We start from the raw sequence: 70432 nt of genomic DNA on the forward strand, positions 1-70432 counted from the left end.
ACAAAAAATAAAAAAACAATGAGAGGACAAAATATGTATAAATGTATACGTGACCCACTGAATGAAAGGGTACCAAAAGGGGGGGGGGTTATATATAACAGAGATAAAGGTATAAAAGTCTGGAGGGGGCAACTTTAATTTTCGAAAGTTATGTGTACTATAGTGTCACTAGAATGGGACTATAAGATTTTGTTTTCACAACTAAAAAATACGACAGGTATGTAAAGTGGGATATGTGATTTCTAAGGTTAATTACTTTTTTTTTTATTGGTAAACGTTTCGCATTTTTCAAATATGTAGCTAGCGTACACCCGAGGCTTAAATTTCGCAGGATTATGAAGTTGATATCCGTCTAGCTTGTGGTATAAGTAAGTCACATACCCCGCTTTTGGTATCTTTTTACTCAGCGGGTCACACACACACATACGTCTCTCTATAAAACACTATGAACATTCCTTGCTGATGGATCCGTTAAGGCAATTTCCGGTTCTGGACGTTAGGAATGCAGGTACCAAAAAGCTGCGAGATAGAACGTTCAGTTACCAAATACATTTCAAAATGACAATCTGAGGAAAACTTTTATAAGATTTTTCTTCTTTTCTTTTGGTTGTTGGGGAGGGGGAGGAGGGGAACTGGTGCTTGTTTTAAAAACTAAGTGCATTCAGGACATTGAGAAGCGCAAAGCTGGTCAGAGACCCCTGCCCCTCCGTTACTGATCCATAGCTGCCCAATGACACGGTTCCTAGAATCCTAGAGATCCTGTGCCAATTCTGGAATTCTGACAGCCCCATCCCCAATGCATTCTGGTATCTGAAGTTCCACTTTCACATTACAGAAGTTGGGTCTACAAATACCACAATGCCCTGGAATCCGAGTTCAAAAACCAGGAACCGGGTCACTTGAACAGTTCTGCTGATCATTAAAGAAAAAAAACAAAAAACAAAAACAAAATAATAATACAAAAAAAAAAAAAATTTCAATCATCTTGAAACAACTCTGTGGTGTCCTGCTGCTCCAGTATTTTTCCATTCATTTACTGTTTAGCTCAGCGACTGTTCCTTATGAAAAAGTGAGTGAATGAGAGAGAGAGAGAGAGAGGCGTAACTTTGCCAAAAGGTTTTCAAAGGTCCCCCAGTTTTGCTCAACAAGATTGAAAATAAAAATTCTCCCCTCCTCCCTCACATAAAAGCACAAAAAGGGGGGAAAAAAAATAGTGAAAAGGGAATCTCGGCCCCCCCCCACAGGCACCACAGTCATTGTCGCTTCATTCGGTGTTGCTGCTCTCAAAGCTGTGACACTGAAGGTCTCCCGTGACGTAGTCGCTGCCGGGGAGTTTAAGGCCATACTTGTCCACGCACCAACAGATGCCGCGTTTCCGGCCGCGGGAGGGTTTGCACTGTCAAGGGTAGGGGTGAGAAAGGAGAAGAATATATGTAGTTAATTAAGCAAGACAGCTTAGACGCAAGATCGCAAAAACATATCCCCACCTTCCGTCTCCGAAAAAAACCCCGCAAAACACAACAAAACCAAACTTCCCTCTGAAAAATCAGCCAAAGACTAAAAGCAAAATGTTACCGGTAGGACAATGAAACCATGGACTGGAGTGAGTTTGATGCTGGATTGCAGATGGAAATTTATACCAGCAGCTACTCAAACCAGACAAATCCCAGCTGAGCAGCCTGGATGTGTCACTGTGGGTCTTTGTCATCTATCATTTACTACAGGGTCCTTATACTAAGCTGCGTTAGGCATTAATGCATGCCCAACACGGTACACGCTAAAGCATCACTTGTTGGCTTTTGCATGTGTGCGCGCTAACTGCGTAGTAAATATTTTATCTTGCACTCTTTTGAGGGGGTGTCAGGGACATAGAGTGGGTGTCCCCGTGATAACCAGTTAAGTGTATCTACCTTAATGCGCACGGATAATGCAGCTCTTACCGCCTACAAAACTTGTAGCGGTTAAGTGCTCCCCATGCTCATTTTTAAAAGTGCCCCCCCCCCCCAATGGCAACATTAGCGCACAATGATTCAAACTTATACTGAAGGCAATCTCCCTCTAATACTTTCTAACCGAAAAACCGTGAGAACATGAAGGAGATAGATAGAGACTCTACTGGCTTATATACTAATAGTAAATTACATTAAATCAAGAGGTGAAGCCTCAAGAAGCCCCCGGCTCAGTGATTAAAGAGCTCACGGGAGGCTGGACTTCTTCATCATCGGCAATCACCCCACAGGTCTACTGCAAATGTTCTTACAAAATATTATTTTACCTCATATCTCTTTTTTTTCTTTTTTACACTTTTTCTTAAAGGTCAAACATATATTACTTAGCTTTATATCCAGGCTCTTAGGACGCTAGATATGACCATGACCAACGGTGGCCAGCGTTTCGTCACCTGCCTCAGGGTCAAATGGTCTGCGTCAATCTTAGCCCAAATGGATACTCAGCACTAGCGGACTTTAAGAAAAAGTGTAAAAAAGAAAAAAAAGAGATATGAGGTAAAATAATATTTTGTAAGAACATTTGCAGTAGACCTGTGGGGTGATTGCCGATGATGAAGAAGTCCAGCCTCCCGTGAGCTCTTTAATCACTGAGCCGGGGGCTTCTTGAGGCTTCACCTCTTGATTTAATGTAATTTACTATTAGTATATAAGCCAGTAGAGTCTCTATCTATCTCCTTCACGTTCTCACGGTTTAACATTAGCGCACAGCCATTGCCCTCCAAATATTCAGCTGGCGGTGGCTGGCGGTTTTTTTAAACGCTGATTGTCGCCAGCTAAATTAATCCCCGACAGTGCCAGGCCATGTTCGGGCACCCGCACTGAATATCAGGGGATAAATTGGGGCAGGCAGGCTGCCGGAAGTTATGCGAGCCTGGCCAATATTCAGCCGTGGCTGCATAAGAGTTATGTGACCCTGGCTGAATATCAGGCCGCTCCGGCCCACATAAACTTCTTTGTTTGTTTAAAGAAGAAAAAAAAGCCCCAAGCCCCCTCCCGCCAATGTCCCCTCTTTCCTCCCTCTGCTCCGTGCGCATTAAGACCCCCCCCCAACCGTGAAGGGGGCCTACCTACATCTCTGGTGGTCTAGCGGGGTCTTTGGGGGCAGAAGCACAGCTCCCTTGCTCCTGCCCCTTGTGGCGCCTAGGCAAAATGTGCTCCTGCCCCCAATGACCCCGCTAAACCACCATGGATATAGGTAAACCTGGGGGGGGGGGGGGCTTAATGCACACTGGGGGGAGAGAAGGAGGGAAAGAGGGAACATTGGTGAGAGGGGGCTTTTTTTTATTTTTTAAACAACCAAAAAAAAAAAAAAAGTTATGCTGATGTCAGCCCAATATTCAGAGCCGGCACCCATATTTAAGACAGCTTTTGAGCTGCCCTAAATGAAGCCGTTTGGCTACTTGGGTGCTGGCACTCAATATTGCCGGCACCCGCATAACCTGGGGCTCCTCCCCAGTGCTGTCCCCGACCTGCCCACTTTTTCTGTGGGTGGTCTCAGGGGATTTTCAGCGGCATTGTCTGGTTAAGTGCCGGGAAGCTATTTAAGCGGGCCTCCAGGGTTTCTTACGGCTGCGGCAAAAAATGATGTTAGTGTATGGGAACGATTCAAGTAAGGGCTTGATAAGGCCATTTGTCAACACAGTTTAGTAAAAAGGACCCCTACGTTAGGCAGCTGCCTAGGGGCGCCAGGCCTAACGTGGCATTGTCTCTTCTGCCACTGGCAATTTCTAACAAGCTCTGTTCAGCCTGGCTGGCAGCACCCCTTCGAATCTGCCCCCCTCCCGCTATAAAACAGAACTGCAGCCAGCCCACTCCAGTGCTTGAGAGATATGTTGACAGGCTGAGTGGTGCTTTGTAAAAAAACTGCGGCTGCAGCACAGGGGGTGATGCCGCCCCCCCCCCCCCCCCCCCCCGTTCAGCGTGACATTGAACGGGGGAACAGACTCCCACTCCATTTTATAAGAAAGGCTGGGGATTTCAATAGGTAGATTTCTACAAAAGCAGCAGTGAAATGGCCACAGCAATTAAAAAAACAAAACAAAACACATTACACAGAAAAAAACAAACAAAAAAAGAATCTGTGCCATTCTTTCACTTCAAAGTTTCATCAAAATTATCTCATGCATATTCATGGTGAATATTTTGAAAACTCATACAACTTCGAGAACTAGTGGTCTATTCCAAGTATCCCCTTGCCAATCAGGTTTTCAGGATATCCACAATGCATACAATGGAGGAAGTGTGCGCAAGCCGCATTGAGCCTGCCATGTGTGGGAAAGCGCGGGGTACAAATGTAATAAATAAATCACTCTCATGCATATTTGCATGCACAGCCTACATATTCGCAGTGGATATCCTGAAAACCGGACTGGCAAGGGGATACTACAGGGCCCACTTGGGAAACACTGGTCTAGGGCAGGAGTTCTCCACCCAATCAGGTTTTCAGGATCTCCACTGTGAGAATATGTAGGCTGTGCATGCAAATCTCTCTCATGCATATCCATCGTGGATATCCTGAAAACCGGACTGGCTGTGTGCGCCCCGAGGACTGGGTGGAGAACCAGTGGTCTAGGGCAGGGGATGAATCCATTCATTTACGGGAACATTTCCCTGACTCGTCTCACCTGTTTCCTTTTGTAGAATCCCTTCCTGTCACAGTTAGGCAGGTAAAAAGCTCTAGAGATAATGCGATGACTAGATTTAATGTCCTGTAGCGCCGACTCCATCTGTCTTCGGCATGGACCCTGGACAAGGGAAGAGAGAGAAAGAGTCTAGAGCAGGGCCGTAGCGAGGGTGGCTGACACCCGGGGCGGATCGCCGCCGCGCACCCCCCCCCCGGGTGCAGCACGGCGCGCGCCCCCCTGCCGTGGCGCCCCCCCCCCCTCCGGAGCAAATTCTTACTTGCCTGTGGATTGGGAATTGAGGTTCGTCAGGCTGGAAACACTGCTCTAGACTCTAGACCAGTGGTGTAGGAAGGGGGGGGGGGGGGGCGGGAGGGCCGATCCGCCCCGAGTGCACGTCGCTCGGAGCTGCGTCGGCTCCGCTGGTTCCCTGCTCTCTTTGCCCCGGAACAGGAAGTAACCTGTTCCGGGGCAGAGGGAGCAGGGAACCAGCGGGGCCGACACCCCCCCCCAGCGCGTGCACCCGGGGCGGACCGCCCCCCCCCCCCCCCCCCCCCCCCCTTCCTACACCACTGGTCTAGAGTCTAGAGCAGTGTTTCCAAGTCCGGTCCTGGAGTACCCCCTTGCCAGTCAGGTTTTCAAGATATCCACGAAAAGGATTTGCATATAATACAGGCAGTGTATGCAAATCAAGTTTATGCATTTTCATTGTGTATATCCTGAAAATCTGACCGGCAAGGGGGTACTCCAGGACTGGACTTGGGAATCACTGGTCTAGAAGGTGACCAGAACAGTTTCAGCCTGACGAACCTCAATTCCCAATCCACAGGCAGACTGACTAGATACAGCAACAGAAGAGCAACATAGTAAATGACGGCAGATAAAGACCTGAACGGTCCATCCAGTCTGCCCAACAGTCACATTCATTCTCAATTCAAGATTTAAATCATCAACGAAGATGAGATTATATACTTGATCATGGTCTTTCTTTGGTGTTTCTGGGACATAGACCATAAGCTGGGGCATAGCCAGACTTCGGCGGGGGGGGGGGGAGGGGGGGGGGTCCAGAGCCCGAGCTGAGAGGGCACAATTTAGCCCCTCCCCCCACCGCCACCACTAACTTTGACCCCCCTCCTGCCAACGACCCCCTGGCCCCCCCCCTCCTGCCGCCAAACCTTCTCCCATCGTCGCCATCGCCTACCTTTGCTGGTTGGGGACCCCAACCCCTGCCAGCTGACGTCCTCTTCTTCCTGCGCAAGGCTTCGTTCAGTTTCAGAGTCTGATGTCCTGCACGTCAGAAACAGAACGAAGCCTTGCCGGAAGAAGAGGACCTCGGCTGGCGGGTGTTGGGGTCCCCCGCCAGCAAAAAACGTTGACGGCGGGTTGGCGGCAGGAGGGAGGGTCAAGAGGGTCATCGGCAGAGGGGTCCAGGGCCAAATCTACGGGGGCCCAGGCCCCCGTGGCCCCACGTAGCTACGCCCCTGGACCATAGAAGTCTGCCCAGCTCTGTCCTTGTGTTCCAACTACCGGAGCTGCCGTCAAAGCCCACTTCAGCCTATCTGAATCTGTCATGTCAAAGACCATAAAAGTCTGCCCGGCACCGAGCTCACGTTCCACATTTTACTGGCGTTTGCGTCGAAGCCCATCCTAAACTAGACTGCTAAATGCGGGACTCAGACCGTACAAACCAGCCCAGTAGAGAAACACAATCTCAAAAGCAGGAGGTGTAGAGTAAGGCACTAAAGACCCAACACAGCCATTTTGCTAGTCTTGTCTGAAGCCAGCACTATAACCACAAGAATCAATGGAGAGAGGGCGAGTAAGAAAGCCAGGACCGGCCTACGGGAACAGGGTCGCCTGGCTGCTTGAGTGACATAGACAGAACTTAATAAGACCAGTGCTGGCTCTGCCCGACCCTCACAACCTGCAGCAAACCTGGTGATTTCCTACTCTTGGCACTGTATAGTACTATAGTGGATGGTAAGTATTTGGGAACACTATGTCTGCTCAAAAGAGTTTAAAATTTAAGTAAGAACCTGAGGCAACAGAAGATAAAGGGGACCTTTTACTGAAGCTTAGTGCAGCTGATGGACAGATGGGAGTCGACAGCAACTTCAGTGCCAGGAACCGAGGACAGTGATGGGCAGCCTTTTACGGTCTGGGTCCTGTAAATGACGGATTAGGATAGGCTGAAGTGGGCTTTGACAGCAACTCCAGTAGTTTGAACATAAGGACAGAGCCGGGCGGACTTCTACGGTCTGTCTCAGAAACACCAGAGAAAGACCACGATCAAGTGTAGAACATCACGTTCATTGTTGATCCCTACACCCCTCCCTGGGAACTCCGTTCACTGGGTAAATCTCTCTTATCTGCACCCTTCTCCTCTACCGCTAACTCCAGACTCCGTTCCTTTTATCTTGCCGCACCATATGCCTGGAATAGACTTCCTGAGCCGGTACGTCAAGCTCCATCTCTGGCAATCTTCAAATCTAAGCTAAAAGCCCATCTTTTTGGTGCTGCTTTTAACTCCTAACCCCCACTCGCCCGTTCAGAACCCTCATCATCCTCACTTCAACTGTCTCTTATCCCTTACCTGTCCTGTCTGTCTGTCCTAATTAGATTGTAAGCTCTGTCAAGCAGCGACTGTATCTCCATGTTCAAGTGTGAAGCGCTGCGTACATCCAGTAGCGCTATAGAAATGATAAGTAGTAGTAGTAATTTAATCATGAATTGATAATGAGTTTGAGTGTTGGGCAGACTGGACGGACGGTTCAGGTCTTTATCTGCCATCACTAGGGTTACCATATTTGCCTTGACCAAAAATGAAGACACCAACAGAAGTCACGCGAGGCTGCCACTTGAAATCTCGGCAGCCATTTTGAAGCGGTGCCGGCAGTGCGCGGGAGCGGCATCACCGGGCAGGAAAGGGTGGGGTCCTTTCCTACCCTGTAGAGACCACTAGACCCACCAGGGCATGATAAGGTAGAGGAGGACACCAGCACGCCAATTTGCCCGCAAACCCCGGACGAACGGGCAGGCTGGAAAAACCCGGCTGGACATCCCGCGGTGTCCTCCAAAAGAGGACACGTCTGGGTAAAAACAGATATATGGTAACCCTAGCCGTCACTTACTATGGTTACTATTAGCGTGCACTGTGTTGCGTGACTCACAGCATTTACGCACATGCTAAACTTCAGTAAAAGACCCTAAAGCCACGTTCCCAAGCTCACAGGGCGTGTCAATGGCAGAGGCAGGATTTGAACCCTGGCTTCCTGCAACCATTTTTAAAATTTATTTTATGTGGATTTACCTCAGACCTATTTTCAGTTAATAGCTCACGGTGAGCTACGTTCAGGTATTCTAGGCGTTTTCCTGTTCCTGGAGGATTCAGAATCCACAGTAAGTTCGAACCTGAAGCAATGGAGGGTCATCCCCCAGGATTCTATATACAGCGTTCAAGATTGTGCATGCTAATTTGGGTGTGTGTTCAATTTAATTGAGTAATAAGCCAACAAGCGCCAATAATTGGGCACTATCAATTACTGAAGTTAATGGGCAACAATTTGGATTTACGTGCGCATCTTGCTAAGTGCTGCTCTAGAAAGATGCCCGTGTAAATCTTTTGGTGCGCAACTGGAAAGGGGGCTTGGCCGTGGGAGGCGCTTAGGCAGGTCAGGGGCACACACAGTGGTGTGCTGGAGCCGGTTGTTAAATTTTTTACCATCTTGCGAGCCGGTTGTTCTTCAGGGTGAGCCGGCTCTCCTCCCTCCCTCCCCCGAGCTACAGGGTCCCAGGCTCCGAGTCCAGTGTACATACCTGAAGAAGGCAACCACCCTGGTTGTCCAGTGGATTCTTCGGGGCAGGCAGGAAAGATCCCCAGTCTTGCCTGCCCGCTGCCGGCGCTGACCCTCCCCTGCTGCCGGATCGCGCTTTAAAAATGGCCACCGAGACTTCCAGTGGCGGCCTCGCGAGACTTCTGCTGAAGTCTCGGAGGCCGCCCTTGTAAGTCTCAGCGGCCATTTTGAAGAACGATGCAGTAGGGCCGCGGGAGAGTCAACGCCAGCAGCGGGCAGGAAAGACTGGGGATCTTTCCTGCCTGCCCCGAAGAATCCACTGGACAACCAGGTTGCCTTCTTCAGGTATGTACTGGACTCAGAGACTGGGACCCTGTAGCTCGGGCGGGGGAGGAGGCGAAGAGCAGAGCCGGCTTGCCTTGCACCACAGGGGCAGGGAGGGGAGGAGGAGAAGAGCAGAGCCGTCTTGCCCTGCACCACAGAATCTTAGTCTTCCTGGAGAGAGTAATGCATTGCCCCCCTCCCAGGCTCTCTCCCTGGCTATAGCCAGCTCTGCAATTTAGGGGGGGGCACAGAGGTGGACCGGGGAGACAGCCCATTGTGTGGGGGGGGGGGGGCGCGCACGCAGAGGTGGACAGGGAGAGAGCCCGTTGTGTGTGTGTGTGGGGGGGGGGGCGCAGAGGTGGACAGGGAGAGAGCCCGTTGTGTGTGTGTGTGGGGGGGGGGGGCACAGAGGTGGACCGGGGAGACAGCCCATTGTGTGGGGGGGGGGGGCGCACGCAGAGGTGGACAGGGAGAGAGCCCGTTGTGTGTGTGTGTGGGGGGGGGGGGGGGCGCAGAGGTGGACAGGGAGAGAGCCCGTTGTGTGTGTGTGTGTGGAGGGGGGGGGCACAGAGGTGGACCGGGGAGACAGCCCATTGTGGGGGGGCACGCACGCAGAGGTGGACAGGGAGAGAGCCCGTTGTGTATGTGTGTGTGGGGGGGGGGGGGGCGCAGAGGTGGACAGGGAGAGAGCCCGTTGTGTGTGTGTGTGAGGGGGGGGGCGCAGAGTTGGACCGGGGAGACAGCCCATTGTGGGGGGGCACGCACGCAGAGGTGGACAGGGAGAGAGCCCGTTGTGTGTGTGTGTGTGGGGGGGGGGGCGCAGAGGTGGACAGGGAGAGAGCCCATTGTGTGTGTGTGTGTGTGGGGGGGGGCACAGAGGTGGACCGAGGAGACAGCCCATTGTGGGGGGGCGCGCACGCAGAGGTGGACAGGGAGAGAGCCCGTTGTGTGTGTGTGTGGGGGGGCGCAGAGGTGGACAGGGAGAGAGCCCGTTGTGTGTGTGTGGGGGGGGGGGGCGCAGAGGTGGACAGGGAGAGAGCCCGTTGTGTGTGTGTGTGGGGGGGGGGCGCAGAGGTGGACAGGGAGAGAGCCCGTTGTGTGTGTGTGGGGGGGGGGGGGGCGCAGAGGTGGACAGGGAGAGAGCCCGTTGTGTGTGTGTGTGGGGGGGGGGGGGGCGCAGAGGTGGACAGGGAGAGAGCCCGTTGTGTGTGTGTGGGGGGGGGGCACAGAGGTGGACCGGGGAGACAGCCCATTGTGGGGGGGGGGGGGGGGGCGCATGCAGAGGTGGACAGGGAGAGAGCCCATTGTGTGTGTGGGGGGGGGGGCGCAGAGGTGGACCGGGGAGACAGCCCATTGTGGGGGGGGGGGGGGGGGGGGGGCGCATGCAGAGGTGGACAGGGAGAGAGCCCATTGTGTGTGTGTGGGGGGGGGGGGGGGGGCAGAGGTGGACCGGGGAGAGAGCCTGTTAAAAATTTACCAGCACACCACTGGGCACAGATTAAAGATGAAGGCAGTATTGTAAGAATTCAGGGGACCTGCAACTAATTTACGCACATTTACACCAGGTTTCTGCTGGGCGCAGTTCTATATGCAGTTGTATAAATGGCGCCGAACTCAGAGCACCGTTTATAGATTAGAGTTCGACACTCATTTGTTTACAGAATCTAGTCCTAAGTGACTTGCTCATTTGCTTTAACTCTGAGCCAGTTCCACCACTCCCTGATGGTACTGACCCAGTCTTGGTTCTGACCCCAGCGCCTGCTGGATTTTGTCATCCCGGTTTTCCCAGGAAAATCATTTAGAACCTTCGTACTGAAGGGGTCAAAACCAGAACCGAATCAGAATCTACAGCAGTTGCGTAGCTAGGAGGGGCCAAGGGGGGCCTGGGCCACTGCCTGCCCTGCTCTCTCTTCCCCTTACGTCAGGCACGCTCCTTTTAGTTAGTGTTACCATAAGTCTGGATTTACCCGGACATGTCTTCTTTTTGAGGGAATGTCCGGGCAACCGGACAGGTTTTGCCAATCTGCCCGTTTGTCCAGAAATCTGGACAAACGGGCAGATTGCTAGCCTCCGCTCCCCTTACTAGTGGCCCTGGTGGTCTAGTGACCTCTTCCGCCTTTGGGACAGGAAAGAGCCCCCTCTTTCCTGCCCGGAGCGCTGCTCTGCATGCTTCCTTCCTGTTGCTGATCCTCGGAGCTGATTCAAAATGGCTGCCGAGAGTTGAAGTTACCTCGCGAGACTTCAACTCTCGGCAGCCATTTTGACTCGGCGCCGAGGATCAGCAACAGGAAGGAAGCATGCAGAGCAGCGCTCCGGGCAGGAAAGAGGGGGCTCTTTCCTGCCCCGAAGAGGTTACTAGACCACCAGGCCGGGCTGTGTGGTGGGGCGGGGCATGTGTCCTCCTTTTTGGGGGACAAAATATGGTAACCCTACTTTTAGTGAAATTGAGAGTTTCACTAAAAGGAGTGTGCCGGACGTGAGGGGAAGAGAGAGCAGGAGACCAGCGCTGATGATGGGGACCCCCGCCAGCCAAGGCATTTGCGGCGGTGGTGGGTGGTGGCGGTGACCAAAATGTGCCCCACCCACCTTGGGCTCTTGAGGTCTGGCTATGCCCCTGATACAGTGGAGCTGGCATGTGGTGACGACCAAAGCTCCCGAGCTCAGCCTGCTCCAAGGCCCGGCACTCACGCTTACCTGCTCCGAATCGAGCCGGTGCTCCTGGGATACCCGAATGTGTTTCTCGGTGTCTGTGTTCTCCGCCCCAAGGATCTTGGACAGCGACTGCTTCTTTAACCGGTCCTTCTTCAGTGCCCCGGCTTTGTGATCCGTGACACGCACAAATTTTCGATACTTAGGTGGGTAGGTCTCTTCTGTCATTTCTGATGTGGTGGGATCCTCGTGCGACTCCCTCTCTGCAGCAACAAGAGAAAAATGACCCTTGTGAGGAGGCCATACAGAGGGCTCAGGGTACTCAGTACACACCACAGGCAGCCCTTGGTCACCAGGGCTCTGATACATCTCAGAGAAGTCAGGTTTAGCTTGTCCCAATGACCTGGGGCTACCTGGGAGTTATAGTGTCAAGAGAACTAGGATTTTGACATTTGTTTTGTACTAGCACATAAATTGGATCCGAGCTGCAGGTTCAACCCCAAGAAGAACTTAGGCAGCATTTCAGAACCTCTCTTAAAATGAAGCTTTCCCAGAAGATCTTTCTGCTGCACTCCAGGAGACTGCCTTGTTTAGAAAAGAGTCAATAGCACATTCACAGCTTCCTATGCCATGTCCTCTGTGCAGTACCCCAGTGTGCAAAAACGGAACTGTAAAGTGCAAAATGAAGCAGGTAAAGGTCTTTCTTCTGTGTACTGGCACAGTGCGAGGCCTTTGCACAGCACAGTTAACAGAAGAAAGGTGAGGTAAACACAACTGTCTTTCAGTACAAAATCAGAGTTGCTGTACTGCCTACATGCACTGCTTCACTTACCCCAGAACTCTCACCTTGAGTACTGTGTTCAATTTGCCATATCTTTAAAAGATATCGCAGAATTAGAAAAGGTTTAAAGAAAGGTGACCAACATGATTAGGGGGATGGAACTTCTCTCATATGAGGAAAGACTTAATAGGTTAGGACTCTTCAGCTTGGAAAAGAGACGGTTGAGGGACATGATTAAGGTCTACACAATACTGAGTGGTGTAGAGCGGGTAAACGTAAATTGATTTTTTTACTCTTTCAAAAAGTACAAAGACCAGGGGACACACAATGAAGTTACATGGTAAAATATTTAAAACGAACAGGAGGAAATGTTTTTTCACTCCATGAATAGTTAAGCTCTGGAACTCGTTGCTGGAAGGTGTGGTATCAGTGGTTAGTGTATCTGAGTTTAATAAAGGTTTGAACAAGTTCATGGAGGAAAAGCCAATAATCTGCTATTGAGATAGACATGGGGAAGCTGCTGCTTACCCTGGGATTGGTAGCATGGAATGTTGCTACTATTTGAGATTCTGAATGGAATCTTGCTATTCTTTGGGGTTCTACATGGAATGTTGCTTCTATTTGAGATTCTGAATGGAATCTTGCTATTCTTTGGGGTTCTACATGGAAGGTTGCTACTATTTGAGATTCTGAATGAAATCTTGCTATTCTTTGGGGTTCTACATGGAATGTTGCTACTATTTGAGATTCTGAATGGAATCTTACTACTCTTTGGGGTTCTACATAGAATGTTGCTACTATTTGAGATTCTGAATGGAATCTTGCTATTCTTTGGGGTTCTACGTGGAATGTTGCTACTATTTGAGATTCTGAATGGAATCTTGCTATTCTTTGGGGTTCTACGTGGAATGTTGCTACTATTTGAGATTCTGAATGGAATCTTGCTATTCTTTGGGGTTCTATGTGGAATGTTGCTACTATTTGAGATTCTGAATAGAATCTTGCTATTCTTTGGGGTTCTACGTGAAAGGTTGCTACTATTTGAGATTCTGAATCTTGCTATTCTTTGGGGTTCTACGTGAAAGGTTGCTACTATTTGAGATTCTGAATGTAATCTTGCTATTCTTTGGGGTTCTACATGGAATGTTGCTACTATTTGAGATTCTGAATGGAATCTTGCTATTCTTTGGGGGTTCTACATGAAAGGTTGCTACTATTTGAGATTCTGAATGGAATCTTGCTATTCTTTGGGGTTCTACGTGGAATGTTGCTACTATTTGAGATTCTGAATAGAATCTTGCTATTCTTTGGGGTTCTACGTGGAATGTTGCTACTATTTGAGATTCTGAATAGAATCTTGCTATTCTTTGGGGTTCTACGTGAAAGGTTGCTACTATTTGAGATTCTGAATGGAATCTTGCTATTCTTTGGGGTTCTACGTGAAAGGTTGCTACTATTTGAGATTCTGAATCTTGCTATTCTTTGGGGTTCTACGTGAAAGGTTGCTACTATTTGAGATTCTGAATGGAATCTTGCTATTCTTTGGGGGTTCTACATGAAAGGTTGCTACTATTTGAGATTCTGAATGGAATCTTGCTATTCTTTGTGGTTCTACGTGGAATGTTGCTACTATTTGAGATTTTGAATAGAATCTTGCTATTCTTTGGGGTTCTACGTGGAATGTTGCTACTATCTGTCAGGTACTTGTGACCTAGATTGGCCACTGTTGGAAACAGGATGCTGGGCTAGATGGACCATTGGTCTGACCCAGTATGGCTATTCTTATGTTCTTATGGTATAGCTCCAAAGACAGGACCCTACAATGCACTGTGGGGCTAATACAACATCTACATGAAAAGTCCAAAAAAGCAACTAAAAGCAACTATTTTATGCCTACTTTATAAAGGCAAAAACATACAAAGAACACATGGAGAAAATGACAACTCTATTAATTCTTAAGTTATTTGATGGATCTGCAGAGGTGAGCAGGAATCCTTCTATATTTACAACAGACAAAAACAATCCCAAAAACTCCTCATTTTGTCATCGAACCATGTTACTATATGTGCCCTTCAATATTACAGAATCACACACTTTATAAAGGCAACAGAAGAAGTGCCTGTGTTTCTTGTAAGCTTACATAATGACCCCTATTAACAAACAAATGTACATTTGCTAAAAAAAAAGAAATAAACACACGCATGTGTATTTTATAAAATATGTGTGTAGACAGAGTATACGTACATTACAATTCTACCACAGCCCCACCTAAATCGTCTACATACAGATCAGGGGCGTAGCTACGTGGGGCCACAGGGGCTTGGGCCCCCATAAATTTGGCCCTGGACCCCCCTGCTGACGACTCTCTCGACCCCCCCCCCCACCGCCATCGCCTACCTTTGCTGGTGGGGGACCCCCAACCCCTGCCAGCCGAGGTCCTCTTCTTCCTTCGTTCTGTTTCTGAGTCTGACGTCCTGCACGTACAACTCGGGACGTCAGACTCTGAAACAGAACGAAGGAAGAGGACCTCAGCTGGCGGGGGTTGGGGTCCCCCGCCAGCAAAGATAGGCGACAGTGGGTTGGCGGCGGGAGGGGGGGGGTCGAGAGGGTCGTCGGCAGGGGGGGGTCAAGGTGGCGGGGGGGGGGGGGGGCTAAAATGTGCCCCCTCACCTCGGGCTCTGGACCCCCCATCCCGCTGAAGTCTGGCTACGCCCCTGATACAGATCACTTAAAAGTAGGCAAAATCTTGCAGATGCCTCCTTTTTACATAGGTACACTCAAGTGCGATTTCATAACAACTATTTTCTGCCAGTAAAATAGCTGTTTTACACATGAGAAATGCTTAATAAAATTAACCCCGTAAGCTCAATTCTTTACCAAGATCCTAGCAGACGGGTCTCATCAAGCTTCCTGGGTAGTTATAAATAGGAGTCATAAACTTAGCTGACTTGTGACCTTTAATGCAATTGTGGGAGTGAAATCTGTCCCAGCCCTCCACTTATTCTGGACTGGATCTGAATGAGTTTAAAACTGCTAGTTCAAATGTATGACAGGGGATAAAGAGATGTGGGATCAGATCTCTTTTATCTGCACTGCGGACGAGACGAGAATCACCAGACTTAAATTTCAGCAGACGGGGATTTAGATTAGTCATTATTAAAAACTTTCTAAGGATTGTCAAGTGCAGAATGAACTAGTGACCACAGCAGGTAGTTTCAAGTTTCAAATTCATTTGATATATTGCTTAGAAAATTCAGTCATTTAAGCGGTTTACATGACCGAAATTGAAGAAAGACCAGAGGTGCTGCACAGAATTCACCTGAAGTTTTAACGGAGCTCTGAAAAGATTTCTCAGACAGTATAGGGGATTTCTACATCTAGATCTTCCTTTCCAAAGGATAACACCTGCCCTCATCCTCTTCCCATACTCTCATCCCGTCCAGATGACTCCATCCCACAGGTAGCTTAAGCATTGCCACTGTGAGATATGTTGAAACCCCTTGCAGATGGAAGGGGCAATAAAAAACGAATATTAATGTTATATTCAGAAGGTATTTCCAGGGATTAGTTAAAGTACATAAGTGTTGCCATACTGGGACAGACCGAAGGTCCATCGAGCCCAGTATCCTGTTTCCAACAGTGACCAATCCAGGTCACAAGTACCTGGCAAGATCCCACAACAGTATAATACATTTTATGCTGCTTATCCCAGAAATAAGCAGTGGATTTTCCCAAGTCCATCTTAATAATGGTTTCTGGACTTTTCTTTTAGGAAGCTAGCCAAACCTTTTTAAAACCCTGCTAAGCTAACTGCTTTTACTACATTCTATGGCAACAAAATCCAAGGTTTAATTTGTTTTAAATTTACTACTTTGTAGCTTCATTGCGTGTGCCTCCTAGTCTTAACATTTTTGGAAAGAGTAAAACAAGAAATACCTCTATTGTATCTCCCCTCAGCTGTCTTTTCTCCAAGCTGAAGAACCCAAGCCATTTCAGCCTTTCCTCATAGGGAAGTCATCCCATCCCCTTTATCATTTTCGTCGACCTTCTCTGTACCTTTTCTAATTCCACTATATCTTTCTTGAGATGCGATGACCAGAACTGCACACAGTATTCAAGGTGCAGTCACACCATGGAGCGATACAAAGGCATGATAACATCCTCGTTTTTATTTTCCATTCCTTTCTTAATAATACCTAACATTCCATTTGATTTCTTTGCTGCCACAGCACACTGAGCAGAGGGTTTCAAAGTAGCATCAACGGTGACTCCTAGATCCTTTTCCTGATCGGTGACTCCTAAGGTGGAACCTTGCATCACGTAGCTATAGCTCGGGTTCCTCTTTCCTACTTATTAGGTCTTAAAACACATCTATAATATTTGCTGCTGGTCAGATCACATCAGGAAAGCACAAAGCTTTGTTTAATAACAACAAAAAAACCCACAATGAATGCAGAGAAATGTAAAATAATTTAATGTACTCTAAGCACAGTCCCTGGATACTTTTTCTAGTCTAGTAGAATGTGGGCTGTCCAGGCGTACAGAGTTATTGGGCTTACTGTTTTTATTTGACTCCACTCGTATAGCAAAAAGCAAGTTCCTGAGGCAATGGAAATAGTGGGGGGGGGGGGGGGGGGGGGATGGGTTGGATGGTGGGGGGAGGGAAGGGACATATACACGTTGTATGGTTCCAGCATATCTTATTGCTTGTATGTTGGATACATTGATAACGTTATGTTGTTTTCCTTTGGGTTGTCAATAAAATATATTTAAACACACAAACAAATATATAATAATAATTTTTTTTTACAGCTTTGCGTTTTTCTAATGGGACTTGGAGAGCAGCAGATGGTACAGACTGCAATGTTGGATAGGAAGTAGTTCTTCAAAACAGCCAACAGAGGGCAGCAGACTACCATTTGATTATTAAAAACTCTGTTCTGCAAAGAGATACTAGTTTTTATTTTTTTATTTTAGTTACATTTGTACCCCGCGCTTTCCCACTCATGGCAGGCTCAATGCGGCTTACATGGGACAATGGAGGGTTAAGTGACTTGCCCAGAGTCACAAGGAGCTGCCTGTGCCTGAAGTGGGAATCGAACTCAGTTCCCAGGACAATAACCACTAGGCCACTCCTCCACTGTTCCCACTCATGGCAGGCTCAATGCGGAAATGGAGGGTTAAGTGACTTGCCCAGAGTCTCACTAGCAACATTCCATGTAGAAGTCGGCCCTTGCAGATCACCAATGTGGCCGCGCAGGCTTCTGCTTCTGTGAGTCTGGGACGTCAGACTCACAGAAACAGAAGCCTGCGCAGCCTTCTACATGGAATGTTGCTAGTGGAATAGCAACATTCCATGTAGAATCTCCAATAGTAGCAACATTCCATGTAGAATCTCCAATAGTATCTATTTTATTTTTGTTACATTTGTACCCTGCGCTTTCCCACTCATGGCAGGCTCAATGCGGCTTACATGGGGCAATGGAGGGTTAAGTGACTTGCCCAGAGTCACAAGGAGCTGCCTGTGCCTGAAGTGGGAATGGAACTCAGTTCCTCAGGACCAAAGTCCACCACCCTAACCACTAGGCCACTCCTCCACTGTTGCTACTATTTGAGATTCTACATGGAATGTTGCTATTCCACTAGCAACATTCCATGTAGAAGTCGGCCCTTGAAGATCACCAATGTGGCCGCGCAGGCTTCTGCTTCTGTGAGTCTGACGTCCTGCACGTCAGACTCACAGAAACAGAAGCCTGCACAACCTTCTACATGTTGCTATTCCAACATTCCATGTAGAAGTCGGCCCTTGCAGATCACCAATGTGGCCGCGCAGGCTTCTACTTGGAATGTTGCTAGTGGAATAGCAACATTCCATGTAGAATCTCCAATAGTAGCAACATTCCATGTAGAATCTCCAATAGTATCTAAATCTGCCAATCTCTGAAACTTTAAAAATCCTTGGTGTCACTATTGACCGCCACCTAACACTTGAGACCCACGCGAACAAGACAACCAAAAAGATGTTCTACTCCATGTGGAAACTGAAAAGAATAAGACCATTCTTTCCAAGATCTGTCTTCCGCAGCCTAGTGCAATCACTCGTACTCAGCCATCTGGACTACTGCAACTCACTATACGTAGGCTGCAAAGAACAAATACTGAGGAAACTTCAAACAGCCCAGAATACAGCAGCCAGACTCATCTTCGGAAAACCAAAATACGAAAGTGCAAAACCCTTACGTGAGAAACTACACTGGCTCCCACTCAAGGAACGTATCACCTTTAAAGTATGCACCTTAGTCCACAAAATCATGCACGGTGAAGCACCGGCATACATGTCTGAGTTAATAGACCTGCCACCCAGAAATGCTAAAAGATCATCCCGAACTTTCCTCAATCTCCACTTCCCTAAGTGCAAAGGCATAAAATACAAAGTACTACATGCATCAACCTTCTCCTATATGAGCACGCAATTCTGGAATACACTACCACGCAACCTGAAAATGACCTACGAATTAACCGACTTCCGCAAACGATTGCAGACTTCTCTCTTTGAGAATATTTATTGCAAGGATCAAAACACATGAAGTCCATACACACTAATAGAAATACATCAATACACTCTCTACTGAATTCTCTTACCCGTATTGTCACCACACTTCATACTCCACCCACAGATAAAAATGTTATACCCTATGTTCTCTTACTATCGTTCTATCGCCCTATCTTTTCCCCACTGTAACATTCCATGGTTTCTATGCCCCAAACGATTTTGACTTGACTTTGTCTTCCCATAACTCCTCACAATGCAACCCATAATCGTACTGTAACAAATTGTACTTCCATCATTCACTATGTATTGTAAGTCACACTGAACCCGCAAATAGGTGGGAAAATGTGGGATACAAATGCAATAAATAAATAAATTTTATTTTTGTTACATTTGTACCCTGCGCTTTCCCACTCATGGCAGGCTCAATGCAGCTTACATGGGGCAATGGAGGGTTAAGTGACTTGCCCAGAGTCCCACTAGCAACATTCCATGTAGAAGTCGGCCCTTGCAGATCACCAATGTGGCCGCGCAGGCTTCTACTTGGAATGTTGCTAGTGGAATAGCAACATTCCATGTAGAATCTGCAATAGTAGGAACATTCCATGTAGAACCTCCAATAGTAGCAACATTCCATGTAGAATCTCCAATAGTATCTATTTTATTTTTGTTACATTTGTACGCTGCGCTTTCCCACTCATGGCAGGCTCAATGCAGCTTACATGGGGCAATGGAGGGTTAAGTGACTTGCCCAGAGTCCCACTAGCAACATTCCATGTAGAAGTCGGCCCTTGCAGATCACCAATGTGGCTGCGCAGGCTTCTACTTGGAATGTTGCTAGTGGAATAGCAACATTCCATGTAGAATCTGCAATAGTAGGAACATTCCATGTAGAACCTCCAATAGTAGCAACATTCCATGTAGAATCTCCAATAGTATCTATTTTATTTTTGTTACATTTGTACCCTGCGCTTTCCCACTCATGGCAGGCTCAATGCGGCTTACATGGGGCAATGGAGGGTTAAGTGACTTGCCCAGAGTCACAAGGAGCTGCCTGTGCCTGAAGTGGGAATTGAACCCAGTTCCCCAGGACCAAAGTCCACCACCCTAACTAGGCCACTCCTCCACTCATTAATCAGAACAAACACTTTATTTTACTATATGTAATCATGAATTTGATTTGATTTATGATGTCATAATTGGTACTGAGTGCTCAAGGGCTATTAATATGTTTATTGTTTTGGATGTTGTGCTCAATGTCTGAGAAATAATATTATTTGTTATGCTTTGTGACCTTTTTATTGTTTTGGTTCTTTTTTAACTGTGCCCTTATCTGTCAGTTTATGTGACAATGTACTGTGTTTTGCCCATGAATTGAAAAAGCAGATAATAAAACCCCACAAATAAACAGTGAGCATTTCAAATTTAAAGGCAAGAAAAAACACATTTTGGAAGTTAAGAGTCCCATTGGATTGAATTCCTGAAGGTATCTCTTGCTGTGTATGGGGGAGGAAAAATCAGCCATCACAAAACACTGACAAGACAAAGGCTGGGCTAGACATGGGTTAGAGAGGTGGAGGGTTAAAGTGGATTTATAATATTGGATCCCCCTAGAAAGCAGTCTGACAAGGAAGGCCACAGTCCCAGAAGAGGTCATAAGAATAGCCATACTGGGTCAGACCAATGGTCCATCTTGCCCAGTATCTGCTCCCAACAGTGGCCAATCCAGGTCACAAGAACCTGGCAGAAATAGTAGCAACATTCCATGTAGAACTGCAAAGAGTAGCAAGATTCTATTCAAAATCCCAAAGAGTAGCAAGATTCCGGAATCCCAAAGAGTAGCAAGATTCCATGCTACCAATTCCAGGGATAAGTAGAGGCTTCCCCCATGTCTATCTCAATAAGAACATAATAGTCATACTGGGTCAAACCAATGGTCCATCTAGCCCAGTATCTGCTCCCAACAGAGGCCAATCCAGGTCACAAGAACCTGGCAGAAACCCAAATAGTAGCAACATTCCATGTAGAACCCCAAAGAGTAGCAAGATTCTATTCAAAATCCCAAAGAGTAGCAAGATTCCGGAATCCCAAAGAGTAACAAGATTCCATGCTACCAATTCCAGGGATAAGTAGAGGCTTCCCCCATGTCTATCTCAATAAGAACATAATAGTCATATTGGGTCAAACCAATGGTCCATTTAGCCCTGTATCCTGCTCCCAAAAGTGGCCAATCCAGGTTATAAGCACTTGCAATGGAGTTGGAAGCCCAAAATTGCATGGAAAAAATTCCTTCCGAGCGATTTTACTTAAGAACATAAGAATATGATAGATGAACGCCCATTATAGAACAGCATTAAATGCTGATTTCGGTGGTTGCTGAAACCAGGTATAATTCCCGGCACCCAGTGGCGATCCTAGGTCGGCTGCCACCTGGGGCGGATCGCCGCTGCACACTCCCCCCCCCCCCCGGGTGCAGCAGCGTCCGTTCCCCCAAGGTGCAGCACGACAAACCCCTCCCCAGCGCATCAAGCCCCCCCCCCGCGTAATGACACCCCCCCTCCCCGGCGCATCAAGCACCCCCCCCCCCCCGGGTGCATTCTTGGCTGCTGGTGGGTGCAGAGAGCAGCAGCGCGCTTTGTTGGCTCCACTGGCTCCCTCTGCTCCGGAACAGGAAGTAACCTGTTCCGGGGCAGAGGGAGCAGGGAACCAGCGGAGCCGACAGGCGCACGGTTGCTCTCTGCACCCTGCAGCAGCGTGCACCCGGGGCAGACCGCCCCCACCGCCCGACCCTTCCTATGCCACTGCCGGCACCCAATCTGAACGGACATCTCTGATATTCTTAACACTGTGCAAATTTTAGGAATGCCCCTGCATCTCATATGGCTTTGTGTTCCCACAGGGGTTGCATAACAAAGTGTTAATCTCTCCTCACCCAAACTTTCTTGACCCCCTATGGTTCTGCTTTAAGTGGATGGCAGAATCCTCTTCTGGCTCAAATAAAGTATCGAACTTTGACCTGTTTGCACCCCCCCTTCCCCCGTTTCCAGAAAAAGGGAAGGCTCTCCTGATCAGTGAGGTTATGATGAGAAGGAGACTTTTTTTGGAGGGAAACTGGAGTGGTATAAAATCCCAGCCCCCCACCTTTAGCTATGGTTTCCCAGCCATTGTACCATACAGCTAAGGGAGAAAGGGTCTTTGACCAGCTCAGCCTTACTACTACGAACATCGAAGCAAGCTGTTTGGATAAGGACAATGTTGACCAAGCTCCTTCACCATGTCCAGGGAGGGGCAAAATTTACTTTGTGTTTGGCACCCCCAATCATTTTGACACGTTAGCACCTATGACCACAACGAGCAGAAAAGTGCTGAGAGAGGAAAAGAAACAGAAATTAACCAGTTGATATTCATCTGGCAGCAATGAGTGTTTTTTCTAAACACTGACCGGCACTGGCTAAAGCAGACCCAGATATTTAATGCTGGAACATGTCCCGGAACAAGCAATTAATATCTGGTATCCGTGTAAGCAGTAATACCCAGAAGTTATATAGGTACGGCTGAAACTCACTGCCGTTATCTGCGTAGATAACCGAGCAAGGGTAGGACTGCTCTTTACTCAATCTTACTTGCCCAGTTAGCTATGCTGGTGCCACTTCGGCTCCGCCACTAAAACCATGCTGAATATCTACTACTAGTACTTATCACTTCTATAGCACTACAAGGCATACGCAGCGCTGTACACAATACATGAAAAGACAGTCCCTGCTCAAAGAGCTCAAAATCTAAAAACGGAATGTTGCTAGTGGAATAGCAACATTCCATGTAGAATGTCAAATAGTAGCAACAGAATCTCCAATAGTAGCAACATTCCATGTAGAATCTCAAGTAATAGCAACATTCCAGAATCTCAAATAGTAGCAACATTCCATGTTCCACTGTACTAACCACTGGGCTACTCCTCCACTAGCAACATTCCATCTAGAAACCTGCCCTTGCAGATCAGCAACGCAGCCGCGCAGGCTTCTGTTTCTGTGAGTCTGACTTCCTGCACATACATGCAGGATGTCAGACTCACAGAAGCAGAAGCTTGCGCAGCCACGTTGCTGATCTGCAAGGGCAGGCTTCTACATTACTACTACTACTTATCACTTCTATAGCGCTACAAGGCATACGCAGCGCTGTACACCATACATGAAGAGACAGTCCCTGCTCAAAGAGCTCACAATCTAAATAGGACAGACAAACAGACAGAACAACTAAGAGGTAAGGGAATTAAAGAGGTGGGGATAAAAGGGTACAGGGCAAGTGAGCAGTGGTTAGGGGTCAAAAGCAGCGTTAAAGAGTTGGGCTTTTAGCCTGGATTTGAAAACAGCCAAAGACGGGGCTAGACGTACAGGCTCGGGAAGTCTATTCCAGGCATGAGGTGCAGAGAGATAAAAGGAACGGAGTCTGGAATTAGCAGTAGAGGAGAAGGGGGCAGACAAGAGAGATTTATCCACAGAACAGAGTACCCGATGGTGGGGGGGCGTAGGGAGAGACAAGAGTGGAGAGGTACTGGGGAGCGACAGAGTGAACGCATTTATAGGTCAGTAAGAGAAGTTTGAATTGAATTGAATATCTACCTTACAAAACTCAGCTGATGGCTTACTTCACAGTATTTAAACTAGAACCATACAAATATCCAATCTGAAACTTCTTGGTATCCAGTCAAAATTCAATAACCGTTACTCATGAATAACGGTTATTGAATTTTTGAATTTTGACTGGATACCAAGAAATTTCAGATTGAATATCTACCTTAGGCATCTCTGCAGTCGAAGAAAGCAGCAGGGAGTCACTGGAAAAGGAAAGGATACAGTGGATGTCCCTTGGATCTGAGCAAGGACAGCCAGGCAGCCAGGAGGAATGTTATCTATGATCACATCTGAGCTCAAGCCAGTTCCCAGAGGCATTCAAGAGAAAAGAGTGAAAGAGGAATCTCGGGAGACTTGACTGCCTGTAAGTGTCTGATGTTATCAACCCTCTCTGCTTTTAGTACTGCTGTGAAATCTGTCCCTTTTGCTTGAAGCCTATTTTTAGTAAACCTTTGGCTCAGTATCCCAGTTCTGGCCTGGACTTAGTTGTTAAGTACATAAGTAATGCCACACTGGGAAAAGACCAAGGGTCCATCGAGCCCAGCATCCTGTCCACGACAGCGGCCAATCCAGGCCAAGGGCACCTGGCAAGCTTCCCAAACGTACAAACATTCTATACATGTTATTCCTGGAATTGTGGATTTTTCCCAAGTCCATTTCGTAGTGGTTTATGGACTTGTCCTTTAGGAAACCGTCTAACCCCTTTTTAAACTCTGCCAAGCTAACCGCCTTCACCACGTTCTCCGGCAACGAATCCCAGAGTTTAATTACGCGTTGGGTGAAGAAAATTTTCTCCGATTTGTTTTAAATGTACTACACTGTAGTTTCATCGCATGCCCCCTAGTCCTAGTATTTTTGGAAAGCGTGAACAGACACTTCACACCCACCTGTTCCACTCCACTCATTATTTTATATACCTCTAGCAGGTCAAGAGTGGAGAGTGTGGATTAATTTGCCAATGGATATCTAGTTACATTGGTCCAGACATGGACCCAAGTATAGTATCCAGTAATTCTACAGGTCTGCATTACCTCCTTGAAGAGGTGCTCCCTGGACTGGCAAGGATTATAAATAAAATTAAAAGACCAAGGAATGATGAGAATAGCTCTGAAATGACTACAAACACACCTACAGCCGCTGCCTGGAAAAACTGTGGCCAAGTTTAAAAGTAGTCACCTTCCAAACCTGAGTTCAAGGTGATTATATTTCAAAACTAGTAAGTACTGAAGCTGCTTTTTCCCTCTGCGCTGGGCTTTCTCCTGTGCCTTTTTCTCTGGGGCTCTGCTTTGCAGGAAGAGTGCTCTGTTTAACCAGCAGAGGGCACTCAAGTCCTACGAATGGCAAACACCAGAAACCCGATCCCACCAGGGAGAACATGAAACCAGAACCTGAGAATTGTCTCCCTCCCTCCTTCCCCCACTTTATTGTCTTATCTGTACTCTGACATTTTACGGTTATCACTTTTTTCTCTTCTCTCTATGAGACTGGCAACGTGCCAATTGTCATAATACGTTTCCTGAATGTGAATCTAGCAAAGACGTATGCAAACAGGCTAAGGATATAGGGGCATTTTTGATATGACGTCTAAGTCCAACTTTGGACATTTTGCAAAAAAAAACCATTCAAAATCCAAATAGGAAAGAAGGTCATTTTCAAAAAAAGAAAAACGTCTCCTCCTTGGTTTTCGAAAACACTGTTCTGAACAACGTTTTGTTTTTTGGTCCATTTGTGCAAAACTCACAAAATCAAGCCATTGGGATGTAGGAGCAGCCTGAATTTTTAGTACACTGGTCCCCCTGACATCCCAGGACAGCAATACGACACCCTGGGGGGGGGGGGGGGGCTGCAGTGGACTTCATAAATGCTCCCAGGTACACATCTCACCATTGCTCCCTTATCTTGTGTGCTGAGCCCCCCCCCCCCCAAAACCCACTACCCCCAACTATACACCACTACCATAGCCCTTACAGGTGAAGAGGGCACATATATGTGGGTACAGTGGGTTTCTGGTGAGTTTTGCAGGGCTCACAGTTTCCTCCACAAGTGTAACAGGTAGGGAGAGGTAGGAGCCTGGGTCCACCTGTCTGCAGTGTACTGCACCCACTACTAGACTACTCAAGGAACCTGCATGCTATTCTGATGGACCTGAAGCCATTGGGATGTAGGAGCAGCCTGAATTTTTAGTACACTGGTCCCCCTGACATCCCAGGACAGCAATACGACACCCTGGGGGGGGGGGGGGGGCTGCAGTGGACTTCATAAAATGCTCCCAGGTACACATCTCACCATTGCTCCCTTATCTTGTGTGCTGAGCCCCCCCCCCCCCAAAACCCACTACCCCCAACTATACACCACTACCATAGCCCTTACAGGTGAAGAGGGCACATATATGTGGGTACAGTGGGTTTCTGGTGAGTTTTGCAGGGCTCACAGTTTCCTCCACAAGTGTAACAGGTAGGGAGAGGTAGGAGCCTGGGTCCACCTGTCTGCAGTGTACTGCACCCACTACTAGACTACTCAAGGGACCTGCATGCTATTCTGATGGACCTGAGTATAACATCTGAGGCTGGCATAAAGGCTGGCAAGTAATGCTTTTAATCACATTTTTGGGGGGTGGGAGGGGTTAGTGACCACTGGGTGAATAAGGAGTTCCGCCCTGAACATGCCCCTGGAACTCCCCCTTGTGATTTGGATGCACTTCTGGCGTACTTCAGAGAAAAACGTCTAAAAATAGGTTTCGAAAATACTGATTTGGATGTTTTTGTGAGAAAAACGTCCAAATGCAGACTTATGCCACTTTTTGGACGTTTTTCTCTTTTGAAAATGAGCTCGAGAGCATCTTAACTCTACCTCAAATTAAGAATTTAAATTTAAATGCGTGGATACATGGATTAAAAGAGCGGGAGGTGGTGGAAATGAAAACGGTAACAGAATTCAAACACGCGTGGGATAAACATAAAGGAATCCTATTCAGAAGGAATGGATCCTAAGGAGCTTAGCCGAGATTGGGTGGCAGAGCCAGTGGCAGGAGGCGGGGATGGTGCTGGGCAGACTTATACGGTCTGTGCCCTGAAGAGGACAGGTACAAATCAAAGTAGGGTATACACAAAAAGTAGCACATATGAGTTTATCTTGTTGGGCAGAATGGATGGACCGTGCAGGTCTTTTTCTGCCGTCATTTACTATGTTACGATGTTACTATTTGTGCAGATGAGCTGCGCTGCAAGGCTCTGCTCTGTCCAGTACTGGGATCTACAGGTGAGATCTGGATCCATCCTATGCTTTGCTATTAATCCGCAGTTCTACAGTGAAAGAAAATCCAGCCTGTGCTCCTTTATCCGCTTCCCAGTACAGGGAGTTTTAGGTACCACATTTGTCTGACATTCATAGAGTGAGATTTTATCTGCACGATCTTTGAAAAGCAGAAGGATCCATAAAGGGAGTGTGCGATGATCCTGTCACTTCTAGACATGACCAGAAGAGGGAGCTGAAGAGTAAACCTGCTCCTGACCACAGAAGCACCATGAGCAACTCCTTGGCACCAAGGCAGGAACAGTGGGCCACAGAAATGGGCTCTAATACAGGGAATGGATTATCAATAAGCAAGAAACTCCCTATCTCCAAGGTGTGCAGAACACGCTGCACTGGGCTCTGATGCTGGGAATGGTGTATCAGTGGCAGTGAGGCTCTCTGCCTCCGAGGTGTGCAGACTATTCCGATACTGGGAATAGTGTATGACTGAGAGAGAAGCTCCCCACCTCTGGGGTATACACATGCCCTATGCTGGGAATGGTCTGTGAATAAGAGAGAAGCTCCCTGCCCCCCCGAGATGTGCAGACACGCTGCACTGGGATTTGACACTGGGAATGGTGTGTGTGAGTGAGAGAGGTGCTCCCTGCCCCTGAGGTGTGCAGATACTAAGGAAGGTGTGTTAGTGAGAAAGAAAATCCCTGCCTCCCTTACCCTGAACTAGCTTTCTTGGCTGGAACAGGTACCAAAGGTGTGCAGGCAGAAGACACCTGCATGTCCAGATGACCAAGAGCTGGGGTGAGGACACAAGACACTGAAAGGAGACTCCACTTTTGACAGGAGTTTTTTTTTTCATATTCAGGGGGGCAAAGAAAGTAACTCTGCAGTCCTAGATGCAGAAATACAGGCGTTGACTACTACTACTACTATTTAGCATTTCTATAACGCTACAAGGCGTACGCAGCGCTGCACAAACATAGAAGAAAGTCCCTGCTCAAAGAGCTATGTAATAAAAGTGAGCCAAGTATAGGACAATCAAGCCATTGTGACATCACTGATGAGGTTGGCTCTTATTGGTGGACTGAGGCATTATGACATCACAATATTAGCTCTGGTTACAAGAGACTACTACTACTACTATTTAGCATTTCTATAGCGCTACAAGGCGTACGCAGCGCTGCACAAACATAGAAGAAAGACAGTCCCTGCTCAAAGAGCTTACAATCTAATAATCAACTTTTCTTGTATGGAAAGAGCCGCCTGCACCTCTTTCCAGTGGGAAGATAGATGTCAGACTGGTACACAATTCTGGAACGCGCTGCCGTGCAACTTAAAAACGATCCAAGAATTAACTAACTTCCGTAAACTATTGAAGACCCATCTCTTTAACAAGGCATACCACAAAGACCAACAAATGTGAACTCCCTACATATATCCAGAATTGTCTTATAATATTTGATTGTTATACTAATATCTTGCTTTATCATTATCATGCTACCCAAGATCTTTCTGTAATACTAAATGTTTAATTCTTATACATCTCCACCATTCGTGATGTATTGTAAGCCACATTGAGCCTGCAAAGAGGTGGGAAAATGTGGGATACAAATGCAATAAATAAAGATCCCTCTGGGTCTTTTTTATTGAAGCCTTCCTCGATTTGTTTGCTTCCCCCCCCCCCTCCTCTACTGCCAGTTTGCATATCACAAGGCAGAACCCATGAGGGAGTCTGACCCTGTCCTCTGCCATCCTCAGCTCAGGGATTATACCAGAGAGAGATCAGATGTCCCTGGGACCAAAGTCACATCCGATACAGGATTCCTGCTCAGCCTGGATCAGATCACAGATATGCTGCTGCTAAGTCACCTGATAATAACCCCTGCTTCAAAACTTAAGTGCGTCAGGGAGGGTCTCATGCCCTCCCCCCTCTGTCCCCTGTATCCAAACAATTCAACAGACATGTTAAGTATCTCTGAAACAGGATGTCTAACAACCTGGGGTTAATCACTGCCTGCAATCTACCCCCCCCCCCCCCCTGCAGAGCAGCGGCAAGCCTTTTAACTTAAACAGTCACTCCAAAATCTTAAAATAGAGCGAGGAAATGACAAGCCAGGTTTAAGTGCTCATCTTCTTCTGTAGTGCCAGATACCCAGGGCCTGAGCTATCCAAAAGCTGGAAAAACCAGGCCCAGTGCAGGATTCATGTAAATGGGGAAACGGGAAGCCAGCATTTAAACTCTGGTCTTGGTGGGTTGCTCCTGCACTGCATCCGTTATCATGTCCTCGGGGGGGGGGGGGGGGGGGGGGAAATACACACACATTCCTGCAGGGCTGCCGAGAGGGGGGGCAGGGGGGACAATATTCCCCGGGCCTCCAAGGGGGGCCCACCACCGCAGTCCCCCCTCCATCTGCCACCGGGACACTGCATTCAAATCACAACGCCTCACCTCCGTGTGAAAGCACAGCGGCAGATTGCCTCCCTTCGGGCCTTCTTCCCTCCCTGTGTCCCGCCCTCGTCTGATGTAACATCCTGTTTCCACAAGGGTGGGACACAGGGAGGGAAGAAGGCCCGAAGGGAGGCGATCTACCGCTGCGCTTTCACATGGAGGTGAGGCGCTGTGATTTGAATGCAGGGGGCCCCGCGGCGGATGGAGGGGGGCTGTCAACAGGGCTGGGGACTGCAGCAGGGCGGCGATGACCTGGGGGGGGGGGGGGGGTCGGTGGCATTGCCCCGGGCCCGGCCCAGTCTCTCCGCAGCCCTGCATGTTTCATATACATTCCTAATTCAGTCTTAAAAGAAAAAAATCTATCAGCAGCGAGATGACTGGATGAAAAATGCCGGATTGGAGGGCAGTCACTGCTCCCATCCAGCCTGTTACTAAGAATTTGAACATTTATTTATTTCTTCCATGGGGGGTTACAATACGTCCACAATTCCATAATACCAACAACACATTAAAAACCACATTCTTCAAGAATAAAAGAAATGCCCCGCATTAAATATCGCTCATGCCCGTCATCTGCAGCACAGCCCACAGGAATAAAATGGGTCCTGTGGAAGATAACGTTCAGCAAAGGACCCCCTTCGTGTGTCTGTTACCATCTCCTCTGAATTCAATCTATCAAATGACAGACCCTGTTCACCCCGTTAACTGAAACGAACTGGTAAGATCTAAAACGGTGGAAATTCATCAGATGGGACCCTAATTATTTGATAATAATCTAGAAATACCTTAAAGCTTCTCTGTTTAAGCAATTTATCACGGATGATCATAATTGATTTAAACCTCTTAATTGTACAATGATTCGATTTCTCGGTTCCATTCTAATTGTTCTCATACATGGAGGACTATAAATTGTTCCCTTTTTGCGTCCAGCATTTGTTTTCATATTACGGCTCCCAGTCATAATAGCCCTGACAAAACAGCCTTGTAACAAAATAGTAGATGACGGCAGAAAAAGACCTGCACGGTCCATCCATTCTGCCCAAGAAGATAAATTCATATCTGCTACTTTTTTTATTTGTACTGTCCTCTTCAGTGCACAGACCGTATAAGTCTGGCCAGCCCTATCCCCGCCTCCCAACCCCCAACCCCACCTCCCAACCACCAGCTCTGGCACAGACCGTATAAGTCTGCCCAGCACTATCCCCACCGCCCAACCTCCAGCTCTGGCACAGACCGTATAAGTCTGCCCAGCACTATCCCCACCGCCCAACCTCCAGCCCCGGCACAGACCGTATAAGTCTGGCCAGCACTATCCCCACCGCCCAACCTCCAGCCACGGCACAGACCGTATAAGTCTGGCCAGCACTATCCCTGCCTCCCAACCACCAGCTCTGGCACAGACCCTATAGGTCTGCCCAGCATTATCCCCGCCTCCCACCACCGGCTCTGGCACAGACCATATAAGTGTGCCCAGCACTATCCCCGCCGCCCAACCACCAGCCCCGGCACAGACCGTATAAGTCTGCCCAGCACTAGTCCCGCCTCCCAACCACCAGCCCCAGCACAGACCGTATAAGTCTGCCCAGCACTAGCCCCGCCTCTCAACCACCAGCTCTGCCACCCATTCTAGGCTAAGCTCCTGAGGATCCCTTCCTTCTGCACAGGATTCCTTTATGTTTATCCCACGCATGTTTGAATTCCGTTACCGTTTTCATCTCCACCACCTCCCGCGGGAGGGTATTCCAAGTATCTACCACTCTCTCCGTGAAAAAATACTTCCTGACATTCTTCTTGAGTCTGCCCCCCTTCAATCTCATTTCATGCCCTCTCGTTCTACCGCCCTCCCATCTCTGGAAAATAACCCTTGACATTTCACACCCTAACAAAATAGCCCTTGACACAATGGCCCCTCCCACAAAACAACCCTTAACAAAACAGCCCCCCGAGAAAAAAAATAACACATCACAAAAAAATATACTAAACTACAACTGAAATCTTCACTGATAAAGACACCTACCAGCATTCGACTGCATAAACCATCCTATATAATAAAACTCACCCTCAACGTTCTGAGGATACTGACGTCACAGTCAGGTCCTCCGGGCACCTTCTTCCGGTTCGAAGCCTTCGTGGTGGTGAAGCCACCGAAAACACAGTGTTGGGGCCTCGCCCTCGCGTCAAATGTCAGGGACTATTATGTCGGGAGCTTTTTTGTCGGGGCTATTTTGACCAGGTACCCCATATTACATAATGTAATTACTCAATCCTCACTTTTATTAACATATACTTTTGTACTGTTAATCACAATAAGTTGTTAGCCACATTGAACCTGATCTATTGGGATAATGTGGGATATAAATAGCTACATAACCTATTGCCCTGCTAAGCGAACTGAAAGTCACAAACATTAATTACTACTACTAATCATTTCTATAGCACTACTAGATGTACGCAGCACTGTACACATTATATGTAGGTACTTTCTTTGTCCCTAGACGGTTCACAATCTAAGGGGGTTTTTTTTGTACCTGGGGTAATGGAGGGTTAAGTGACTTGCTCAAGGTCGTGAGGAGATGCAGTGGGAATTGAACCCAGGTTGCTGGGGTCAAAGTCCGCTGCACTAACCACTAGGCTACTCCTCCACTAGTGCAACATTCCATGCAGAATCTCAAATAGTAGCAACAGAATCTCAACATTCCACGTAGAATCTAGAAACAGGGAAAAGGAAATGGGACTTGATATACCGCCTTTCGGTGGTTTTTCAACTACATTCAAAGCGGTTTACAGATTATACACAGGTCACAAGCAGCCACAGTGGGAATCAAACCCAGGTTGCCAGGATCAAAGCTAGCTGCTCTAACCATTAGGCTACTCCTCCACTAACTTAAAACTTTATAGGCCTGGACTATGCATGTAACATGTAATTTTAATAAACAAATGCATATCAAACATATAAATAGCAAGTGACTGACTCACCTGCAAATGCGCAGTAGAGAATTCCCTCTCTGTCCCGCCCTCGCGTCAAGACGTGATGACGTTGGTGAGGCCCCACCTGGAGTATTGTGTTCAGTTTTGGAGGCCGTATCTTGCGAAGGATGTTAAAAAAATGGAAGCGGTGCAAAGAAAAGCTACGAGAATGGTATGGGATTTGCGTTCCAAGACGTATGAAGAGAGACTTGCTGACCTGAACATGTATACCCTGGAGGAAAGGAGGAACAGGGGTGATATGATACAGACGTTCAAATATTTGAAAGGTATTAATCCGCAAACGAATCTTTTCCGGAGATGGGAAGGCGGTAGAACGAGAGGACATGAAATGAGATTGAAGGGGGGCAGACTCAAGAAAAATGTCAGGAAGTATTTTTTCACGGAGAGGGTGGTAGACGCTTGGAATGCCCTCCCGTGGGAGGTGGTGGAGATGAAAACGGTAACGGAGTTCAAACATGCGTGGGATATGCATAGAGGAATCCTGTGCAGAAGGAATGGATCCTCAGAAGCTTAGCTGAAATTGGGTGGCGGGGGGAAGAGGGGTTGGTGGTTGGGAGGCGAGGATAGGGGAGGGCAGACTTATACGGTCTGTACCAGAGCCGGTGATGGGAGGCGGGACTGGTGGTTGGGAGGCGGGAAATACTGCTGGGCAGACTTATATGGTCTGTGCCCTGAAAAGGACAGGTACAAATTCAAGGTAAGGTATACACATATGAGTTTGTCTTGGGCAGACTAGATGGACCATGCAGGTCTTTTTCTGCCGTCATCTACTATGTTACTATGAGTCGGAGTCACTGTTGGACGCTGCCGCCTGGAAACGAACATCGCGCGCACCAACCTCCCCCTCCCCCCCCACTGCTCCCACCCCCCCCCCTCCGTATTGGGCCCCCTGCACTGACCTGACAGCGCCTCTCACCTCCGTGTGGAAGCGCTGCAGGCAACACAGAGCGATTTGCTGCTGCCTGCAGCGCTTTCACACGGAGGTGAGAGGCGCTGTCAGGTCAGTGCAGGGAGGGAGCAGCGGCGAGGAGGGTAGCTGGAAATCTCGGCCGTTTTAACAGGCTTAACGGCTAGTGTGTATATAAACAACAACAAAAAAAACGGTGGGAACCAGTCTATGATATCACAATCAATAGATATATACCAGTTACCCTGCCACGAGAAGAAGTGTCTCTTAAACTTTACACAGCACTGCATGATTTATGGTCCCCCCCCCCCCCCCCCCGACAGACCCATAGCAAAACGGGTCCTGTCGATCTAATGCAGATTAAGTACTGTTTGAGGGGGCTGCGTGAGACAGATTTGCATGCAGTGGAGGCAGTGCACGCAAATCTTTCTCATGAATGTTCATTGTGGATATCCTGAAAACCTGGCTGGCTGGGGGGCCTCTAGGACCAGGTTTGGGAACCAGTGGCATAACTAGGGGCGGGGATGGAGCCCTCCGCATGGACATGGTCCCAAGGTTAAGGCCAACGCCGCCGAGGCTGAAGCTCAGAACAACCTGCTAATCTCACTGACCTGGAAGACCCTCAAGTCAATCCTCAGAGCAAAGTGCTCCTGCCTCAGAAATCACTGAGGTCCCTGACCAAGATTCTTTGAAATGGAAATTTCTGTAGGACCTGGATGTGGAACACTTTCAGGAAACTTCTTGAGAACTCATGGAGTATAATTGATCAAGATGCAGATAAGCTGGTTTCCCTTTGTCCTTTTTCCAGTGCATATTTTGCAGTAAATATGTGGTCTTCCTTTATAAGGGTTCCTCAAATTATGCCAACGGGTTTTATTGATTTTGTTTGGTCACACACTTGCGTTAGTATTTTGATTAAAGTTGCAATTTCGCAAAAAACGGGGAGACACGCAAAGAGAGTAAAAACTGATGTACGGAGCGTGTTAATGTTAGTGAGCCGCTTTGCGGCCAGACTCACTAAGATGAGCTCGGCTGTGGAAACAGCCCATACTGAACTCTCGGTCTACCCCTTCGCTAGATATCAATCACCAATTTAAAGTTTTAAAGCAACGTTTTAGTGTACGCCCTTACAAACCTGTTGAGGGGATAGTGGGATTACTACTATTTAACATTTCTAAAGTGCTACTAGGGTTACGCAGCGCTGTATAATTTAACATAAAAGGACAGTCCCTGCTCAAAGAGCTTACAATCTAATAGACAAGTGAATGGTCAGTCCGATAGGGGCAGTCAAATTGGGGCAGTCTGGATTCACTGAACGGTAAGGGTTAGGTGCCGAACGCAGCATTGAAGAGGTGGGCTTTAAGCAAAGACTTGAAGACGGGCAGGGAGGGGGCTTGGCGTAAGGGCTCAGGAAGGTTGTTCCAAGCATAGGGTGAGGCGAGGCAGAACGAGCGGAGCCTGGAGTTGGCGGTGGTGGAGAAGGGTACCGAGAGGAGGGATTTGTCCTGTGAACGGAGGTTTCGGCCTGCAGATGAGGGAAGAAAGGTAGTGAGGGGCGGCAGACTGAGTGCATTTGTAGGTAAGAAGGAGAAGCTTGAACTGAATGCGGTATCTGATTGGAAGCCAGTGAAGTGACCTGAGGAGAGGGGTGATATGAGTAGATCGGTTCTGGCGGAATATAAGACGTGCAGCAGAGTTCTCTTCACAGTGTATCAGAAAGCACTACAGCATCCCGTGACCAGGGGCGTAGCCAGACTTTGGCGGGAGGGGGCACATTTTAGCCCCCCCCCCCCGCCGCCGCTGAACCCCCTGCCATTTTTAGCCACCACCACCTTTGACCACCCCAGCGCCAACCCTTTCGACCCCCTCTTCCCGCTGCCACCAACCCTCCCCCACCGCCGTCGGGTACCTTTGCTGGCGGGGGTCCCCAACCCCTGCCAGCCAAAGTCCTCTTCTCCAGCGCGGCCGCGTTGCAGATCTGCAAGGACAGGCTTCTGTTTCTGTCAGTCTGACGTCGTCAGACTCACAGAAACAGAAGCCTTGCAGATCAGCAACGCCCTAACCTTTAGGCTTCTCTTCCACGCTATGCCATAGCTGGCGAGGGGAAGGGGTGGCCATACCACACTTTCGAGTCAGTCTGCAGGTCTGTGAGCCTGAAAGAGGCAAGGGGGAGGGAGGGCGGGCAAAGCACCATTTCAGTCCAGTGCCATAAAACAGCAGAAAGGCAGGGCACAGCTGTGCCTGTTACACAGCACCCTGGAAGAGCTGAGTGTTCCTTTCAGTGAGGTGAGCAGGGACGAGCGCTGTCCTCGCCAGGGAAGGTGCTGGCAGATCATGGCAAGGACTTCAGTGGGCCAGCCTGGGCCAGGAAAGAGGAAGTCAGCAGGGCCAGGCTGCTGGAACTATTTTTGGAAAAGACCTGAAGAAAGTTTTATCGCTTAGCAGGGAAAGATTCCAGTAAATGAACCAGTCAAACCCTTATCTGAGCTCGGAATCATCTTCTCAGCAGAAATTCGAGAGTTGGGATATTCCCTTACAGTCCGCAGCCCGTGTACATTGGGGACAGGTGAAGGCACAGTGACAAGACCTGTGCACTCGCGTGTGTCCTTTGCACACCTGTGTATTGTGTGCATTTTACTGAGTACAGGGGGGGGGGGGGGTCTCTGTTTATGCATGAGTGCGCACGGTGGCAGGGATGGAGCTGGGGTTCAGTGGTCATCACTTTCCATTTGAAACTACAAATGTGGCTGAACACATGTGACTGGTATTCAAGACAGAGATGAAAAATCAACATCCCTGGTCTTAACCTTGAAAAACGCAACATCAAACATTTATGTTGGCTCGGGGGGGGGGGGGGGGGGGGGGAGCACATTCTGTCTTTGCCTATCCTTGTTGAAAGGGTGAAAATACCCTCCCCACAGCTCACCCAAAAAAAGATCCACTGCTTATGTCTGGGATAAGTGTTTTGTACTTTTTTGGGATCTTGCCAGGTATTTGTGACCTGGATTGGCCACTGTTGGAAACAGGATGCTGGGCTTGATGGACTTTCGGTCTGTCCCAGTATGGCAACACTTATGTACTTGGGATTCTGAATGGAATCTTGCTACTCTTTGGGGTTCTACATGGAATGTTGCTACACTTTGAAATTCTGCATGGAATCTTGTTATTCTTTAGAATTCTAGAATCTTGCTACTCTTTGGGGTTCTACACGGAATGTTGCTACTATTTGGGTTTCTGCCAGGTACTTGTGACCTGGATTGGCCACTGTTGGAAACAGGATGCTGGGCTTGATGGACCTTCGGTCTGTCCCAGTGTGGCAACACTTATGTACTTATGCAAGATCAAAGACTTCTGAAAATGACATAAATTTCAGGGAGTAGCAACTTTATTCTAGGGCTGGTTTGCAACTAAACCTTCCTTAGGTTAACACTTCACTCCTCCTATGCAACCTACACCCCCTCCCCCTGAGAGTCTCCCGTTGTGAAGGGCTTCGAGAGCTGGGTACCAGCCTTAGTGAAGTCTGATGGTCTAGACATGGTTAAACTTTCAAAGCTAGGCCATGGGAGAACTACTGGGATGCAAATTCAAATCCCTTCACCCAATGTTTCTCCGTAAAAACGCTGGGCAAAATTTACTTCTCTCTGCCTCCACCGTTTACCCATTTGAAACCGAACTGAAATAAAAGATTGATTCCTCTGGTGTTAAGGCACATGAGAACTTCTGCGAACACTTAAATGACGTGGCTCGGTCAAGTGGGGGCCATTCTGTCCAGCCGTCCAGTTTATGGTGACATCACAGCTTCAGCATGCTCAATGGGCTTCTCCCGCCCAGTTCCAGATGTTGAGGAGGCCTGGAAAGCAAATCTGCCCATCCCAGAAGGGACAGTGAAGGGTGGGTGTATCAAAAAGAAACCAACTGTATTATTGTGATCTGAAGCAGTCCACTGACCAGTGAGAGGTGGGGGGTGGGGAGCATCAGGCAGAAGAAACTACTCACCTAAACCAGTGGCCTCAACTGCAAGGAAGCCAGAAGACTGCTGTAACCCAATGTTTGTCATTTAGAAAGACCTGCTGTCAACCAGCTCACCATGAAGGCAATAAGCTTGCTCACCTAACAGGCTTTCTTGTGAGATGAATGACACCAGTGAAGCATTTACAGATGTGCGTAGCCTGCTATTGGGTTGGCGACAGACCTTGGCACCTCATATCTAAATTCCCCAAGAGTTCAAGAACTTGTTACTGCAAATACAAATCCATCTATGCTTCCAGCTTTTCCAACCTGAGCGCACAATTGTGGAACGCACTACCAAAAGTAGTAAAAAACCACACTCGACCACATGAGTTTCCGATAAGCACTAAAAACAGAACTGTTCAGAAGGGTATACCCCACCGACCCAACATAAAAAACCTGGACATCTGCGACACAACTTAACCAAAGATCGTAACGGACATATCCTAACTCTTCCATTCCCTAAGTTCTCCCCAATTGTCTTTACCATACGTGTATCTCACTCTACCATAATATCACCTTGATATTAATCGCAACTTGTATTTGTTCATACCGAAATCGGTTAACGCCGATTACGGTACCATGTAAGCCACATTGAGCCTGCAAAAAGGTGGGAAAATGTGGGATTGGGATACAAATGCAATAAATAAATAAATATCATGATATACCAGCTGCCTGGCTGAGGGGCTGGCAGGTGATCCAGTACCTATGTACTGTGTGCAACAGAAATCAAGATCTATTTATCTTTAAAAACCAAAACTACATTTCCCTCCATCCTAATGCAATATCCAAGTGGCGACATAAGAGAGGGGGAAGAAAAATGATTTCTATAGACTCTAGGAAGGATACAAAAGAGTGTCCTTTTTAAAAAAAAATTATACTTACTGCTAATACTGAGAAGCAGCTAATGACACATTGTCTGGGACATTTCAGAGAAGACTTTAAATAGCACAGAATGTGTTAACTAGAACAACACATTAAAGAGCGTTACACAACATTAGAGCCCTGGGGCAGAGTGAGGTAGGAGAGGACTGTGGTAGAGACCCACACTGTCATCAGTGTGTCATAAAATCTCAGAACTGTTCTGATAGACCTTTTCTCATGCAGAGCATTGGAATTTCACACAATGATCTAAAGGGTCAAAGGGGAAGACTCATGAATTTGATATACCATCTTTCTGTGGCACAACCAAAAGTGGTTTTAAACATGCTCTATATGCAGGTACTTTCTGTGTCCTCAATGGGCTCACAATCTAATTTTTTGCACCTGGGGCAATGTAGGGTTAAGCGACATCCCCACTGATCACAAGAACATAAAAGTAGCCATACCGGGTCAGATCAATGGTCCATCTAGCCCAGTATCCTGTTTTCCCAAACAGTGGCCAAGCCAGGTCACAAGTACCTGGCAGAACCCCAAATCACGGCAACATTCCATGTAGAACCCAAAGAGTAGCAACATTCTGTTCAGAATCTCACATAGTAGCAACGTTCCATGTCGAACCCCAAAGAGTAGCAACAGTCCATGTACAACCCCAAAGAGTAGCAAGATTCCATTCAGAATCCCAAATAAGAGCACCATTCCATGCTACCAATCCCAGGGTAAGCAGTGGCTTCCCCATGTCTGTCTCAACAGCAGACTATAGACTTTTCCTCCAGGAACTTGTCTAAACCTTTTTTAAACCCAGATACGATAACTGCTGTTACTACATCCTCCGGCAAAGAGTTCCAGAGCTTAACTATTCATTGAGTGAAAAAACAACAAGAAACTACAGTGGGAATTGAACCCAGTTCCCCAAGGCCTCAGCCCACTGCCCCAACCATTAGGCTACTCCTCCCTCATATGACAGACCCTACCCAGTGCATCCCAGGACACACCACATGGAATGCTGGCCACGTTGAAGATAATGGCGCTGAGAGGCAGGAGCAAGTGGGCATTGATCCTGCCTCGAATGAGGTATGGGAGTGGGGAGGGGTGGGCTTCTGCTTGACCACCAGGGCATTTTGATTGTGATTGGGGAGGGAAGGGGTGCCATAAACTGCCATGCTTACCCTGCGCTACACTACAGCCCTCCCGAGAAGACCTACTTTGATCCCTGGTGGTTTGGTGGCCTCTGCGGAGGCAGAAGCAGGAAAGAATCCCACTCTTTCTTGCCCTCTGCTGCTCCTCCGTCTTCGCTTTGCTATTTTGTGCCGCTGCCGTGTTTTAAAAATGGCTGCCAAGACTGTTGCCAAACTCTCGGCAGCCATTTTGAAAACCCAGCACCGGCCCTGCCACCAGGGCATTTTGTTTTGTTTGGGGGTGACAGGTTGGGAGGGTGTTGGTTGTGCGGGGGCAGGGCGGGTGCTACTAGATACCAAAAATATGTTTTTTTATGGGGGGGGGGGGGGGGGGAGAGCTGAAACAAGTGTCAGGTTGGAGGTAAGGGGTCGATACAAGCTATGTTTGTCTGTGTTTTCTTCTTTTTTTTTTTTTTAATGTCAACCCTTCTGGCAGTGCCTGAGCCAATCACCACTCAGGCAATGACAGGAAAGTTGACCTTTTGCGTACTCATTAGTTTGAGCATTTCATGGCAATTTTTTTGGTGCTGATTTTGCAGGAAAGGGATTTGATATACTGCCTTTCTGTGGTTAGAATCACAGCAGTTTACATCGTATGTACAGGTACGTATTTAGTAACTGGGGCAACGGAGGGTTAAGTGACTTGCCCAGAGTCACCAGGAACTGCAGTGGAAATTGAACCCAGTTCCTAGACCAGTACAGTAACCATTAGGCTACTCCTCCGCTCTACTGAGCACTTTTGAGAATCAGCTCCCTGGACAGCTATTCAAACACAATTCCCTGGAGGCAAAAGTCACTCTTCAAAAAATCTGGTGGGTGCACAGTGTTTCGTGCTGGTAAGTGAGGAGTTAAAGCTGGGGTACCACTACTGTCTGGTCTGGATAACCCTCTGAAGCAGGACAACTCTTCCCCTCCCTCCCCCCCAGCTGTGTCACACCCCTCAATTCACCTCCCTTCAGGTAGAAATGTAACTTCACTGAGCTCAATCTAGTACTCCTTTCTCTTTCCCCACAGGAGGTGGTGGAGATGAACACGGTAATGGAATTCAAACATATGTGGGATAAACACAAAGGAATCCTGTTTAGAAGGAATGGATCCACAGAATCTTAGCGGAGACTGAGTAGCGACGCCGGTAATTGGGAAGTAAAACCGGTGCTCGGCAGGCTTCTACGGTCTACGCCCTGATCGTAACTGATTAGATATGGAAAGTTCAAGAATAGTGCTGGGCAGACTTTTACGGTCTGTGCCCTGAGAATGGCAAGGACAAATCAAACTCGGGTTTACATATAAAGTATCACATACCATGTAAAATGAGTTTATCTTGTTGGGCAGACTGGATGGACCGTACAGGTCCTTTACCTGCCGTCATTTACTATGTTACTATGTTTCCACCCTCCTCTTACACCATCCCCTCATATCCCTGCTTCTAACCCCTCCCCATCTCTGCCTTTCCTTCCACTCATCCCTTCACCTTTGGGGGGGGGGGGGGAGGAGGGTGAAGGAGAAGGGGATGTGGGAGAGAAGCACAGAAGAGCCAGTGAGTTACAGAAGGGACAAGACAGCAGGATTACTCCTGGGAAGTTGGAGGTGGGAAGGAAATCTGAGAGGGCAACAATGCCATGAAGCTGGGAAGGGGCTGCAATCAGCAAAGAAAATGCAATCCCCCCCCGGCCCCCCCAAACCAAATTACTGGGTTGAGGTTGTACCTGGCAAGCAAGTCCAAGAGCAGTTTTTAGAATCCGAGGGCAGCCTCCTCCCATCCCCTAAACAGCTCATAGCGGATGCTAACACTATGGAATATAGGGGCATCTCTAAGGTTAGCATGCTTTTAGTCGACAGGACCCTAAGTTCTAAGGCCTGTGCTCTGTCTGAAAATGAATAACGCTACGATTACTGTGCTACTCTACTTAACACTTAAAGTTAATAAATAAAAAGAAACCCACAAGAATATCAAGTGACACCTTCTTATTGCACTTGCATAACACATTTTTTTTCCACTAGGTTTCGGCAGCTAAAACCTAACCTCTTTCCTGTCTGTCTTCACCTGAGGAAAAGGGTTTCAGCTCCTGAAAGCTAGTGGAGAAAAAAAACAAAACGGGGAGGCTACAGAGCTAATCATGAAATGCAGATGCAAGGAGGAAAACTTAAAAGCAACATCGGGGGAAATACTTTTTCACAGCGGAGGGTGATGAATGCTTTGAACGCTCCTCTACTGGAGGGGGCCAAAAACAGTGACAGAACTTAGAAAATTGTGGTATATACCCGCAGGACAGGGAAGAGGATGTAATGAAAGTAGAGAGAGCATTTCCACACTCAAAGAGTAAAAATTTAACGGATCATTTTACTAAGGTGCGCTGAAAAATGACCTGCGGTAATATAGGTGCAGGTTTTGGGGGCGTGCAGAATCATTTTTCAGCGCACCTGTAAAAAAAAAAAAGGCCTTTTAAAAATTTTTGCCAAAAATTGCGGAATGTCCATTTTGGGTCTGAGACCTTACTGCCATTCATTGACCTAGTGGTAAAGTCTCACACGGTAATGACCTACGCGCACCAAATGCCACTTGGCACACAGTCAAAAATAAAAATTATTTTTCGACTGCACGTATCGGACACACGGCCAAAATGAAATTACTGCAAGAGCTATGTGGTGACTCCATCTTGGTGCGCTTTCGGCGTGCGTAAACGCTTACACGGCTTAGTAAAAGGCCCCTTAAGTGACTTTCACACTTTAAAAAAAAAATATATAGGGGGGTAACCTGCACCCAGCAGCAGGTACAACCCTTACAAGCAAACTGCAGAGGGCAGCAGGTGCAACCCTAGCAACCTTTCTGGGCAGCCAATGGGCCATGCTGATCTTTATCTGCTATGTTATAACCTCTATTTAAATGGCAAAATATTGTTAAAGAAAAAAAGGGGTCCGCTCTCCCTTATGGTAGGTCACAAGCTGAGCAGTTCACAGAGGGGCATTTCCCCGTCTTTCTGGTTCATTCTTGTAAACGAAGGCAGCTAAATCAGTCTCTCGTCTCCAACTGCTGCCACTAGATGGCAGCAGAGAACTGTTTCGTGCTCCCTGTGTAAATTCCACCCCATCCCCCTCCTGGTAAGGGCAGCTAGCTTTGTAGAGCTGATGTTTCGTTTGGATCGAGTCCCAAAGTGGGATTTTGCAGAAGTCTGTGGACAGACCTCTCTTGTAATACCATGCACTTCATAAAATGACAAGAGGCTGGTGGCACCTCAGCGATATGCAACTTAAGAAAAGAAACAAAGTGTCGTCCTTGTCCAAATTCCGGAGGGATCGACTGGAGTAACCAGAGCTCACTGCCCTATGCCCTGACCCCTCTCCTCCCGTTCCTAACCCCACTTCATCTCCGGGCTGCTACAGACCCCAGCTGCACACCTGCCACCCCTCCCAAACAGAAGGAGAAGAGGAGAAAAAACCTGGACCTCTTAACTTCAGCCCCAGGGAGCCCTTCCTCCCCTCTCCTCTCCAGCTCCGGAGTCCTGTTGACTCAGCAAAACAGGGCAGCAGCCTAACCCCGCCCTCGGCTGCCTGCACTTTAATCTGGGGGGGGGGGGGGGGGGGGGGGGGGGGGGGGGGAGCCACACACTTGAAGACAGAAGGAAAGGGGGCGGGAGGGAGAAGACTTCCCTTAGCTTTCCATGACTATTTATTTTTGCAATTCACTGTTCGAGACAGGGAAAGCAAAATAAACTCTGCAATCTGAGCTGACGTGATGTGGCAAAAAAAGAATCATTTTTAAAAAAATCCCGAAATATACGTATGCACCCTGCTGCCTCGCTTTAATTAGCTTTAATGCAGCAGGGCAATAAATTAGCCAGTACCCCCCCCCCCCCAAAAAAAAAAAAACACACAAGCACCACTTAACCCTTTCCTCAGCTCTCCTCCGAATTATTCATAGAGATCAGCTTTCCGCCAGCTAGCCTCAGGGCCACAACCAAAGTGAGAGCCCTAGGGGAATTTTAATGACTTTCATCATGCCCCCCCTCTCTCTTCCGATTGATAATTTAACTCAAAAATCATGACCAGCCAAAATTCCTATAGAAATGCAGGCTAAGGTACGTGCTCTTTCAAATTTGTATAACTTCAGCTACTGTTGGCGGCCCTAGGCGACTACCTTGCCTCGCCTAATGGTTGGGTCGTCCCTGGCCACAAGTTTTTCTTTTCTTACATTAATGAATTTTTCAACACACCAAAACCAACTGGCAGGAAGAGGAAGCTCCTGTAAAGAGCCAGAAGCGCTGCCACACGCCCATCACCCCACAACCCCCAGCCCGGGGCGACCCCTGCGCATCTCTTCAGCCAGCTTGGAGCCCCTGTGGACAGTGATAAAGTGATTTTGGCTTCTGTAGCCAGAATGACAAGCTAATCCTCAGAAAGCCAAATTATGCAAACCTTTGGAGAGCAGAGGAAGAGAAGCAGTCTTCCGATCTGGGGATATTATCCGGTCACCTACTACTGATCAAGAGAGAGGGAGGGTGGGGGGGGGGGCTGCCCCCTGAAAACACCCTCCTTAAACCCCTTCTTTTGCATCTCTCCCTTGCCCAGATATTCCTGGTTAGGGCCATTTCTTGCACCCACTTTCGCCGATCAGCTGCTCTCCTGGTGAATTTGCGCCCCTCCCAGGACTGAGACCGGGAAATTTTGGCCCCCAAGTAACACATGGCAAATCTCTAGGGCTAGCCAATTAGTTGATCGATCACATCATGAGGGGGGGGGGAGAAAGGGATGGGGGTTTACGAAATCAGCACTTGCAATGCACCTGCTTCTCTGGATTGCACCAGGGCGCAAAATCCACCCCCCCCCCCCCCAGGATCTCCACCACTGCAAAGCCCGATCGAGTCTTTCTGAATTTTAAACACCGTCTAGGCTGTCAATGCACCCCCCCCCCCCAAGCAAAAAGCTCCCCAAAGAGGAAAAGAAGGTGCATGCACTCACCGATTTTCACCTGAACTCGGTAGGTCTTTTCGTTCAGGCAGACGCCTCTGCCGTGCAGCAGGGCATGCAGCGGCTTCTCCTCGCCCTGGCGTGGCAGGCAGCGCAATCCCTGGGCGCAGCGCTCCGTGTAAACCCCGCAAGATTGCGCCTCGGCCAGGGCGCAGGTCAGGCAGCAGCCGCAGCCCGGCTCCTTCACCAGCTCGCAGCCCACCGGGGTGGGGGGGCACATGGACATCGCCTTCTCGTCGCAGGGCTCGCAGTGCACGAAGGAGCCCAGGCAGCGACACAGCCCCAGGCAGAGGGACAAGAGCAGGCAGCACCGCAGGACCATCTCGTCGCCAAATCCGAGTTGAGCAGGGTAAAAAGAAAACAAAAATGCACCCCCCAAAATCAAGCTTCGAGAAATGCACCCCACTGCAGATCAGCGGCAAGAAATGGTTGCAACTTACTGCTGCAGACAAACTTTTGGTTTTGTTTGTTTTGTCCCCTACACAGCTTCTGCAACAGGTTGCAAAGAGAAAGTTTGTTACTTTGGGTACAGGCAGAAAAGAAAACCAAGCCGAAAATCAATACCCAAAAAAATCCATACACTCCCCCTAAAAAAAGTAATTTATAATATTTCAGTGCAGGTGAAATATACAAACTTCTTGCAAAGTCTAGCAAAAAAAAAAAAGCTTTTCTGATATTGCACGAAGAGCTTAGTCACGGTTAAAGAGCTGAGCAGGTTTCTTATAAGAATTTTTGGTCTGTTTGGGGGTTTGTTTTTCTTTTTGTTTTCTTTAGAAAGTCAACGTAATTGCCTCCAAACGGTAGTTTTCTCAGAAGCTCTGATCGTTTTGCAAAGTAGAAGGAAGACACACACACATCAATCAAACAAACAAACAAAAAAAAAAAGAAGCACTTTATAATCTCTCAGTACTTTGCCCCAAGAGAAGTTTGTAAAGAGACTGATCCGGGCAGAGCTGACTGTCTTTTTTAAATAGACTGCCCCTGGCTTCTCGCCAGCCTTCAGCTGCAATCTGAGATCCAGTGACACCCAGCCTGAATGCATGCCAGTAACCACGGCAATATCAGTGCACGTTCAAACAGTGGGGGTGGGGAGCAAGTTGCCAGATTTCTAGGTTGCAAGCCGCTGCCAATCGCAGATCCTTCCCGTCAAATCCTAAACTCCTTGCAAGACCCCCCAACCCTACCTACACCTTTCAAGCCATCCTGAAGCTCCTTGCACGTTTGATTGGCCAGGTAGATGCATGATTTGTATTTTTGTTCAGAGGTTACAAGAGGTCCTTACAATAATGAAATGTTTTCTAAAGGTAGGGGGGGGGGGGGAGAGCGTGAGACCCTTTTGTGCACCCTATAATTTGTAAAGGGTAGCTGCTCCTCCACTTGCACGTGTATCATGCGTCAATACGATGGACCAGCAGTGGTTTCCTATCCCGGTCCTGGAGGCACCCCAGCCAGTCAGGTTTTCAGGATATCCACATGAGAGAGCTTTGCATGCAAGTCTCTCTCTCATGAATATTCATTGTGGGTATCCTGAAAACTTGGCTGGCTGGGGTACCTCCAGGACCGGGATTGGGAACCACTGCGATGGGCATTAGCCCAAGAGAAACCTGGAAAACATTGTAGAGAAAGCAACATGTTGCAAACCAGAAAACGCTTTTTACTCCTCTTTTGGAGCTGCGAGGCTCGACTTACAGCATTTTGACAAGCAGAAATAATTTTCTGCAAGGATTTTCGTTTTCTTTCTTTTGCTGTTTAGCTTTCTACACACACCATGTCACCACTGCCCTCCCAGGACAAATATTAAGAGCGCACGACTTTTCTTTGCACAGGTAGACTGCAAGATTGGCTTCTGCACGGAAAAGCCCTCTTGCAAAATGTTTGCATCCAGCAAGGCAGGAGCCCAGCTGCAGGACAGGTCTCAGAGAGCACCCAAAAGGCCATTTCGGAGCAAGCTGGAAGAAGCACCGTGATCTTTCATAACACACAATTTCGGTTTGGCCATGTTTCCCCGGCCAACAGTGTTGAAAGTTCAGATTCAACTTTTCAGATTAAAAAATAACACAGTGGATCTGGCTTTTTTTTTTTGTTTTTTCTGGGCTTTGTGAATCAGGTTGCTCTGCAGTCAGATGTTAGCAGCATTGCCCGGCTGCTGTCGCTAGAAGGCGCTGTTAACTATGCTAAAAGGTTGATCACCGACCGTGGAAAACCATTAACTGGTAGAAACTAAACAGCCAAAAACTTAATCTAAAAGGCAGTTTTTTTTTTCTGTCCTTGGCTGCTGGAGAGGTAGCACACTAGGGACTTCAATTAAGTGTTAATTAAGGTGTGGGTAAGTAGAATACTTGCATAGGTTGCTGAGTCTGCTTCAAAGAGCCTGGGTTTTTTTTTGTTACATTTGTACCCCACGCTTTCCCACTCATGGCAGGCTCAATGTGGCTTACATTTAAAAAAGGCCCCTTAGATTCAAAACTATATAAAGAGGAAAGGTCCCACTGAACTTTTTTTCTGAGAAGTTCCGAGAGAAGAGGACATTTCTCTGGTAAGTGAACACTATTTTGCTTTGTGCTTTGGAAACTTAACAAGTGGGGTTTAAAGGAGGAATTGTAGGTTAGTGTTAGGCAAAATAAAAACATAGTAACATAGTAGATGACAGCAGAAAAAGACCTGCATGGTCCATCCAGTCTGCCCAACAAGATAAACTCATATATGCTACTTTTTGTGTATACCCTACTTTGATTTGTACCTGTCCTCTTCAGGGCACAGACCATATAAGTCTGTCCAGCACTATCCCCACCTCCCAAACACCAGTACCGCCTCCCACCACCGGCTCTGGCACAGACCGTATAAGTCTGTCCAGCACTATCCCCGCCTCCCAACCACCAGCCCTACCTCCCACCACCGGCTCTGGCACAGACCGTATAAGTCTGCCCAGCACTATCCCCCTTCCTAACCACCAGTCCCGCCTCCCACCACCGGCTCTGGCACAGACCGTATAAGTCTGCCCACCACCAGCCCCGCCTCCCAACCACCAGTCCCGCCTCCCACCACTGGCTCTGGCACAGACCGTATAAGTCTGCCCACCACCAGTCCCGCCTCCCACCACCAGCTCTGGCACAGACCGTATAAGTCTGCCGAGCACTATCCCCGCCTCCCAACCACTGGTTCTGGCAGGGACCATATAAGTCTGCCCAGCACTATCCCCCCTCCTAACCACCAGTCCCGCCTCCCACCACCGGCTCTGGCACAGACTGTATAAGTCTGCCCAGCACTATCCCCACCTCCCAACCACCAGTCCCGCCTCCCACCACTGGCTCTGGCACAGACCGTATAAGTCTGCCCACCACCAGCCCCGCCTCCCAACCACCAGTCCCGCCTCCCACCACTGGCTCTGGCACAGACCGTATAAGTCTGCCCACCACCAGTCCCGCCTCCCAACCACCAGTCCCGCCTCCCACCACCGGCTCTGGCACAGACCGTATAAGTCTGCCAAGCACTATCCCCGCCTCCCAACCACTGGTTCTGGCAGGGACCATATAAGTCTGCCCAGCACTATCCCCGCCTCCCAACCACCAGCCCCGCCTCCCACCACCGGTTCTGGCACAGAACATATAAGTCTGCCCAGCACTATCCCCGCCTCCCAACCACCAGCCCCGCCTTCCACCAACAGCTCTGGCACAGACCGTATAAGTCTGCCCAGCACTATCCCCACCTCCCAACCACCAGTCCCACCTCCCACCACTGGCTCTGGCGCAGGCCGTATAAGTCTGCTCAGCACAATCCTCGCTTTCCAGCCACCAGCCCCGCCTCCCACCACCGGCAAATTTTATCAGCTAATCTCCATAGTCCTTTCCACTTAGTTTTAAAAATCTTTGTACCACAGCATTAACAGAATCTAACAGGCACTGCAGGATCTAGTTTAGTCTTCCTGCCCACCCCTAGGACAACTCTTCATTTATAGTCAGTTATTGTAATTAGGGTAACAAGCAAGGAGTGCTCTTACAGAGTTTAAAATACATTTCATTACCATCTAAGAAGGAAACAGCCATTTATCTTTCGATAACCATGCTAAGCCCATCACGAAAAAAAAGTTTAATATGATGTGGATATTGAAACGAGTGAAGTCATATCTTCCCTTGGACACTTTCCAGAACCTAGTACAATCCACAGTCATTACCCACGCAGACTATTGCAACAGTGTTTTCTTAAGATGTAAGACTCAAATCCTGAAAAAAACTTCAGACTGCCCAGAACACGGCAGCTAGACTTATCTTTGGCAGATCAAGATTTGAAAGCGCATCACCTCTCCGAGAGAAGCTTCATTGGCTCCCCATCAAAGAAAGAATAAATTTCAAAGTCCATACAATGATTCACAATATCATATACGGAGAATCCCCCAGCTACATGAATGACTTGATCGACCTCCCAATCAGAAACAGATCAATGTCCTCACGTACTTGCCTCAATTTACACCTTCCCAACTGTAAAGGAATTAAATACAAAACCTCCCATGCATCCAGTTTCTCCTTTTTCGGTAGCCAGCTTTGGAACGCTCTTCCAAGATCCATCAGAACAATAAACAACTATCTACCCTTCAGAAAAATGTTGAAAACACATCTCTTCAAGCAAGCTTACCCTAACGACCCAACTTAATCTTATAAGTCCACCCACACAACTACTGCTCTGACCTTGATTATACCTTAGACCGTATCTCCCAATCCCCTTATACTCATTCCCCAGTCTTTTCTCTTCATCTTCCCTACACCATACCCCTCAATCTCTTTTGCTCATCCTATCTTGCTTACCTTCCCATGTTCAATTGATATATTCTATTCTTACTATTACTATGTTTATTATAGTTTGTAATATTCTCCTTACAAGACTTTGTAATTCTATTTCTTATTATTATGTAAGCCGCATTGAACTTGCTGTGTGTGGGAAAGCGCGGCGTACAAATGTAATAAATAAATAAATAACACTAAATAAATCATACAATATACTGTCTATACTAAAAGACACTTTTATATTAGGCTAATATCCTTAATACTGTTGCAAGTTCTAAATTATTGAAAAATTCAAAAACACTAAGATGGAGTCAGCAGTCCAGCAGTGAGAGGGGTGCTATCCAATCTTTTGCATTGAGTGTCACATGTATGATTATCTTCCAGTTGGTGAGATGTCATGTGTGTGCCCGATGCAAAGAGCTCCTAGCTCTCGGAGAACGTGTCCGTTCTCTTGAGGCTAGAGTAGCAGACTTGGTGGAGCTGAGGGAGACAGAGAGGTACATAGAGGAGACCTACAGGGATGTTGTAGAGAAGTCCTACCTCCAGTCTGGTAGCCCCTGTGCTACCTTGGAGGAGGGAGGTCTCCTAGAAGGAGAGCATCACCCTAGTGAAGTAGGAAGTACTCCTGTAGCCAGGACCTGCCCACCAGGGGATGTACTATCCTCTCGCACCGAGGATATGTCTCCAAGTGCTGCCTGTGAGGGAAAGGTTAGGACAGCTGTTGTAGTTGGTGATTCGATCATTAGGCATATACATAGTTGGGTGGCTGATGGACGTGAGGACCGCCTGGTGACTTGCCTGCTTGGTGCGAAGGTGGTGGACCTCACGCGTCACCTAGATAGCATTTTAGATAGTGCTGGGGAGGAGCCAGCTGTCTTGGTACATGTGGGTACCAATGACATAGGAAAATGTGGGAGCGAGACTCTGGAAGCCAAATTTAGGCTATTAGGTAGAAAGCTCAAAGCCAGATCTTCAAGCGTAGCATTTTCTGAAATGCTACCCGTTCCACGCGCAGGGCCCAAGAGACAGGCAGAGCTCTGGAATCTCAATGCGTGGATGAGATGATGGTGCAGGGAGGAGGGTTTTAGATTTGTTAGGAACTGGGCAACATTCTGGGGAAGGGGGAGCCTATTCCGAAAGGATGGGCTCCACCTTAACCAGGGTGGGACCAGGCTGCTGGCATCGGCATTTAAAAAGGGGATAGCGCAGCTTTTAAACTAGAAACGGGGGGAAGGCCGACAGTCGCTCAAAAGCGCATGCTTCGGGATAAGGTATCTTTCAAAGATATCACCAAAACAGGGAAGATAGGGTATTCTGATAGTGAGGTTGCAAAAGAGACCGTAGTAGATCAGGTGTCCTTAAATAAAAATAAAATCAGACAAAAGATTGCAAATTAATACTGTCAAGTACTAAGCGTCACGTAAATAGGAACAACAATCACTCTGAAATTCGAAGCTGACGAGTCGGAGAAACTTAATGAATTTTCTGTAAACCTGGAGGATGTAATGGGGCAGTTCTACAAACTGAAGAGTAGCAAATCTCCTGGACCGGATGGTATTCATCCCAGAGTACTGATAGAACTGAAAAATGAGCTTGCGGAGATATTGTTAGTAATATGTAATTTATCCTTAAAATCGAGCGTGGTACCTGAAGATTGGAGGGTGGCCAATGTAACGCTGATTTTTAAAAAAGGTTCCAGAGGAGATCCGGGAAATTATAGACCAGTGAGTCTGACGTCGGTGCCGGGCAAAATGGTAGAGACTATTATTAAGAACAAAATTACAGAGCATATTCAAAAGCATGGATTAATGAGACAAAGTCAACAAGGTTCCACGTTTGGAGTCACGGACCAAGAAAGGGATCTAGGTGTCGTTGATGATACATTGAAACCTTCTGCTCAGTGTGCTGCTGCGGCTAAGAAAGCAAATTGAATGTTAGGTATTATTTGGAAAGGAATGGAAAACAAAAATGAGGATGTTATAATGCCTTTGTATCGCTTCATGGTGCGACCGCACCTCGAATATTGTGTTCAATTCTGGTCGCTTCATCTCAAAAAAGATTTAGTGGAATTAGAAAAGGTGCAGAGAAGGGCGACAAAAATGATAAAGGGGATGGGATGACTTCCCTATGAGGAAAGGCTAAAGCGGCTAGGGCTTTTCAACTTGGAGAAAAGGCAGCTGAGGGGAGATATGATACAGGTCTAAAAAAATTATGAGTGGAGTTGAACGGGTAGATGTGAAGCGTCTGTTTATGCTTTCCAAAAATGCTAGGACTAGGGAGCATGCGATGAAGCTACAATGTAGTAATTTAAAACAAATCAGAGAAAATTTTTCTTCACACAACGTGTAATTAAACTCTGGAATTCGTTGCCAGAGAATATGGTAAAGGCGGTTAGCTTAGCGGAGTTTAAAAAAAGGTTTGGACGGCTTCCTAAAGGAAAAGTCCATAGACCGTTATTAAATGGACTTGGGGAAAATCCACTATTTCTGGGATAAGCAGTATAAAATGTTTTGTACATTTTTGGGATCTTGCTGGGTATTTGTGACCTGGATTGGCCACTGTTGGAAACAGGATGCTGGGCTTGATGGACCTTTGGTCTTTCCCAGTATGGCAATACTTATGTACTTATGTAACTGTTTCGTTCCCGGGGGCTTCTTTGCTGCCCTGTTATTAACACAGACTGAGCAGTGGTCCAGTAGGAAAACTGCAAAGTTTCAGCAGAGACAATGACATTTTCCCTGTTCTACAGAGGAAATAACAGAGCTTGGCAAGATTGCCTTCCGTTGTAATATCTTCCTCTTTAACATCAGCAAAATTCGCCCTTTCCTCTCTGAACACACCACCCGAACTCTCGTCCACGCTCTCATTACCTCTCGCCTGGACTACTGCAACTTACTCCTCACCGGCCTCCCACTTAGCCATCTATCCCCCCTTCAATCTGTTCAGAACTCTGCTGCACGTCTCATATTCCGCCAGAACCGATATACTCATATCACCCCTCTCCTCAAGTCACTTCACTGGCTTCCGATCAGATACCGCATTCAATTCAAGCTTCTCCTTCTTACCTACAAATGCACTCAGTCTGCAGCCCCTCATTACCTCTCTAGCCTCATTTCCCCTTACGTTTCCGCCCGTAACCTCCGCTCACAGGACAGATCCCTCCTCTCAGTACCCTTCTCCACCACCGCCAACTCCAGGCTCCGCTCATCCTGCCTCGCCTCACCCTATGCTTGGAATAAACTTCCTGAGCCTTTACGCCAAGCCCCCTCCCTACCCATCTTCAAATCCTTGCTCAAAGCCCACCTCTTCAATGTTGCTTTCGGCACCTAACCTTTATATCTTTCAGGAAATCTAGACTGCCCCTATTTGACTGACTGTACATTTGTCCTTTAGATTGTAAGCTCCTTTGAGCAGGGACTGTCCTTCTATGTTAAATTGTACAGCGCTGCGTAACCCTAGTAGCGCTTTAGAAATGTCAAGTAGTAGTAGTATTGTATTCTATGTAGTGCATATTTTCTAGCAAAAAAGGTGTTGGTACTCAAATGCCAGGCCACCCTTCAAGGGTGGGGTGATCACTGAGGGACCCACCCCACAATAGCCAGGCCCCCTGCAACCAGTCACAGAATCTATGACGAGGCAGAATTGGTGTGTAGAGCCTGAGCTCTTTCATTAAACTTGGGGACCATGGGTCAATTTTTGCAGACAATGGAAAAGGTGCCGGTACTCAGTACCCCCAAGTACCCCCTCAAAAAAAGCCCTGATTCTACGAATACAGCGAATCTGTGGCCTTGTTATCTTCCAGTTGAAGTCTGTTTCTTTCTTAAAATGCGTAGCGTGATGGGGGTGCATACACATAATCACCGCTTGCCTGATATTCCGAATGTGATCTCTCTATACCTGATTGCTTAATTCTATTATGTCATCCATGTTCATTATGTAATACCAATTGTATCTTTTACTCTGGAATGGCGATTGCCATGACGGAACATTGTAAGCCACATTGAGCCTGCAAATAGGTGGGAAAATGTGGGATACAAATGCAACAAATAAATAAATAATTACTACCTGTTAGGGGTGAATAGTCTGACATCCTCTGTTAAAATCATCTTCCGCTGTGGTGATCCTGTCTTTAGACTGCATTGCATGGGCTTTCATTTCCAGAACTCCATGGGGAGAAGAAGGCCTAGAGAGAGATTGTGGCAGACAATCCACCCCACCAGGTCTGGGAGCTCTCCTGAATCCCTCCCAGGCTAGCAGGTTGCTGAAAAGTACTTCTTATTGCATAAGAGTGCTGTTGCATTGAAGGAATCCCAGAAGGAAAGCCTGGAGTCAGGTAGTGCTTGCTGACAGTGGCGCCCTTGCACCACACAGCTCTAGGAGGGCACATGGTCAAAAAAATGTAAAGAGGGATGTGTCAGCCAGTTGGCCGCCTGCCCTGTGGTGATTTATGATGCTCTAACCATATGCCTGCAGGTTTCCCTCACTAAGGGATGCACTTATATACTGCAGCAGATTGATCAGCTGCACTGGGGGAAGGCAAGTGGTTGGAGCTGATTGTTTACATAACTTTAGTAATCCGGGCCTGTATTTGGATTTAGCAGGGGTGTAACGTTTTAGCTCAGCTTGAAGCTTTGTATTCCCAAGACCCTGTCTTATGTGAGAATCATGCGTTTGTACAGGAGAGAGCAGGCTTTTCGCTCTCTGCCTTTGGTTTTTCTGCGAGCGCTGGAAGCAGTGACTTACATTTGTACTGGAAAGAAATTGGCCGGGAATATTGGAAAAGAAACACACCAGGTTTTGAGGTTTTGTTTTTTTTTTTTCTCTTATCAACCCCAGACCTGGAAACATGGTTGCTGGGGTGTGGAGTTGGTCTCCGGAGGGGACACTTTTGGCCAGGTCTAGATTTTCAGCTTGTGTGCCGTGCACCCCCCCCCCCCCCACCCCAGTATTGAGCAAGCTCCTATCACTGTGTCCAGGGAGAGGGAATTTGTATTGTGGTATTTATGTGCCCCAGTGCATTCTGGTATCAGTAGTACTGTTGCTTATGTTAGAATTCTGCACTAGAAGAGGAAACAGGATGTCAAAAGCCAGGACTAGCCCAACGTTTTCCTTCAAAAACACATTACATAGCAACTCCAGAACTGCCAATTTATCCAGTTCTGAGAGGGAGATTTTAGACGTCCAGGATTTCTAATCATTAATGACCACATGTTAATTTTGCTATTAGTGCGTGATGTGACGAAACAGTGAGATTCTGAGCCTGAAAACTGTATTATTTCATGAAGTGTATTTCTCCCAATTGACTTGTTTTGAGTTTTAAAGCTGTTGCAGAAAAAGACTTTCTCTCTTCCGGTTTCAGCTTATGGAAAGGCAATCTGCCGTACCATTGGGTAGCTACTTCCAAAATTGATGCCCTGGGCTATGATTCGCCCTGGATTTTAAATCTAGCCTGAAGGTACTGGATTTTCTCCAGTCTCAGTCAGGGAGCGGAGAGAGAAAGAACTCTTTACTGTGACCCTGTGAGCAGTTATATGTTATAGCCTGTGAGCAGCTATATTTCCTGAGCTCCCCCAGGTACTACCCAGGTAGTAAACAAATGTTGTGATAGTTTTATAATTGATCCATATTCAGTTACGGGTTATTGCTTGCTGATTTCACCTTTTTCTGTTCACTGTTCTAGTTCTGTGACAATAAACATTATTAGTTTATTGACTCTGAAGTTCTTGACTGATTAAGAAGCCTGGTTAATGTTTTTGGGTCTGTGGGTGCTTTCTGGGAACTGTGGGACCCCTGGATTGTGGCCCCAGTGTCCTAGAAATCACTGGGGCGTAACCTGAGAGTGGGAGACTAGCCCAGAGGCAAGCCCCAGTCAGTGGGTGGAGGGTGCTAATATAGACCACGAGCCCAAGTGCAGGCAGTGCTGGGCAGACCCTTCAGGTGGCTGCAGGGTAACCCTAGGCAGGCACTAGGTGTTGCAGCGATGGGATTGTCAGGCTCAGTGTATAGAGTGAGGGTCACCATCCACTGAGTGGTTCAGAGTGTTTTTTTTTTTTTTAAACCTGTAACCTCCAGACACAGAGCACAGTGAACAAGTGTAGTAACAGGGTCCCTTTCCTGTTCATTTTTTGTTTGTAATATGTAATTTATCCTTAAAATCGAGCGTGGTACTGTTTTGCAAGAAATATTTTCAGGGGTAGGATATCTACAAGAAATACTCTCAGACCAAGGGACACAGTCTGAGTTGATCCAGAATCTGTGGGCATACTGTGGAACGAAATCTGTGCATACTACTCCATGTCACCCTGAAACCAATGGGTTGGTGGAGAGATTTAATGGGACATTAAAGCGTATGTTAGAACACTTTTGTGTTGTTGGGAGACCCAGACTGGGAAAAGTACTTGCCCTATCTACTATTTGCATACAGAGAAGTACCTCAGGAGTCTACCGGGTTCTCCCCATTTGAGTTGCATTATGACCGGAGGGTGAAAGGGCTCCTTGATCTAATAAGAGAACATCGGGAAGGGAAAGTTGACACCTCCTGACACCCCTGTAATTGAATATATAGTCAATATGCGCCACAAATTAGGAGACCTTGTGGGCTTTGTCAGAAATAACTTGCAGTCAACCCAAACTAAGCAAAAGACCTGGTATGATCATAAAGCCTGAAATAGAGAGCTTTATGAGGGCCAGCAGGTACTTGTTTCAAGTCCATCAGAATTCATTCATTACATCACCGGATTCTCGGTAAGTTGTCGTTGCGTTGAGGAGTAGTTCCTCATTAGTGAACATACGGCGTTTTAAACAGCCAGGATGCACTGGGCACGCCGCCGACATTTTGGAGGCAGTGCTGGAAGGAAGAAGGAGTGCTACTCCCTCCTCCGGCATCTAAGGTACGGGGAAAGGGTTCGCTGCCTCCATACCAACGGGGGGGGGGGGGGGGGGCGCTAGGCCACTAGGTGTGGGATACAGGTCCAGTGACCTCCAGCCCTCTTTTCTGTTGGGGGGGTGTTAGAGGGTCTGGAGGTCCAGAAAGTGTCTGAGGGGATGTGTGTGTGTGTGTGGGGGGGGGGGGGGGGGGTCCAGGGTTCCTTGAAATGTTTGACACGTCCAGGCTTTTTTGACAGGCCGGACCTGTCAAACAAGTGTGGTAGGGTTGTGCCCGAGCGCTTGCCCAGGCACAATCCTCCCGCACTTTCCCCCCGATGATCAACGCTCGTAACGTGCCTAAATTTGCATGTTATTAGCATTGATCAATGGGGAGTTAATTTCCGACACTGTTTCGGAACAGGGTGGGGAACTGACCATCTGGTCCACTTATAGAATAGTGACTACGGGCAGTTACACACCTAACTGCTAATTATTGCCATTTAGAACCAATTATAGTCCATAACTCCAATTAACAGTCAATTCTGCATGCACAACTTGTGCGACTAGATTATAGAATTAGAAGGTACGAATGTTACAGTGTCAGCATTCGCCATTGGGATGACACTAGACGCTATGAAGGCTGCTCTTCCCCTATTAGATCCTGTAGCTGCATGACTTGTCAAGCGGCTTCCCATATCTACACTCCATAATTAAGCCTTGAGCATGGCAGAGTTCCAGATGAATGGAAAAGAGCTACAGTTAGCCCATACTTAAAAGATTTAAAAAGTGGATCCTGCAGTTGCCTTCAACTGCTGTCCTATTTCCTGCATACCTTGCATTGCGAAAATATTGGAGAAAATGGTTGCCCAGCAGCTGTCAAGGCATCTAGAAAAGATTAACACCTTCCTCCCGTGACAAACAGGATTCTGCCCACTGCACAATGCTGAGTTGACACTGATTGGCATTACCAACCTCGTACACTCCAACATGGGTGAATGTAACAGCATCCTTATAATCGCTCCAGGCTTGACAGTTTGTTGGTTTACTCTATTTTACTTGGCACACTCTTATCATCTTTGAATCATAGACGGTATTAGATTGGTTCGAGTCTTATCTCAGTAACAGATCTTTACATGTCTGTTTTGACTGTGTTGCCTCTCTACAACTTCCATTGTGGGTACTTCAGGGCTTGATTTGAGCCCCATCTTTGTTTCACATATTCTTAATTCCATTTGCAACAGTTCTCCAAGGACTTGGTTTCACCCCGTTTTTATACGCTGATGACATTCAGCAGTTGGTTACTTTTTGCTCCCTGTGACTCACCGTTGAGCTTTGAAGATTAGGGGGCAGGCAATGAAGCTACTAAGGAGTAAATTTTAAAACCAACCGCAAAAAAAATATTTCTTCACTCATGTGTAATTAAACTCTGGAATTAGTTGCCAGAGAATGTGGTAAAAGCAGTTAGCTTGGCAGGATTTAAAAAAGGTTTGGAGAATTTCCTAAAAGAAAAGTCCATAAGCCATTATTAAGATGAACTTGGGGGGAAAACCACTGCTTATTTCTAGGATAAGCAGCATAAAATCTGTTTTACTGTTTTGGGATCTTGCCAGGTATTTGTGACCTGGATTGGCCACTATTGGAAACAGGATAATGTGCTTGATGGACTTTTGGTCTGTCCCAGTATGGCAGCACTTAGGTTCTTATGTTCTTAAGATACTTGCAAGTTGGAGATTATGACCGAGTGGATATAGAAAACTAAGCTCAAAACTGTACGTGACAAAGATAAGACATCAGCTGTAACGTGCTCCAAGTCGTTATACACGATGTCCGGAAAAAAACAGGACCTCTTACATAGTTTCAAAATACTTTGCAATTGTTTAAATATTAAGTATGGCCCTTGGAAAATATATTAGTATATTGGAGGTTTTTTCTTAGTTAATTCATAATTTGTTTTCAAAGTGTCCTCCTTCAACTTTGACACATTCACGAAGTCTTCAACGCCACTGAGCTATTGGCTCAATGAATTCTGGGATTTCATTGATTAAGAGCTCAACTGTTTTGCGAGCTCAATGCACCAGAGCTCCATCCTGTCAAAAAATAAAGTATTCAGAAATGTCTCGAAGTTCACGCAGAAAGTTCTGCTGCAGTAGCACATTTTGGGCTATGTGAAAAAAAAATGTTGGGGTCCCTTTTTTCCAGACACTGTGTAGATCACCTATCACTGTGAAGGAATCCAGAAAAGTTGGATGACCATCAATTTTCACATTTCCAATGTATTGCCCTACGCGACTTACTTCCTGGAGAATTGGAGGGAAAGGAGAGAAAGTCAGGTCATGGTAGAAATGGAAAGCCAACTGACTTACGTTTTTCCAGACAGTCCTGGCGTGCTTTCACCTTACTGCGAAGACTCAAGGTTGGCCCATTTCGCTACATGTATAATCAACGGCAGTGACTATACCTATTTCCTGCTGACTGCCGGCCCGTACCTTGATAATGGTGACATTTTGGCAGACCTACTGTAAAACACGTGTGTTACCCAGATAGTGGCTCAATATTGCCGCTGTCCAATTGCTTTTTACTCCCACTCTTACTCCGTCCCAGACCCGGTCCCATTTAATACAGATAATATGATATTGGTCAGTCACATAGTTAGCCCCAGATTGTCCGTATACATTTTGAAAATCTGCAGATAGGGGATTTATATGGATACTAGCAGCTGCTATGTCTGTAAATCTTGGAAATTGATCCCTGAACTGGATCTGACCTCTTTTGAGTGGTTGGATATTGACTGCAGACAGTGCAAGAACCACCTTTTATGTAAAGCATTCATTGAAAGTAGGGTGTTCCCCTGCCCGGATATTAAAAGAGTGTGTGTTCGACCCCGGGTGCCCCATTCTAACCAAGGTACCAGATGTGAACAAGGTAAAACGTATTTTGGGTGGCTCATCAGTTATTTCCTGCAGCACTATGAACCTTCATTTGCAAGTATCGTATGTGTGTGTGGGGGGGGGGGGGGTATTTTTGTTTCTCCTTCCTGACTCCTTAGCCCAGTCATTGCTTTACCCAGCATGATCCCCACTGCCATCCCTCAGCCCCTACCTCTCCCAATATCTGCCCTTCTGTTATCCAATGGAGATCAGTCCTTTCATGTATCTGCTTCCTTGTCTGTGGACTTTAGTCTGAAGTATTAATATACGGTGTCAGTAGGTCCTGCAAGACTATGGGCTTCTGCATGATTTGGGTTGAACTAACAGAGGATGAGAAAGATAAGGGTAAAAGTACAGCTCTCCTGCCAGAGGGGGAGAGGAATGGTGAGGATCACACCAGTGGCACCCTGGGGCACGTCGACCGTGTATAATGGGAAATCCAGTCTGAATTACAGTGATGGTTCTTGACCAGAGGCCCCACACTAGAATTCCTTCTAGAACCCTGCCACTAGGTGTCACCATTGCACAGTGACTATGACTTTGTCTTCTTAGGGGCTAATCTGGACTGCAGACTACTGGAACAGGGAACAGGGCTTGTGCAAGGATATTTGGCACTGTAGACAAGGGAGTAATTGAATGCCCTAGGCGAACCTTCCACCCTAAACCTCCCCCTTCCTCCAGCTAAGTTAACTGTCATGCCCCAAATCTGCTCCCCCCCTCCCAGGCATCACACACACACAAATGATGAAGGAAATTTCTAAAATACATTTACCAAGGTAAATTGGCTATTTGACCATTACCCACCCTTCATGTAGGTAAACGTATATATTGATGGTTCTTTGAGTTTGTGTGGCTGTCGGGATCGGTTGTTTTGACTACAGCTCCTCTTTGGTACCCTGAGTGACTGCCTAGTGTTGCCTAAAGGTTGAACCGGCCCTGCTCTAGATGAATGTTCAACCTTATGCCCTTGTGTCTCCGTGGAGATTTTGATAATTAGACTCAACAATTATGATCACCTCAGAGTTATTCTGTAAAAACCATATAATTGGACATCATACTTTTTTAAATATTAAACTTTGCTTTGAAGGCAAGTTCCAAAACCATTAAGCTGGGTAAATGGATTAGGAATGTCAACAGACTCCATCCTCAGACACATTCTCAGCGTCAGAATCAGTGGTGATGAATCCGTCTGATCAAGCTTTATCTCAGTCTGATTGTTCTCTGCTTTTAAGAGGATTATCCTTTGTTCCTGCCAATGGTTTTTACAATTCTCAGTTAGAAATAGACTTAGAACTTTTTGTCTGACGCACTTGAAGATTTATTTTGATAAAAACCAGTTTGGTCTATGATAGATCAAGAGTGAACCCTAAGTCTACATGGATGCCTCCTATTCCTATTGACCCCATCGTGAAAATTTTTAAGGAGGTGGTGCCTCGTCAAGTTAATCCAGATGCTCTGGGAGTCATTTTGGTGATAATTTAACTAATGAGAGGAGAAAATCTTTGACAGCATTACGACAGAGAACAAGAAAATGGTTATCAAAAGGGTGGTCGTGCAGAATCGTGATGATTGTTTCTAAGATCCAGTCCCAGTTGGCAGATGTGTTGATCTAAATAAAATTGGATGAGGATCCCACACCACATCTTTAAAGTTTGATAAAAGACATTACTATCTGTGCTTTGCAAACAGGATTCCTGACGGTAAAAGAATTCCGGTTTTTGAACGCTGAATTTCCCACAGTTCTGGTTTTGTATACTTTGTCTAAGGTACATAATGATCCTAAGAAACCTCCTGGGCATCCAGTTTTGTCATCAAGAGGTTCAGTTGTAGAACCTTTGTGTGTTTTTGCTGATCATTTTTTTTAAACATTTGGGCCCCCTCACCTGGTCCTATCTCTGCAACACTAAACATTTTTTTGATTTTGCTGAAAGAAGTTATCACAGAGACTATGAAGATTTTATTATTTATTTATTTATTTATTTATTTATTTATTTATGGGTTGCTTATATCCCTCATTTTCCCACTCATGCAGGCGCAATGTGGCTTACAGAAAGGTAAGTAAAAATTACAAAGGTAAAAGCACAGAAAAGCATACAAGATGCAAAAAGGGGGCGGAGAATCTAACAGTGTGAGCTAGGCAGGGAAGAGACAAGGGGGTGCATCAATCAACAGCGGAAATTAGGGAGTAAGTCTTGGCAAAGAAGTAGGTCTTTAACAGCTTCTTGAAGAGGGTATGGTCCTCTTGAGTTTTAAGGTGGCGAGGTAGAGCGTTCCAGTGTTTGGGACTCCAGTAGCGGAAGGACGAGGTGAAGATCTTCTTGTACTTGACACCCTTACAGCTCGGGAAGTGGAGGTGGAGATAGGACCAGCAGCAGAGTTGGCATTTCTAGGCGGAAGGTCGATCAAAGGGAGCATGTAATCCGGGGCAGCCGCATAGATGATTTTGTGTGTCAGGGAGCAAAGTTTAAAGGCAATGCGCTCCTGTACTGGCAGCCAATGGAGTTTAAAGCGCAATGGTTTGGCGTGAGCAAAGCGTCGTTCTCTAAGGATGAGTCTCACCGCAGTATTTTGAGCTGTTTGGAACTTTTTCAACAAAGAGGCCTGGCAGCCCGCATAAATTCCACTACAATAATCCAGATGGGAGAGGACGAGCCAGTGAACAAGGGTACGGAACAAATCTCTGGTAAGGAGGTGTGTTATGCGCCGAAGCCTCCACATTGCCTGAAACATTTTTTTGCAGACCGAGTGCACGTGATCAGCCAGCTGGAGATGTGAGTCCAGGTGCACTCCTAAAAGTCGCAGACTGTTAGCAATCGGAAGGGCAGAGCCCAATACTGGAAGCATTGTGTCAGATATGTGGGCGTGAGCGGACGAGAGGATAAGACACTGGGTTTTTTCCCTGTTTAGTTTGAAGCGGAACACCCGGGCCCAATGCTCCAAGGCAGAGAAACAGGCATCAATGAGGTTAGCAACTTCTGATATGGTGTAGTGAAATGGGATGTAGACTGTAATATCATCCGCGTAGATGAAAGGGTTGAGGTCCAGCTTTGCGAGTGCTGAGGCTAGAGGCATCATCATAATATTAAATAAGGTAGGTGAAAGGGGAGAGCCCTGAGGGACCCCACAGGAGGCCTTCCATGGTTCAGAAGTGGCGGAGTTCAACATGACCTGGTAGGACCTGGATGTCAAAAACCCCCTGAGCCAATGCAAGACAGGCCCTCCTATACCGAAAGAGTCCAGAAGATGAAGCAGGCGTTCATGGTCCACCATGTCGAAAGTGCTGGACATGTCAAATTGCAGCAGAAGAACCTTCCATCCAACAGACAACTTTCGTCTAAAGTTAGCTAAGAGGGTGACCAGGACAGTCTCAGTGCTATATTGGGCTCGGAAACCTGACTGCGAATGGTGGAGGATATCAAAATCAGACAGGAATTCGTTAAGCTGAACATTGACCAAACTCTCCATCAACTTGATAACAAGAGGAATCGAAGCCACTGGGCGGTAGTTAGAGATGACATCTGGCTTGATCTTTATATTCTTTGGAATGGGAGTGAGGAGGTTGTTGCCATGACCTGGCGGGAAAGATCCGGCGCTTAACATAAAGTTGAGGTAGCAAGTCAGTTCTTCAACGTAAAAAGTTGGTGTGACATTTAGGAGATGAGTCAGGCAAACGTCCAATCTACAGCTTTTGTTGGAGAATTTACGTAAAGCAGCAGCAACATTGTCTTGTGACAGACGGTTGAATTTTATCCAAATGCGATCGGCAGGGCAAGCACCCGAAGGCATGGCCAAAGAAACCAGGAAGTCGTCTACATCAGAGAGACAGCTTACGGTGGAAGACCGCAGGGTTAGGACTTTCTCCTTGAAGTAAGATCCAAGTTGGGTAGCTGAAGGAGGATCAACACTGGAGAGTTCTAAAGGGCGGGTATCTAGTAAGGATTTTTACAGCCGATAGATCTGTCTTATATCCCGGCCAACCGACTGCAACTTAGAGGAAAAGTAGGTGCGCTTTGCTTGTCGGATGGCGTATTTATATTTGCGGTGACTGTTTGACCAGGCCTCCGGAGCAAGATCGGATTTGCTTTTACGCCAAGATCTTTCCAGCCGCCGTACCTCGCATTTCAAGGCTCTCAGATCTGCAGAGAACCAGGGTGATGACTTGTGGATGTACGAGGATTTGAGATGCAGGGGTGCAATAGTATCCAGCACAACTTTGCATGTGTGATCCCAGTCAGTGAGGTAGGTGGGCGAGGTTGGTTGCAGTTCTGAGCTGCGACTGTAGAAAGATCGCCAGAACATGCTGGGGTCGATGACACCTCTGGTGTGATATTGACGAGTTGTGCGAGGCTGGGGGAGGCCGGAGATTTGCCAACGCAGAGTGAACTGTAGCTTAAAGTGGTCCGACCAAGTCGTTTCCAGCCAGCCAATATCATGAAGGGAAAAGTTCTGGTCATCTAAAAATTTAAGCGACAGGAGGTCTAGAGAATGACCTTTATAGTGAGTTGGCCAAGTGATAGGGCATTTAAGCTCACAAAGGCGGAGAACATCCAGGAACTGGGATACGTCCGAGGAGGCGGGATTATCCAAGTGGAGGTTGAGATCGCCCAAAAAGAGTATATTTGAGTTGTTCATGCAGATGTTGGAGATGAAATCCAGTAGCAGAGATTGACTGCTGGACCAGGTAACTGGGGGTCTATAACACAACACACAGACCAGTTGGCCATGAAGAGAGGAGTGATGAACCTTGATAGCTGCGATTTCCAGCGTTGGGGAGATCAAATCTGAAATAGAATCTACCGTGAGGTAAGAACGATAAATGAGCGCCAGCCCACCCCCTCTTTTGTCCGCTCTGTCCCAGTGGATGATCTTGTAGCCTTTCGGGCAGAGATCTAACACAGTGGGGTCCTTAGGTGTTCTGATCCAGGTTTCCATAATGAACAACATATCGAGTGCATCAGAGGAGATCCAGTCCGATATCAGTTCGGGTTTACTCACTACGGATCTAGCGTTTATATAACCCACACGAAAAGATTGGAATTGCACTTGTTTTGTACGCACGAGTGGGACAATTGTGTGATGATATTGCATGTGAGGAAAGGATGTATAGGTGACCGGAGCAGCCAGTAGATCAACACGGGGTACGGAACGAGGCTGCGTATGGGATGAGAGTCTCCTGTGTCCAGAGATCAGAGGAATGTGCGCGTAGGGTGGTTCAGTGGCGGTAAGGGCAGAGTGCATCAGGGCTGACAGGTAGAGAATTTGAGTTGCGGACGACGAGAACACGATTGAGCCAGGGAGTAGAAGGGGTGAAGGTGAGATGGAATAGGATTGGGATCCAGGTATTGAAGACTAGAGGATGAGTTGTAAGAGAATGGAGTCTTCAGGCAGCCAATAACATTTTTTTAACAATAACATTTGGTCCCCCTCACCTGGTCCTATCTCTGCAACACTAAACATTTTTTGATTTTGCTGAAAGAAGTTATCAGAGACTATGGAGATTTTATTAGTGATGCTTGACATCAAATCTCTGTATGTCTAGACCACGAGATCATGCGTTGAGAGTGGTTAGTGGGGCACTTGATAAGAGACCTAAACCTGTGGAGGTGCCTGCAGAGTTTTGTTGGAATTAGCTATGTTGACATGTTTTTCTTTTTCAAGGCATTTACTATCTGCAATTAATGGGAGTAACTATGAGGCAACTTTTGTCCCCACTGTAGCCAATCTGTTCATGCCAGATTTTGAGGAACAATGGTTGAAAAGGTCACCATTTCAGGACATGATTTTGTTTTGGAGAAGATTCCTTGACAATATTTTTACGATATGGGTTGGTGATCAGAAAGCTCTGGTGGATTTTGTGGTTTGGCTCAATCACTGTAATTCGGCCATTCAATTTATCTATGAATGTTCAGCCACCAGTATTCATTTTTTGGTGTCATGGATTCAGGTATGGTGATCCCCTTGGCTTTTCCAAGAGCAGGAGGAGAACCTCTGTCCCAGGAGCAGGAGTCAGCGAACCCGGATCTTCCACCTGTGAGGACCGCCGTTCCCCAGTCTTTGAGCTCCTGAGTGCAGGTGTCCGACAGGACTTGGAGTCAGGAACAGCTTGGCTGTAGCAGGAGCAGGAGTCAAGAACAGACTGGGCTGTAGCAGGAACAGGATTCAGGATCAGGCTGACAGAGCAGGCAACTAGAAGAAGGACAATGTCAGATCCAGACCTCTGGACAAGGCAGACAGCTAACAGGAAGGCAACGTCAGGTACAGGCTTCTGGTCAAGGCAGGCATCTGGCAGGAAAGCAAAGGAAAAAAGCACAACAGGAATGCACGAGCTGCGACAGAAGAAGTAGCTGAGACCCTGAGGCCCGGTCTGGCTCCTTAAAAGGTGAGGGCATCTGACATCAGCAGGACGCCCCCACCCTGGAAGAGCTGGGCAGAGGAGGAGCCGGCATTGTTAAAGCCGTGGCGGCCGTCCGCACTGCCGTGTGGGACTCCAAGAGTGTGGCTGCCACCGAGAGGGAGGAGGGGGAGCCGAGTGCCGCCCAGACCGCCGCCCAGAACCCGAGGCTAAATGCTGTTGCGGCTGCCTGTTCCACTGAACTGGTGAGTTGTGACATTTGGATGTGGAGATATCTTGGGAGAAATCATCAATGTAATACCAAGGTATTTAAGAAGCCCACTGATCGTAATACCCTTCTTCAGTATGGCAACTGTCATCCTAGAGTTTTAAAGGACAGTTTGCCCTATTCATAGTTTCTGAGGTTCCGTAGGATTTGTGTGGATAAGAAGGGTTTTACAGATCAGGCTAAGAAGCTGGGTACCTCTTTAGTGTGGTGAGGATATCCTGCTAAAAGGGTGAAGAATGCTTACCTCGGAGCCAAATATAACAACAGAGATTTATTATTGACGGATACTGATGGATCTAAAGGTGAAGATGACGCCATATAGACTTTTATTTTGAAATATATGAGGGGAGGGGAAGAGGTGGGACATCATGCAAACGCATCCTGCATTTCAACAACACCATCTGCAAATTGCCTTTCTAGAGGGCTTAATCTAAAAGAGTTATTAAATCCAGCTGATTTGCCTATGGCACGTACGATGTTATCCAAAGTGGACATTTTAAATGCAGGAATTGTAGTACTTGTACCATTACAAATGAATGTGTTGAATTCACAAATTCTATAGACTCTCTGAAAACTACTGATTGACCTGTAAGACGGATTGCCGTTCCACCTAAGTTATGTATGTTTTGAGCTGCCCTTGCAATAAATTTTATGTTGGCAAGACCATGAGAAAGCTGCAAGTCAGAATGAATGAACATAAGTCATGCATCACTCGTCAAAAAGAGGGAGCACCGTATTGTCATGAAGCACAGTTTTTGTGAGTTGAGTTGCTTTGTAAGTGAACAAATAAAAGTTCCACCACGCATTGGTAATCATGACCAGCACTGGATTTACCGTTTAAAAACATTGGAACCTAAAGATTCGAACACTTCATTTGAGTGGGCTGCATTTTTATGAAGGGTTTTGAAGTATTTTTTGTTTTGTCCCCTGAGACTTTCCGTAGTTGGGCTACCCTTCTCTGATAGGTGGGTTTCCCATGAGTGTTTTATTTATAATCGGGTGCCATTTTGAAATGGGTTTGCTGCAAGAATGTCCTAAGGAAAACCAGCAAGCAAGTTTTCTAAGAACTGATCCATTTAATTTTGTTGCTTGTGGTTTTTTTCATTTATTTTGCTGATATTTTTTGCAGATGGTGACACAGTATGTGCGATGGCACGTTGATATTCAAGCTCCCTTGAAAAAGCCGGCAGGTGAAACGAGTCCCCTTGGGAGTTAAAATCTAAGTGCCATTTGATGAATTCATTTTCATGAAATTATTTGTGATATTGAGTTTTGCACAGCACATTATAAGTACATAAGTACATAAGCAATGCCACACTGGGAAAAGACCAAGGGTCCATCGAGCCCAGCATCCCGTCCACGACAGCGGCCAATCCAGGCCAAGGGCACCTGGCAAGCTTCCCAAACGTACAAACATTCTATACATGTTATTCCTGGAATTTTGGATTTTTCCAAGTCTGTTTAGTAGCGGTTTATGGACTTGTCCTTTAGGAAACCGTCCAACCCCTTTTTAAACTCTGCTAAGCTAACCGCCTTCACCACTTTCTCCGGCAACGAATTCCAGAGTTTAATTACACGTTGGGTGAAGAAAAATTTTCTCCGATTTGTTTTAAATTTACTACACTGTAGTTTCATCGCATGCCCCCTAGTCCTAGTATTTTTGGAAAGCGTGAACAGACGCTTCACATCCACCTGTTCCACTCCACTCATTATTTTATATACCTCTATCATGTCTCCTCTCAGCCGTCTCTTCTCCAAGCTGTATAGCCCTAGCCTCCTTAGTCTTTCTTCATAGGGAAGTCGTCCCATCCCCGCTATCATTTTAGTCGCCCTTCGCTGCACCTTTTCCAATTCTACTATATCTTTCTTGAGATGCGGCGACCAGAATTGAACACAATACTCAAGGTGCGGTCGCACCATGGAGCGATACAACGGCATTATAACATCCTCACACCTGTTTTCCATACCTTTCCTAATAATACCCAACATTCTATTCGCTTTCTTAGCCGCAGCAGCACACTGAGCAGAAGGTTTCAGTGTGTTATCGACGACGACACCCAGATCCCTTTCTTGGTCCGTAACTCCTAACGTGGAACCTTGCATGACGTAGCTATAATTCGGGTTCTTTTTTCCCACATGCATCACCTTGCACTTGCTCACATTAAACGTCATCTGCCATTTAGCCGTCCAGTCTCCCAGTCTCGTAAGGTCCTCTTGTAATTTTTCACAATCCTGTCGCGATTTAACGACTTTGAATAACTTTGTGTCATCAGCAAATTTAATTACCTCGCTAGTTACTCCCATCTCTAAATCATTTATAAATATATTAAAAAGCAGCGGTCCTAGCACGGACCCCTGAGGAACCCCACTAACTACCCTTCTCCTTTGTGAATACTGCCCATTTAACCCCACTCTCTGTTTCCTATCCTTCAACCAGTTTTTAATCCACAATAGGACATTTCCTCCTATCCCATGACCCTCCAATGTCCTCTGTAGCCTTTCATGAGGTACCTTGTCAAACGCCTTTTGAAAATCCAGATACACAATATCAACCGGCTCCCCTTTGTCCGCATGTTTGTTCACTCCTTCAAAGAATTGAAGTAAATTGGTCAGGCAAGATTTCCCCACACAAAAGCCGTGCTGACTTGGTCTCAGTAATCCATGTCCTTGGATGTGCTCTGTAATTTTGTTTTTGATAATAGCCTCTACCACAGCAAGAAAAGCAAAAGAAAGAAAGCTGAATTTTGCGTGAGGTTTTTGGCCAACGATGAAAAGAATGACCTTTGAGTACTAGAGTCATTTCTGTGAATTTTCACTGAGTACCACGGGCTTTTGAGGTCTTTTCCTCCATGCTATAGTGAAAGCACTTGATGATTACATCCACAGTATTATGTTAGAAGAGTTTCTATTTGAAAACTGGCCATTGGCCCTGTAGGTTCGTGCTATTGGGTCTTTGAGTTTGTGGGTCTATTGAGAAGTGTGACTTTGCTTCAACTGCAGTTACTGTTTTCTGTGTCCAGATTTCGGCGTCCTAGGTAACCACTTAGTTTGTCTAATTGTGAAACTGGTCCTGACTGGGAACTGAACCCAGCTCCCTCTGTACGGCCAGCAACTGGACTGGCCCAGAAATATATAACATTTAATGACAATCTAATTGAAAATAATCACGTTCAATGGACTGTCTGATAAAGACCATGGCTTTCCCTCCACAGCAGCTCCTTCAAAGAGATTTCTAGAGTCAAACATTAAAAAAAAAAATGTCAACAGAACTCTTGTTACAAACATCTGGGTCTGTTTAAAGTTTGTTTTGTTGAGATTCTGATGGTGTTTCTTCATGTGGCTCAAATCAGATTTTTTCTTAAAAGTTGTACAGTTTTCATTAATATAAACATTTTGGGGTGTGAGGTGATTAGCAAATGCAGTACACAGCTGTTTTGAGAGAGTGCCCTGTGATACTTTATATGCCAAGGCTTTTAGCTCTCTTTGATTTTGATTCAGCTTTTATAGTTTTTTTACTTGGCTTTTTTTTTTTTTTTTACTGGCTACCTTTTTGTCTGCTTTTGGTTTGGCTTCTACTGTTGTATAAAGTTGAGAGCAAAAAAGACACCAGGACCTGATGAGATACATACCAAAATGCCAAGAGACTGGAGAAGAGCAGATGTGGGGTACTGTGGAAAACTTCAGATTTAGGGATGGGCAGCCAGAAAACTCTTTGTGCTGTGTCTTTTCTCATGTTCTTTTGGGAATGTTCATTTTATTCTTTTTTTTATTTGGCCATTTTGTCGTCGCAGGGCTTGGTGCAGATCCGCACGGAACATCTAATGATTGCCAATTATGTACTTGCTAATGCCAATTATTGATTCTTATCACCAATTTAGCCAATTAGCCATTAACGAGAGGGCATGAAATGAGATTGAAGGGGGGGCAGACTCAAGAAGAATGTCAGGAAGTATTTTTTCACGGAGAGGGTGGTGGATGCTTGGAATGCCCTCCCGCGGGAGGTGGTGGAGATGAAAACGGTAACGGAATTCAAACATAAAGGAATCCTGTGCAGAAGAAAGGGATCCTCAGGAGCTTAGCCTAGAATGGGTGGCAGAGCTGGTGGTTGGGAGGCGGGGCTAGTGCTGGGCAGACTTATACGGTCTGTGCCAGAGCCAGTAGTGGGTGGCAGGGATAGTGTTGGGCAGACTTATACGGTCTGTGCCAGAGCTGGTGGTTGGGAGGCGGGGTTGGTGGTTGGGAGGCGGGGATAGGGCTGGCCAGACTTATACGGTCTGTGCACTGAAGAGGACAGTACAAATAAAAAAAGTAGCACATATGAATTTATCTTCTTGGGCAGACTGGATGGACCGTGCAGGTCTTTTTCTGCCGTCATCTACTATGTTACTATGTTTTTCCCCCTTTTCTATTTCTGTGATAATAAACCCATTAGTTTATTAGCTCTGATGTTTTAGACTGACTAAGAATCTGGGTGCTATGTGTTTTGGGGTCTGTGGGTGTTTTCTAGGAACTGTGGGACCCCTGGGATTGTGGCCCCAGTGTCCTTAGAAACCACTGGGGAGATAACTTGCAGGTGGGAGACTCGCCCAGAGGCAAGTGGAACCCTGCAGACGGGTGGAAGGGTATGTCAGTGTAGAGCACATGCCCAGCTGCAGGCAGGCCTCAGAAGTACTGGGGACCTCTAGGTGGGTGCTAGGCATTCCGTGACATCCTGGTTTAGATGGGAAGAATCATTTACCTACCTTATGCTCTTTTTAACTTATATTTTTGATAATAGTCATAATTGGTCTTTTGCGTTATGTAACCACCCCTTTTTACCTTCAGTTCTGCTCAGCTGTAGAAAAGTTTGTTCCCTAAAATCTACATCTCCTACCTTTAACCCAATCACACAGCTGCTTCTCACGTTAAAACACTAGGCTTAACTTCAGACTTAGCTAATTTTCTCATGGCTAAACTATTTTGAAATGGACATTTACGGACCATTTCTATCATACATTCAAAATAAAACTCTCACTCTTTCAATATTTCCAAATATGTCAATATACTTCTACAGTTGTCCCCAAAGAATACATTACTTGTCCGTTGACATTCTTCAAAGAAGTTATATTTAAACGTCACTCTCTCAAAAATTTCATTTCATGTTTTTTTTTTTTTTTTACTCTTCCAAAATATTATTTTCACTATATGGATCTCTGGGAGAAGCTTAAAGGGAACAGGGGCGTAGCCAGACAACAGACTTTGGGTGGGCCTAGGCAATAAGT

General features: G+C 47.0%; 1 protein-coding gene across 1 annotated transcript; it reads right to left on the minus strand.

Moving 5' to 3' along the window:
* Positions 1-607: 607 nt before the first annotated feature.
* Positions 608-44939, minus strand: IGFBP5 (insulin like growth factor binding protein 5). Its single transcript, XM_030210683.1, has 4 exons — positions 43971-44939; positions 11443-11660; positions 4634-4753; positions 608-1396 (listed from the first exon to the last, which is right to left on the minus strand). The coding sequence occupies exons 1-4, from the start codon at positions 44299-44301 to the stop codon at positions 1265-1267; spliced, it is 801 nt and encodes a 266-aa protein (XP_030066543.1). The 5' UTR covers positions 44302-44939; the 3' UTR covers positions 608-1264.
* Positions 44940-70432: the final 25493 nt, after the last annotated feature.

This window comes from Microcaecilia unicolor, chromosome 7 (genome assembly GCF_901765095.1).
Source record: "Microcaecilia unicolor chromosome 7, aMicUni1.1, whole genome shotgun sequence".
Taxonomy (NCBI): Eukaryota; Metazoa; Chordata; class Amphibia; order Gymnophiona; family Siphonopidae; genus Microcaecilia; species Microcaecilia unicolor.

Bases quoted from the DNA above. Each gene is read 5' to 3' on its own strand.
- IGFBP5 (XM_030210683.1), bottom strand. From the start codon at position 44,301: ATGGTCCTGCGGTGCTGCCTGCTCTTGTCCCTCTGCCTGGGGCTGTGT. The intron at 11,661-43,970 runs GTGAGTGCATGC...TTGTTGCTGCAG, and splicing joins CCGAGTTCAGGTGAAAATCG to AGAGGGAGTCGCACGAGGAT. The intron at 1,397-4,633 runs GTGAGACGAGTC...TACCCTTGACAG, and splicing joins GATTCTACAAAAGGAAACAG to TGCAAACCCTCCCGCGGCCG.